We start from the raw sequence: 62,506 nt of genomic DNA, 5'->3' as shown, positions 1-62,506 counted from the left end.
GGCACCCCAGGTGCTGGGGGGTGGCCCGGGAACCCCGCTGGTGCTGGGGGGAGAATTGGTGGGGCTGTTAGCTCCCTACCTGGCTCCACATGTCCCTGCAGCTCCTGGGTGGGGGATGGCTAGGGGAGTCCCGCCAATAGGAGCTGCAGGGGCGGCGCCTGTGGGCGGGGGCAGCGTGCAGAGCCCCATGGCCCCTCTGCTTAGGAGCTGCAGAAACATGCCAGCTGCTTCCAGGGAGCCTCCCTCCCCTCACCCCCCAGGGTAAGCATCACCCCGCATCCCAACACCCTGCCCCAGACCTGAGCCCCCTCCCCCACCCAAACTGCCCCAGCAGCAGCCAGTGTGGCTGGCCCAGGGGCTGCCTGATCTGCTCACAAAGGTCACGGAAAGTCACGGAATCCGTGACTTCTACGACCTCCATGACACTCAGCCTTAATTATTATTCATTGTACAAGGTACAAGCTTAAAGAAGGAAAACTCTTGTCTGAATGTCTTTTCCCCCACAAGTTATTTCTATCAAAGACAGGATTCCCAGTTCTAGTGCCAGTCGTGAGCACTTTTCTTCTAGCTTCTGAATTCCCATACTGGCCTCACATGTTCAGGTGCATATTGTGAAGTCCCGATGCGCTGCCTTTGGCACGGTTCATATAATCTTGGTAGTTGGTAACGACAGAGTCCTGTTGGTTTGTCTCCTTTTCTTCTGCAATTGTTGCCATTCTGTCGCTTCTGCCTGCTTGATGAAGTGCCTATATTAGGCCATTCCTTCGCTTCCTTCATTGGTCTCTCTGATGAGTCTTTGGGAGGAATGTGTCCCAGGGAGAGGCTCATTGGAAGTCTCTGGATATTACAGGTGCTGCCAGTCCCCAGGATCTTTCCACATCCTAAGAAGATGATGGTTACTTCACAGCCTCTCATTATTTAATGCTGCCACTTGCAGCTGTTCATTTATTATTATTTGTATTGCTGGAGGGAGGCTCGTAGACATTGATCGATGGACGCTCGTTCACCCCTGTTGACTGCATGGTAGCAATGCAGACACTCATACATGTGGTGGAGAAGTGTACGACTGAAGGTGTGAGGCAAACCTGCACCCCCCTCCATCAGAGCCTGCAGTGACTCATCCCTCAGACATGTGGCAGCAGCCTATCCCTGGGCAGGGCCTGGGTCAGATGACCCCCCACCCTGGCACAGGTATTTCATTCTCACCACCAGCGGAGTGTGTTAGTCTGTGCAATAGCACCACTCAGCTAGGAACCCTCCTACTGCCTTGTGGTGTTACAAACTTCCTAGGTTTACAGCCTTCCCTCACTCCTGTCCCTGATCCTACCTCAGTCTTGTTCCAGCCTTATCCAGGACCTATTCCAGCTCGCTCCAGCCCTGCTCCTGAACCCCCCCAGCCCAGCACCCAGCTCTCGACCCTGAGGCCCTTGGACTGACTCCAACCTGGTTTAGACCTTTGGCCTGCATCTGGACTCCGAACTATGATCCCGATTTGACTTGTCTATGGAGGGTGACCCAGGTTCTGACCCACAGCCTGTCCCCTGGCCTCAGTTTCAGCACTGCCCTTGGCCCGGTCCTGACACTATATCCAGCTTCAACCCTTGGTACCTATTCTGAACACTCAGAACCTGACAGACGAGTGGACTGCACTCTTGTGCCACTCTCGATGTTCAGCCATCTGACTGCTGGATCAGTCTAGATAGCGACTTGTGACACATACAAAAGAAGAGGATTTGTATTATGGTAGCACCTAGGACCCTCAGTCATGGACCAAGGAGCCATTGTGCTAGGTGCTGTATAAACACAACAAAATGATGGCTCCTATCCCCAAAGAGCTTACAGTCTAAGTAGAAGGCAAGAGACAGCAGGTACATATAGACAGGAGAGCACAAGGAAATAGACAATACTGGTCAGGAGAAAGGCAGTGGTCTCTGCACACCAGCCATCTAACCGTTGCCAAGTTTTTGTAGTCATCCCTGCACAGGAGAGCTTTTAGGAGGGGTTTTAAGGAGCTCAAGGAGGTGGCTTTGCACATGTTCATAGGGAGACGTGACGGGCAGCATGCGAGAAAGCATGAAAGCGCTGGTTTAAAAATGTTTTAAGGGGCAATGAAGGCTTGCAGCATTGGCAGAACGGGTGGGAGTTGACATCTAAAATTGCTACTCAGATTCACTGCTACTGGGCTCCTAGACTCCATTCAGCAAACCACTTATACGTGTGCTTTTCATTGGCGTTTATAGGATGTAAACGTATCTGAAGTGCTTTGCAGAATTGGGAGGAATAAATGTGGGCCAAAGGCACGTACGGTATGTATAGTTCTGGGACAGTGACTGAAGAATGCTCTCAATAGAGCATCAATCTCTCTTTGCACCCCAGAGCTCCGCAGGGACTGAACAATCCCAAAGCTGATAAACCGGTTACCTGAGTACCTGGCTCTCTGGCTTCCTGAGACAGTTCTGTGCTTTGGTTTCTATTACACTGGAATTTACCATTGGTTCTCAGTTTACTCCTTGTCTTCATAATCTCTCTGGATTTCCAGAGAAGAGATAAAGTGGCACAGTCATTTTCTTTCTCTCTCTGAACTACCTCCTTAAAGCCAGTTTGTGGGTTGATTTAAGGGCTTTGTGATGTAGTCAATACCCTAGTACTGACAACCAACTAGACAGCTGTACTGGTCAAACTCAGATAGGAACAGAGATTTGATATTAGTTTAGAATTTAATATCAATGCACCTTCAAGACTTGTTAGTGAAAGCATATGCTCTGGCTGCATTTCACCTGCAGTACTTGCAATTTAAAATTATAGCAGTTTATATATATATATATATATATTTTTTTTTTTCTGATATAGCACCTTTCAGTCTAAAGATCACGAAGTGCTTTACACACAATATAGATAGGGACCATTCACTCACCACTGAAATTCACAATCCTCTGGAGTGAAATATAGCAAGAATTCACCACACCGTTGTTGCTACAAGGGGAAATGGAAAATAATCTCCTTGATAGTTTCAATCAGGGAGAAAGCAGGTCAGCAGAATGCAATTACCTGATTGGAATTTAGCCTTGCTCACATCTCTCATTTAAAAGTGCCTCAGTCTTGCATCTCATATGAAAGACAGACAAAGAGGTCGATTTTCAGTGGGGGCCTTACTTGTACTCCACATCACTGCCCAATTTTTGTATACAGACATACTTGTTGCTAAACATCTACAGCCCAACAGCTGCAAACACAGAAATATTAGCACTTGCATCTGCAAAGCCATCCCCTTCAATTCTAAGATTAGACTACGGTGCACAAACAGACGTTAATACACAGAAGCATATGTTATAGACCTGCAAAGTACTGGTGGAAATGTGAGTGTCCACCAAAGGGAAACTGGAATCCTTTTGTTTCCTAGGTTTCAAAGGAAGAGGAGGGAGTCTCTGTGACATACAAACTGAAGAGACTCCAGAGCTGTCAATGGGTTAATAAAATTTTTTCTGATACTTCCTTGCTGAATTGCATCAGGAAATGGTGTATAGCCACGTCTTAAAACTAATGACTCAGGGAACTAATTAAACATTGGGGAAAACAACTGGGGAATGACTGAGAAGAAAAGTGAACTATCCAGATGCCTTTCTGAAAGAGCTTATTGGAATCCACACCTGCACTCCCAGTGGTGAATAGACCAATTCATGGCAAAGCCCTGCTCATCTGCTAGATTGACTAGGCCTAGGGTTGCAATAGGAAAGCATCCATGGTCATGTGGTTTACAAGACAAAAGGCTGGTGTGTTCTTAGTCTACACTTAAAAAGCTACAGCCGCACAGCTATACCTGTATCATTGTAGAGCTTCAGTGAAGACTCACTACAGCAGTGGGAAGGGTTCTCCCATTGCTGTAGTTAATCCACCTTCCTGAGAGGTGGTAACCAGGTTGACAGAAGAATTATTCCATTGACTTACTGCTGTCTACCCTGGGGATTATGTCGGCATAGCGTCTCTCAGGGGTGTGGATTTTTCAAGATGGATTTACGAGCTCAATATGAAGAAGTCACCCCATTGGAAAAACCTTTTGGGGATGATATCCCCAATTGTTCAGAAACTCTCATGTTCATGGTGGCCGATTCCTGCCACTCTGCATGAGGTGTTCAGCCAGCACAGCTGGAAAATCCAATGCTCCCACCTCCTCCTGTGGTGCTTTCCCAACAGTTCGGAGCCAGTGGATTACGCCACTTAGGTTTTGTGCGCCAAAAGGAGTAACCATGTACACTTCTAACTTAAGGCCAGCAATTAGTTGCTGCTTCTCTTGTATGCAAGATTTTCAAGTGTGCAGGTGGCAAATTAGTGGGATGCAAGACTCTGTGTGTGTGTGTGTGTGTGTGTGTGTGTTTTGGGTTTCCGGTAAGCTCATTCTTTTGAACAATCTTTCCCCTTCATGCTGTTCTTTCTGTAGGTTCTGAGTTTTCTCCCAGGCTGAAGGGTAAGATCATGGTACATTACACATTACATGCAACCAGCCCATCTAGCTAGATCTTCCCAGGAATAATCATTTATCATCAAATGTTCCGGGGAGTCGTAGTTTCATAGGGTTTGAGGCCCCGGAAGGGACAATTAGAGCACCTAATCTGACCTTCTGTAGAGCACAGACCATGTTGGGCCCAATTACTTCAGTTAAACCAAAGCTGTCTAGTCCTCAGGAGGAGAATAAAATGTTGTGTGCCACAGGCAGAGGTGCCATTAACACCTCGGTCCTGCAATGGCAGGGAGATGATTTGGTGAGACAAACGTTTGCACAAAAGCAAAATGTTTCTTGTCTTTACTTTGAATGGTTTGGTGAAAGTGGCAGGCAGTTTCCCCAAGAGGGAAATGGTCATTTTCACCATCCACGTATTCATCAAGTGAAAACAGGTTATTTTGCCAAGTGCTACCTTAACTGCCATCTACTTTTGGTTCCTCAGGTAGTCAACATTATCACCACACATCAGGCCCCGCCCATCCCATACCAATAAACTGTCCTGGAATTAGCCCCTCACAGTAGGTGGGAGCCGTGCTTCCTTAAAGACACCATAGCCATATTTAGGGCACTAATTAGTCACTAAAGATATTTCAGGCAATGATTTTGTTTGTATTGAAGCCAATGCCAGCAGTGGGTGCTTAGCACCTCTGAAAATCAGGCTGTAGGTGCCTCAAGTTAGCCACCCAAAAATGGAGGTACCAAAATCAGTGGCCACTTATGAAAATGGGAGCCTTACCTGCTGCATGACTCAGTTTTCCCCTCTGTAAAATGGGTGTAAAGCTTGCCTACATCACAGGGGAGCTCTGAAATGTATTTCATTAATTGCCTCAAGTTAATGAGTGCTTGTACTGGGAGTATTAAGCCTGCAAGCCTCTGATGCAAGGTGCTGTAGAAGGGCAAAATATTGTTAACATTTTATTATAATATTATTCACTATGTTAAAAATGTACCTGAAGTTCTTTCTCATTCTGCTTTAACAGGCATTGTCTAAATTAGGGGAAATCAGGGCACCGGTACAAACCAAGCCACCCTCTTTCTCATGGATAATTCACTTGCATCTACGGTCTGTCTAACCTTTCTGTCTAGAGTATTAAGGTACCTATCACCTTGATATCTCGGCACCATCCAAGAGATCAGAAATACAGAGGAAAGAGCGGAATGTTTCAAGTAACTGTTGCTAAAAAAACCTGGCAGTTTGGGTTCCTCATGGTTGCTTGGCGTTATCTCTTTCCCAGACAGGCAGTCACACCGCAGGGCCCTGGGGAAGCTTGTGAAAGAGAGAAGGTGAGCAGCCAATGCAGGGGAAAGACTTTGAAATGTAAAAGAACAGAGGAGAGAGAGGGAGAGAAAACAACAAATTTATTCTAAAAGTATTGGAATAAAGGTTAGCATCTGAACCCACTGCTTTAATTACCTCCACTGTAATGGCAATTATAAACAACAGCTAGTTAGCTGCTAGGATTTAGGATGCATTAACAGCCCAAACACCATGCACTCGAGTCATTAAGCAAATGTTTCCACTCGATAGCTGAACATGCTGTGAAGCAAATTTCCCGACACACACTCATGTATAATGCCACTTTGCATGGATGTCTGTAATGTGAGCATCCCTCCATGCTTTGCAAATATGCTAGGGAGCCAGTAGGTCTAGTGGAGAGAAGCTCTGGGATGGGAATGTCTGGATTCTGTTCTTGGCCCTGCCAGAGACTCTCTGTGTGATCCTGGATCCGTTTCCCCATCTGTAAAATGGGGATAATCGTACTGTGGTTCTACTCCGGAGGATTGTGAACATGAATGAGTGATTATCTGTAGGGTGCTGTGAGAAAGTGTAAAGTGCTCAATAGTGCTATGGCTTGGGTCCTTGGTGACCTGTGGCCCCTTTGTGAAGGCGATGTGAGCACAAAGGAGCCACAAAGCAGTTGTGAGGCTGCCCCTCCACCCTCTTGTCACGTTGTCTGGAGTGGTTCAGGAGCATGAGTGCCAACCTCAGGGCAGATTGTCCAGGAACAGGGCACAAACCCAAACTGGGTTTATGTTCTATAATTAGATTTCACCAACCAAGCATCAAGTGTGAACTCCTAAAGCACGCTAATGGCCTTAACATGGAGTCACAGACACTGTTCTTGGGCACTCCGGTCTATCTTGCCATCCTGGCAAGCTTGTCTCTGTGATAGATGGTCCCTTACACCAAAAAGCACAACAATATTCAGGTTACTCCTAGTCCTAAGGGACCAATAACTTACCCCAGGTCAGTTGTCTTTGGTTTGAAATCCGAGTACAACACTGGTAGCCAATCCTGTAACAAACGAACTAAAGACGTATTAACTAGGTAAAAGAAATAAGTGGGTTATTTACAAGATTAAATCAGGTAAACATACACACTCAAATGAGATATAGGTACCAAAAGATGATAGTAGCTGCTATAATATGCATGCTTTATATGTCCTAGAGGGCTAACCCAAGCTTAATAGCTGGAGATCCCTTGCTTACGCTTAGAAATCTTCCCCCCTGAGAGTTCAAGCAGCATAAGAATAACAATTTCTCCTTAACAGGTATGTTTATTCTCTTCCCCTAGTGTTCAGGCTGTGAGGGGATGAGGGTTTGTGCACATGCCCTCTTCAGGTGTGTGGGGGAAGCAATCAACAAAGTCTTAGGCCCACAATGGCTTGTTGGATGTCTGTAGACCTTCTCTTGTTGGGGAGGAGATGACACCTCTTGTGTTAAACTAGTATTTCACTCTTGGAAATGCTTCTCCCCTGACTGTGAGGGATTTACAGTCTTAGCAAACATTTTTAAACTTACAGAGCAAACATTTAAATATTACCTTATTGCATGGGATACCGATATTATACGTAGGATTAACACATGCAGCAACCTACAGGCATTTCATAAAGTCTGAACACATTCTTATAAAACTAATATCTATTGTAACTATACTAACCCACAGGTGAGCCAGACTGGTTCCAGCTATGCATTTGTCACTGTTCAGTGAGGCCTGGGGACTTGGCATGAGCTGGCATCACATCTCTGTCCCAGGATATATGTCTGTGCAGGGACTGGCTTGGGGATGAAGGGGAGTTGGGGGCCGACCAGGGGCAGGAGGAGGCCTGGGCAGGATATTCCTACACCCCACCAATTCCCCAGCTTCTCCAAGGCCCACAGAGGCTGTGACATCCAGGACACAATTTAGGACAGTCTTCAATTTAGGACAACCTGCCCTAGTGCCATAGCATCCCCAGCAGCTGCAAGACAGGGGTGTGATCGGGTGCAAGATGGACACCCTTGAGCCTTACCCTGGCCTTTTACAGATGGGGAAACTGAGGCACGGAACGAGTAAGGTGTCCAAATCAGTGGAAAAGCTGGAAGTTTAACCCAGGAACCCTGATTCCCAGTCCCTGCTCTGATCACTGAATAGTGGTGCCTAGATTCTACCAGCAAGTGGGAGGGGCAGCAGAGAAGCTCCCTGCCCAGTCTCACATTGGTTCCTAGCAATCGACCCTCAGCCAGTGGCATGCGACTCAGTGATGCACGTCCAGGTCATGCCAGCGTCTCAAGGTGTTCCACCTAGTCCAGTTAGACACAGCCCCAACCCTGCTAGGCAGACATTGAGCATATACACCAGGGGCCACCGAACAGACAGATTCAAGGGCAGCCTAGGAAGCTGTGGGTGAAATCGCAGGGAAAGGCGGGGTGAGTGAGTGCAGTGCTGTGAGCCCAGGGGACCGACATGGTTCTCTCTGCAAACAGAGATGGAGCTGAGCTGCAGTAGGAAGAGCTAATCGAATTCGTTCCCTCGTTCTGAGCATTTGGACCTGAGGGTTTGGCTTTGGCCCAGTGGCAAATCTGCACTGTTAATAATCAAGAGGATATCACCATTACTCTTACTAGGCATCTCCAAATCAGTGATGAATCTAGTCCATGCAGTGCCGCACTCGCCACTATATCAACTCCTCTTGGGGAGATGGTTTTTACACCAATCTGCTGAACAACCCCATGGCTGTGAATTGTTTGCTAACCCTCCAAGCAACAATGACATCAACATGAAGATGGCGGGAAGATTTATGCGTGAGGACAGGCGAGCAATGCTTAGCTCTGCCCCCCTGGGCCCAGCAGGGGCCGATCAGCTAACAGCCGGGGAGGAATCCAGAGTAGCTGGAACCTCAGATTCATGTTCTATTTCTGGAGTGTCCGACGCGGATACCAGCCAGTCGAGACAGAGTAACCGTGCAGTGTGACTTTAAGGACACAGGCTTAGCTTGTGCAGGGAGGGAGGTGCACATGCAGCTTTCAGACAGCCTTGGGGGTGCGGGGCGGGGGGGAGGTCTGGTGGGAGGATGGATGTTCTAATTAAGATTGAGAGGAGAGGAAATCATTCACACTGCATGAAACTATCGTTTCTCTCTCCTCCTCAGGAGCATTTGCCCTGAAGTAACAGAGCAACCAGCCACCCCTCATTCATCCACACCATGTGAGAAGGGTTGGGGGAGGGCTCAGTAACATGAGTTGGGTTGCAGGATCACAGGTTGGTGAATGGAGCCGCTCCCACTCCCCATGACCAAGGCAGGGCATGGGGGTGGCAGGGGAGCAGGGACGGGGCTTGCTACTAAAGCAGTGAAAAATTGCTGTACAACTGCTAATAATTAAAAAATAAAACTTGTGACTTTCATGCTGGAAAACAGTGCTGGGTTCTAGCCCTGGAAGCGGAGGGCTGCAGGGCAAGCTCACCCATGCTGCTTCGTGCCACTGGGCCGCCTCGGAGAGCAAGGAGTTCAGCAAGCGAGAGCTGGGGAAAAACAGATTAGCCCTGAAGCTCAACAGCCGCCTCAGGCTCAGACCAGGTGGGGTGAATGTCAGAGCTGCTGTCCTTTGAGAATGCCCTGCCCTGAGCAGCCAGCCTAGGGAATGCAACAGCTGACCTCAGCTGTCATGACAGTGCATACAGAGGTCAGCTGGTCTTTCTTGTGACCAATCCACCGAGGGGCTTACATAGCAGTATCAGCTCCTCGCCCTCACCCCAGTCACTTACTCCCTGCACTAAGCACAGGAACAGAGCTGGGGCAGACAGTACAGCTGCAGCCTAAGTGCCATGGGAAACAATGAATATTTATTATTTATCTTATTAAACCTGCCCCCTCCCTCCCTGACATGCCCCTTACACCACCGGCTAGGGCTGGGCTGATGTAGGGCTACTCTGGCAGCTTGGTGCCAGGAGAGAGGTCCCTTATGCAGAGGGCATTTTCCCAAGGAACGGGCCTGCCACCAGAGTGGCAAAAAAACAGGCATTAGTGCAGGGAAAAATCATCCCCCTTGGCTTCCCTGCTGCAGTGAATTGCAGGCCGGTTCTCTGGAGAACAGGATAATAGCGTGCAGACGGCTATTGAAGAGCCTGGCCCGGCTCCCAGTGAAGCCAATGGAAATATTCCCATTGACTTCTATGGGAACTGGCTCAGGCCCTAACTGAACAGTCACGTGCTGCAGTAGGTGCTGTCCTCAAATGGTCATCAAGGGTAGCCACCGGCAGAGCCCATTGTGCCCATCACAGGGAGGTTATGTTGCTTTGGGTGCCAACAGCCCATCTCCAAGGTGACTGAGCACAGAGGAACGTCTGCCTTGCCTTGCCTCCCCAAAGCCCCTCCCGGCCGCTCTAGAAATCAGCCTCTTAAATTGTCAGGATAAAAAATCCAGACAAGGCATCCTCTCCCCACACCCGTGAGTCAGAGATTAAACCAGGAATTTGCCATGCTCAGTTCTTGTTGCACAGTAAAGCTGGGTAACATCAAAGCCTCAGCAGACACAGGAGCCTTTTCTGTCTTGTAGTGATTTCATTGAAACTTTGGGTAGGAAATTCTCAACACATGTGTAATATAATATAGTATAATATTCTAGATGATAACGATGAAATGAAACATTTCGATAAGGTTGAACCAAAACAGTTCAGAATATTTTGTTTAGCAAAAAATTTCCAGATTTTGAAACTGGTCCCAGTTTGGGATGAAACCAAATTTTAAACTCTTAGAATTTCCCACAGGACACAAATTCCATTTTTTGACACACTCTAGTACTTCACTTATTCACCAATAGACTAACAGCCGTTAGTCGTTTACCGCTGGCAGATTAATGTGGCAGATTAATGTTCTGATTGGACAAGTAGGTCACATGACCTGTCTCTGCTCCCTGACTGGATGAATGTAATTCGTAGAATCAGGTTTCCAGCTGGAACACTTGCAAGTAGGAATTTGTATTCTATGAATGTTCTGTGGTATTCACATAAAAGTTGCTGTTTCCATGCATATGCCTGTCAACAATCTCAATCTCAACAGAACACGCAGGAAAGAAAGAAAGCTCAAAAAGGGTATTGACATACTCCAGGTGAAACACTTTGTTCAGTACTTACCCAGCCCTGGTAGCAACAAAACTCAAACAGATGCTGCTTATAGAGATGTACATGTCAGGTGCATAACCTGCTTAGGTTGCTTTTGAAAAGCTCACTCTCCACCTATCTGCCTCTTTGGGTGCCTAAATCCCTTTAAAAATCTGGTGCTAAGTGCCTGAGCATGCCCTTTAAACATTGGACTTTGGCTTCTAAGTCACTTAGATCCTTCTGATTTTTTTGCCCAAGGTGCCAGGCTGTGGAGAATCAGTCCCCTAGTCTGTAATGCTCATGGTGCACACACAGATTCAAGCACAAACACCGCTGCCCCCCAACAGTAACATGAGTCCAAAGAAGTCCTAGGGGCAGGTGAACAGTGGGCCACTGTACCACTCAGAAACTTCCAGGGGGAGAGGCAATGTACCGCCCAATCTTTTTTTTTTTTTGAGGGGGAGGGGAGCTTTTGAGGGCAGGGGTGCCAGAAACATTTTCTGCCCTAGCCAGCAAAACAGCAAGGGCAGCTTCTTGCAGACAAACACCTCCGTTTACAAGGGGCCAAATTCTGCTCTTCACTAAACTGTGCTGATTCATTGAAGTCACTGGGGTAATAGGTAATAATAAAAATAATAATTGGAGATATACCAATCTCCTAGAACTGGAAGGGACCTTGAAAGGTCATTTAGTCCAGCCCCCTGCCTTCACTAGCAGGACCAATTTTTTCCCCAGATCCCTAAGTGGCCTCCTCAAGGATTGAACTCACAACCCTGGGTTTAGCAGGCCAATGCTCAAACCACTGAGCTATCCCTCCCACCTGTTTTGTTTTGTCTGAGTGGGGCAGGATTGGGCCCATCTATCATATTCTCTGTATGTACTAGCTGAGCCACTGTACTGATTTTCTTTCAGCTAAAAATCAGAGTTTTAAGGCTGCACGGCACAGAGGAGCTATCCCGATGCCCTGCCTTTCCAGTGAGGATGTTCCCAAGAGACTCTGGAACGCCTTCTGGCTTGCATAGTCAAGGTGACGTTGAGACGTGGATACCGAAGGGCTCTGCAGCTGTAAAGTGACCCTTGGCCAGTTCCACCCAAAATGCTGCAGTTAAAGAAGTTGCCAGTTGCAAGGCCTGTAGGCATGGAAATAGGCTGGATTGTGCCAGCCACACAGCTCAGTGCAGCAGAGCTATGCAGACTGGGCACAAGTGATGCGCCACTGTTTAAAAAGCTTAATATACTTACTAACGATATAGACTGTGGAGAGAGGGAGAGATTTGCCATCTTGCTTTTTCAGGCCTGATCTATGCTATAGAATTAGGTCAACATAAGGTAGCTTGCATCAACCTAACTCTGTGTCACCCTAAAATGTTGCTCCCACCGATGTAACTCGCCCAGGACACTGACTTACTAACTCCGCCTCAGTGAGAGGCGTAGCACTTAGGTCGATGTAGCTAGGTTGACGCAGTGCCAGTGTAGACACTGTGCTGCTTACATCAATTGTTGCTGCCTTTCCGAGGCCATCCCACAATGCGCCGCGCTGACAGTTAAATCCGTGCAAGCGCTCCTGGTGCGGCAGTGCACCGCTGACACAAGGAGTGCAGTGTGGACATGCAAAAGCGATGTAATTACTGCAGTGGCTGGACGTCGATGTAACTTAAGTCAACTTAATTTTGTAGTGTAGACTTGCCCTGAATCTTCAGTCACAGCAGCAACCTAGGGATCAGCCAGCACATGGAAGCCAGGGCTCCTTCCACACACTGAGTAGTTCAGGAAATGGCTGTTCAGTGTGCCCCGTGGAACCTCAGCTCTTGGATCTCTGCAAACAAACTGACCTGAGTGGCGTTCAGTCCCAGGCGTGCAGTCCTTCCTCTTGAGCTTAAGCCCTGGAGCTGTTCACCCACATGGACAAGTTATTCCATAAACGTCCATGTCTGGGCTCCTTGTATCTTCCTCTGAAGCATCTGGCATTGACCCCGTCAGAGAGCAGTTACTGACTAGATGGCCTATTGGGCCTAGTGTCTTTTTGTTTCTATGGAATGTTTATAATAAAACTATGTGAACCCCACCTGAATTCCTGCTCTGTTATAAACTTTAATACAGACCAGGCAGGGTTTGTCAAAAGATTGGCCTTTGGGGCTGATTGCTAGTTTCACATCCCCACCAAACCAGGTGAAATTCTCCATCCTACCCGTTTCTGGCTGCTACATGACTCCTGGGGAACCTTGGCAGTTTTGATTGTGTTTTTTGGGTCTGTGGCACAGTGTAAAACTTCAGTGGACATGAGCTAGGGATGGGTGATGAGACTGTAGGGGAAGGAAAAGAGAATTCCACTGCAAACCCAGGTGGAACAAACTCACAGCGAATAATTTGCACAAACCCCTGTAAGGGAAACTGAAGCATTTCACCCAGCTCTGCTAGGCACCAGGGAACCACTTGTTCAGAGATAGGGAGTCAGCACACAGCTCAGCTCACTGTGTCCAGAGAAATATCATGCCACAGGATGTGGACAGGCCAGGGGGATGGAGGGATGGAATGAAAACAAGGCAGGAGATGGAGCGTGTTTTTGTTTCTTTGTCTTTGAATGTTCCCAGAGACAGACTTTTGTGCAGGGAGGTGATTGCTGGCCCAGGGCAGGCTGGCAAGGGCGTAGGGGAAGTGCATGTTGCGCTTGGTTTGTAAAGGAGCAGGATGTCTCCCTTGCTAATGTACTGCCAGCTGCAACATGAGCATTGGCCAGCCAAGGGCCTGGCCATGCCATCTAGCCAACAGGCCGCGCCTTCCCTCACAAGGCCATGGTGCTTCAGGGGGCCAGAGAGCCAGCTTCCCTTCCTAGCACTTTCTTGCGGATGAGGTATGACACCTGCCCTGCCGTTTCACTAGGGTGGAGAGGAAAAAGGGAAGAAGGCTCTCACCTCTCCCACCTGCCCAGCACAGAGCAGGATTCAGCCCTGAGATTCCATCATGGTCCTCGTTCCATTTGGCAACTCAGTGCATGTTTAGCTAAGGTTTTTTTTCCTCCTGGATTTAACTTATAAACAGAATAAGCTATTTCTGGCCCCATTTAATGACTTTATAAGGAGCCCCTGGAGACCTTCAGAGCGGACAGCCCTGGTGTCAGGCATATGCCCAGAGATCCCCAGCAGGAGCAACTAGTTGGAACAACAGAACTCCCGCTGCTGTGTGAGGGAGGAGGGAGCAGGAGAAGCCACAGGAGCCAACTGGAGCATGCATCAAATTCCTGCAAATGCAACGGGGTGGGAGGGGTGAGGATTGCAGCCGCAAGGAGAAGAGAGAAATAGCAAACGTTGCTTTCACACCCCCTGCTACAGACTACGGTTGGGAACAGATGACCCCATGGATGCTACAACACAATAATCAGCCACCAAGGGAGGCTTGACATCAACTTACCTTGGAGGTGCCAACCCTCCAGGCTGCCAGCAGGCGAGCAGGCGATCTGCGGGGGAACAAGTGTGCCTGCAGCAAGATCAGAGCAAGCCAGTGTGCAGTGGTACTGGTCAGACCTGCGAGAATCAGGCAGGCAGCTGGAGAGGCAGATGGGATGGCCCCCCAGAGCCAGACATGCACATCTGGGTACAGCTTATTCCCCCGTTAGCTTTCCCTGGCAGAGAAATGCAGCACTAGGCAGTTTACTGAGTGCTGGGTTTGTAAGCTCTGGAGCAGGGACTGTCTCGTACCATGTGTATGTACAGTGCATAGCACAGAGGGGGCCTCCATCTCAGCTGGGACCTTTCAATGCCACCGTAACTCAAAGAATAACAGTAAATATGAAATGGATGAATGGCTTTGCTCTTTCAGCCATATCCTCCCGGGGCCATGTGGTGGGGAGGAGGGAAGTGCTCCTTGTGGTGATACCTGCCGCTTTGCTATGGCTGGTGAAAGAGCTCACCCCCTTCAATTTGACCGCCCCGCCCCCATCTGAGCTCTGCACTACAAACAGCAGCCATGGGCGACGTGCGAATATGTGCACTCCAGCATGAGCAAAACCCCTCACAGGTGCCCAGGGCTGACAAATTAATTCCTTTGACCGACTAAGGACTAGCTGCAGCCTAGAACTTATGAGGCATTCGGAAGGGGCTTGGCACTGAGAGCAGCTGTCTGAGTTTGATCTATTTCTGTGTCTGAGAAGCGTAGCAAATCCCTGCCACTGCCTGTCTGAGATAAACGCTTTTTATTTTAAATAACGGCTGGTATCCGTGGGCGAGTGTTTGCGTTGCTGCGTGTCCCACATCCTTGCATCCACACTGAACCCTGAGCTTGTTCTAGGCCTAGAATCCTAACCCTTTCCCCCTCCCCCTCTATGCCCAGTGGTGATACTGTTCCCCAAAGGTGTTCCCAAGAGCCTGACTGCACCTCAGCTAAAGTCAGGGGCGGCTCCAGGCCCCAGCACGCCAAGCGTGTGCTTGGGGCGGCATGTCGCAGGGGGCTCTCTCCCAGTCGCCGCGCGGGCGGCAGGCGGCTCCGGTGGACCTACTGCAGGCGTGTCTGCGAAGGGTCTGCTGGTCCCGCGGCTTCGGTGGAGCATCCACAGGCATGCCTGAGGGAGGTCCACCGGAGCCGCCTGCCGCCCTCTTGGCGACCGGCAGAGCGCCCCCCCGCGACATGCCGCCTTGCTTGGGACGGCGAAATGTCTAGAGCCGCTCCTGGCTAAAGTTCCTTGACTTCAGTCAATCAGGTTTTCAGGCCTGGGTGATCTGAGGCATCACTGCCTGCTTTGGTTGCTGATCTCTTGCTAATGAGGGATGGAGACAGCCCACCTCGATCCTTTTAGATCTGACAGCAGCTTTGGATGCCATTGATCATGAGGATTTTAAGGGTGTCTGGAGTCCCTAGCAGAGGTGGATGGAGATACCCTTATCTTATTTCTTGGGAACAGCTTCTGCCTCATGTCTGCAAAGACAGACAGATGGACAGACATCTCCTTCTGAACTGATTCTTTTTTCCAGAGACAAGGTGGGTGAGGTTATATCTTTTATGGGACCAACTTTTCCAGACACTGACAGCCTCCTACATAGTCTAAAAACTCAGGCTCTGACACGGCTATTTATTCAGACTGCTGGCTATTCATGCACAACCCTAACCTTTCCCTCACCATTTGAAAATCATGTTTGTTGTAAAGCAACTGGGAACTGTTGCTGGGTAGAAGCAGGGCTAATCACAAGCGTACAATAGAAAGCAAGGGCATAAGCGTTTATTCCACTACAAAATGGAACATAAAATTTTCTTTAAAAGTATTGCTCTGAGATGCTTGGAGAACCTATTACTCTGCCTAAAGTGCTTCACTGCTAATGACAACATCCCTTCCCTTTCAGAGAAATAACGAGAAGTGGTGAAGAGTTTGTCCTTTCCCCTGTCTCTATAGCAACAGCACAGTTGGTGCACAAATAGTGGAGTGGATATTAAAAGAAATCGTGTACTTAGAAAAACAGCTATAAGAGGGAAGCCTCATTAACGTGGTATGCTGGCTGGCCAAAGGCACCATGGAGCTGCTACTTTGACATGGAGTTTCCATCCAGAGGGTCAATAAAAATACCTGTGAACATGCCGCTGGTGTAAGACAGTGCAGGGCATCCTACAGGTGCTTTTTATCCTTGCCTGTATATCAGACAGCGTTGATGAGAGATGCTCGTATCCATAACAACCCCTCACACTATTCAGCCCTCTAAAGTCGAATGCAGACCAGTGGAGATCTTCTCTCCCTGGCCCCTACCAGTGTCAGCTTTGATTAGTCCATATCTGCGCACTGGGGGATTCTCACACCTTCCTCTGAAACAGGTGGTATTGGCCACTGTCGCAGGCAGGACACGGGGCGGGATGGACCTTGGATCTGATCCAGTATGACAGTTCCTGTGTTCCTAACTACCCAGCTCAGCCCCACTGAGACTCAAAGGACTTGATTCTGCCACCGTAATTTACAGCGAGTAGTATGTACCTGATTGCGGAGGTCACCCTACGGATTCCATAAGAGCCTGGGTTATAAATGAATGGCACTACTCCCAAGGTAAGGTGCTACTCCACATACAAGAGGGAGAACTGGGCCCAAAGGCAGCAAGGAAAGGGAGTCAATGGCCCAAGGGATAGAAAGAAAAGAGCAGAGGGGCGAGATTGCCATGAGGTGGGGGTTCAGTTCTTTAAAGCATCACCTCATGCTTCCATTTCCCAACTAGCTAACACAAGGAACAGGGCACCACGTGTGCGCACGACTCAGGGAAATGTTGGTGAACGTGAGCCGAGCCCTGGCTGATGTCTAGGGCTAGAGATAAGTGCTTCCTCCCTCTGGAAAGGAGGTGGGAAGAGACATTCAGATATTGTGATGGTGGGAGCAATACAAGCGCCTTGGACTCCGCTTCTCTAGCTGCGTTTAAGCTGTCAGGGAAACAACCCTGTCCAGGAAACAAACTGCACAACAATGATACAGTTTTAAAGTCAGGAGCCAAGCCGTACGCTGGAGGCAGTCAGAAATTCAGCTGCTCTGCTGCAATGCATGGTATACAGGCTGCATCAGGCCAGTCCATACATGGCTGCTCCAAAGCCCTTTAAAGCTAATGGAAAGGCACACACACTGACATCAGCGGGCTCCAGCTCAGGCCCATAGAAACGAGATTTCCACGGGAGTATTGCCAGAGCAAACAGTGGCTACTAAATACTCACTCCTGCCATCTCAGTGACACAGCAAAGGTGTGGACAGGTAACCTCAAGGTGGCATAATGCCTACGTGTGCGGGGGGAATGTGCTTCCTACTCTGATGGGGGTACACCATGCACACCCCCCCTGGGGTGGGGGCTCAAGACCCAGGGCAGCCACTTGCTTGTGCAGTCAGACAGCAACGTAGCTGCAAGGGAGGCTGACACTGGGACATCCTCCCGCCGCAGCTCTCCTAGGAAGGTGATTCTCCAACTGTGGTTCTGTGTAGCCAGCCATTGCTCAGCCAGATCAGCCAGCCTGAACGTTACCAGTGTGCCAGAGTAAAAAGAGCCTCTTGAGCTCAGTGTCGGGGAGTGTTGCTCATGCAGCTGGAGTGCTCAGAAAAACTATTCAGCTCCTTTATTAAATTACTCTGTATTAGAAGGGCTCCTATATATACACATGGTTTGACGCATGACATATTTAAATATACTTGTGAAATTGAATGCCTTGATTAAAAAATGTGCTGAAGAGCTACCGCTGAGCACTCAAAATCAGAGGACAAGGGTGCCAAGGTGTATATGCTGATTGAAACCTCCCCAGGAGTCCTTTCAAAATAGGGATTGCAAATTAAACAAATAATGTTTGATTGATTACATTACTATGGCTGGGACCATCTCCTCTCACCAAGTTTACACCTCCCAAGCTTAATGGCTGCTCCTTAAACTGCAGCGATTTCATTTGCTCCCAGATTGTGTCTCTAAACTAATTAGCTCAGAGAAGCAATCTGGGACCAGATCATTTCAAATGAGCCATATTTTACTTTATTATTGAACTGGAGGTTCATCCACTCTTCCCCCACTACAAAGTTCAGTGGCTGTCCAGTTATTCAGATCTCCAGCGCAGCCTTATGGACCCTGAGCATTATAATTGAACTGTATTGTTACTTATTTTTAATAATGTGTTCCCTCCTCTTTATGAGGGTGTTTGTTCCTGATTTGTGGCTATGTCTCTGTTAATGGTGCCTATTTTAATGGGATTGCAAATGGAGCAAAGAGAGCTATTAAATTTGCAGTCTGCGTCCCACAAAGAGGATCTCAGCAATATTTGCCTCTTGGCTATCTGCCTGCAGATCCTGGATGGCAGGGGCTTGGAGTCTCTATTGAGGTTATGGGCACCAGAGGCCAAATTCAGCCTAGCTAGGGTGACCAGACAGAAAATGTGAAAAATCGGGACGGGGGTGGGGGGGATAATAGGAGCCTATATAAGAAAAAGACCCAAAAATCGGATGATTTGGGATATGAAACAAGGGCAAGTAATCACATTGAGAAGGGTTAGTAGGATCGAGCTCTAAGATAAATGTATTACCTTTGTAGAGCGAAACAGTTAACAGAGAATGAAGGCAGAGCTCTATGGGGAGAGCAAACAATGGTGAGGGAATGTCCACAAGAGTGAAGGAGTGTGCCCAACCCATTTCCAAGAAGTACTGTGAACATAGAATAGCGGAGGGGACCAAGGAAGTTAATTCAGTAGTTAAAATGCATCATGATTACTGGCTTCATTTCTTAGGCAGATTGATCTTGGGATCTTTACCTGCAGGAAGGAAGGTTAAAACCATACCAGCTTTGAACCCTGACTTGATTCTGTTATCGATTCCTCTCCAAGTTACTAACTGCCCAAGCCTGGCAAGCTTGCCGTAAGCGACCAGCTCCAATAAGTGGGGCAAGGTCCAGGGGGATGAGCTTCTTGTGGGAGGAAAGGTTTGCCAGGATGAGCCCTGAACACCCAAAGCAGATGCCTCGACCATAAAGTTAAACAAGAGCTGTGAAGGTTTGCTCCTATTACAGGGAGAATGATTAGTACCAAGAGTTCTTCCTCCCTCCAATTTAAAGGGAAACTGCCAAAATTTTAAGCATAGTTTTATGAATTTATTTTAGCTTCCATGTTTTCTGATAACTACCTCCACCCCGCCCAATGCTTTAATATAACACGCCCTCTACTGGCTCAGTTGCACCTACTTGACAAACACTGATCCATCCTTGCCGTCTCCGTTTCTCACCTCAATTGCATCTTCACCAGTATTTTTCTGACAGCTGCTTATTTAACGTTTGCTCTCTTGGCTGGCTGGCTGTTCTGTAGCTAGAGAGCAATAATATTGCTGGCTCATGCACTAACTGAGCCAAGTCCTGGACATCTTTATACTAGATATTTAAAACAAGGAGGACATTCTCCTTGCCTGCCAGCCTGGAACACAGGGAGGTAATTACCTTGATGGCACCAGGGTCCAGTAGCTATGTTCAGAAGGAATTGGTGCACATCAGAACTACTCTGGGGCCATACACTCCAGTCTTCACACAGACCTTACACAGGCAGAACGCCTACTGACTCAATGGGAATTTTACTTGAGCAAACATAGGACTTGGATGCCTCCATACCATTGTGGATCCAGGCCTTAGATCAGCAACGGGGAGTGTGTAGGGCAGTGGAGACTATCTGACACATGCATGGGTAGGTGCTGCAAAATGGATGTCAAACCGTCTCTGGTCCACTTTACAGCAGAGGTTAGAGACTGCACAGTTTGATGAGAGGCTGTAACTATTTCAAAGCAGGGTTCAGAAAGACCTAACAAACCTTAAATGAGGAGGCTGCCTGGATGGAGAGAAATTCAGGCAACTCCTCGGATGAGTTAGGACGTCTCTTGAGGCAAATGTCAAGTTTTGTCCTAAGACAATTCAAATTTCCCCTGTAAAATCTACAAGCCCAGTCATACAGCAGGTAAAGCGAGAGACAGTGTTGCCTAGTAGATAGAGCACTGGCCTGGGATGCAGGAGTACCACATTCTATTCTTGACCCTGCCACTGGCCTGCTGGGTGGCCTTGGCTAAGTCACTTGACCTCTATGTGCCTCAGTTTCCCTATCTGTAAAATCGGGATAATGATGCTTGCTTTCCTTTGCAAAGCACTTTGAGATCTACTGATGAGAACTTGATAGTATTATTTGAGATAGTTGTGGTGCTCACTGCTGGGCTTACCTCTTGTCATGTAAATCTGAGAGCCTGTCCTGGTAAATGAGGAGATTGCTAGTACCTGTACACACACACACAAGCAGATCCTTTTGAAAGGAAAGTGTAAGAGTAAGGAGAAAAGAGGATCCACTGATGAGAACCACTGCAGGGATGAGCAATATGAAAGGTGAAGCCTGCTGCTGAAAGACTGGAATCCCCAAGCATTGGTTCCACATCCAGATGATAGCCAAATTGAGTTGAAGAGTATTTCACATGGCATCTTTGGGCATGATCCTGCCATTTGCACAGCTCCTAGCTACTCTCGGGCCCTAGGATGTAACTGAATAAGTAACTGTCTGCCCTGTTTCTTTTCTTCTTATCCCCTTCTCAACCACATGTATAGATTTCTATTGCATATTCCTCCCCTGATCTGCCTTCAGAGTTTCCTTTAATGCCTGAATGAGAATAGAATATGTCCCAATCCACTGCGCGCCCCACAGCTCCATAGTGCAGAGTAGTGAGCTTCACTCCGGGGTACAAAAGCCCCATTTTGGAAAGCTCCCTAGATTGGAATGAATGAACCCTCTGCAGGAACTGGCAGGGGTGGGGTTAAAACCCTTCTCCCAACAAGTGCCTTGAAAAAGCCACCAGAATTGCAGGAGAATGAAGCCACCTGGCTGCCTGCAGTCTACTGCTAATCAGTGTTAATGGCTCAGCTGCAGGATGGCCAGACAGGAATGTGAATTAGCCCCACCTTCTCCAAGGGGAAATATAAACCAGAGCTGGGGACTGTAGAAGATACTGTAGTTAGGTAGGGGGTGGAGGATGGATGCAGATGGTCAGCATTGTTGTAGGGACAATGAGATTGGAGAGGCTGAGCTTTTTCACACACCCCTTTTCTCCCCCTCCCCCCCATTAAACTACTTTTTTGAGGTTTGTAAAAGCAGTTCTACAGATAAACCTTTCCCCTGTCACTTAAGCCTATGAATTTAAAGAAGGAAAACACCAGAGTCCATGTTTTCCTGTCATTATAGGGAAACTTGTATTGAGTAGTGGGGGAGGGAGTTCCCTGAAAGGTAGCTGGCATCAGGGATGCCCTTTATCTGGGGTATTGACACTAGAATATTTTGCTCCCTTAGTATTTTGCTCTTGATCAATTTTGCATCTTGTTTATTTCCCTCTGTCTGTTACTTTCCTCTTGGTCATGTGACTCAACTAACATTTGAGCTGAACTTCCCAAGGCTGGTGGATGGAATGTGGCTGGAACTAGGAAGACAGAATTTGCTCCTCTCTTATTTGTTTGGGTGCTGGCTGCAGAGAGCCTTTTCCCTCCACGGTCTGCGTTGAGTTCTCAAACATTGCTAAGCCACCACCCAACCTGAGTCTGTGGGCGTGTTTGCAGCCAGGACCCAAAAGCTGCTGCTGCTGCAGCAAGAAAACTACTGTAAGGACTACCCCAGGGCACAATAATACTTTAGAGGCTAATGGTTGTCCAGGAAACACCTTTCTCCCAAACAGCCACAATAGGGAGGGGGGATGCATGTTTATGTAAAAGCGAGTGCCACATTCTGGGTACAAAACACTAGCAGTCTGTGGCTGAAGCATCCCTGGTTTAGCAAGACAGGTTGCTTTCCTGCTCTCTGCAATGTAATTTCATACTGAGGTTTTTGCTCTGGCCTGCTTGTGCATATTGGTACATGCCTTTTGGTATTAGTCTCCTAGACATTCTGCCTTCTCCTAAGTGCAACTTCTAAAAGGCCTATTCTCATCTTTGTTTAGAGTAAGATATGGTATCTTTCTAAAAGTCATGTTGTGGCTCAGACAGAACTTATGGGTTTGATACAGAATGGACTGGGTGAGGTTCAGTGGTTGTGTTATGCACAAGGTCAGACTAGGTGATTGTCATGACCCTTTCTGGCCTTAAATCTGTGCACCTCCCCATCTCCTGCAACCTCTGCCTTTTGGATGCTTTTCTATTTGTTTTGCGAACAGGGATCAGAGGGTGCAAATATCTGTTTCTCCCATTAAAAAGAAATAAAGAACCCCTAGGATTATTTTATTCATTTTTAGAGCATCATAAGTAAGCTGTGCTCTGTACAGATAAAGAGAAAACAGACTCACTGCACCACAGAACATCAATCTGAGCTCAGTGCTGATAGAATACAGAAATACTTAGGGCCGGTGCCCAGTAGAGCAGCTGTTTTAAAAAGAAGGGGTGTTAAGGTAATTCAGTTTGTCTACTTCTATGGCTCCTATCTCCACAATACCCATGCCTGAGTTGCGACTAAATGCTGCATGAGACTGGTTGGGGTTAAACCAACTGGGTAGCACAGAGGGGTTACGGGTGTAATGAGAGGGAGGGGTGGGGTTAAGAGGTCAAAGAGAATGATATATAAGATGTATTGGAGGAGCTGATGTCAGATCTCTACCCTTATAAAGGAAATCAAGAGGGATGTCAAGCTCACCGCTAATTGATAGGGGGCAGACTCTGTAGGAAGACTTCTCCTGATGCTATGTTCCAGGTGTGTCAGCGAAGAGAACCTTAGCACAGTCAGACGGTGGCGAATGTAACTAGCAAACAGAAAGGAAGAGCATTTCAAATGCATTTCAGCTCTTTCTTGTCATTTCCCCTTGCTGTGACTGGCAGAATGAGGCAGTTGCTGCCCCAGACTGATAGAAACCTCCTTTTTAACATGTGCTTTAATGCCTAGCACACTGGCTTTAATAAAAGCTCAATAGCAATGGAGTAACTCTATGGAGCTCAGGAACGTGGCTGGGAATTTCAGTCTTGCGCAGTTATCCCAGCTAATTGCCTCTTATGAAGCCACCAGATGACACTGTGCCTTGCACCTACATGGGTATAATCTGATCGCTGGGAGCAATGGCCTTTCAAAAGAGTGATAATTATAAGTGTATGTGCTGCTGTACCATAGCACATAACTGCTAGTGGGCCCCTGTCCCACAGGGTTTACAGCCTAAGGGCAGGAGCCAATGCAATGCAATCCAAGAGAAGACAGGACGTACGCGCAGGTGGGCTGTGGGTTTTAGAATTTCCGCGCACGTAGCCATGCGGGATTTGTGTTTTCAACAACAGCCACCAGGCCCTCTTTTGTGTTTCTCGGGAGTAGCTCTTGCTTAAATTCTGGGGGAGGCTAATGAGAGTAACTAGGGGAGAAAGGGAAAGGACCAATGAAGAAAGAGAGAACAGAGCAGAAAGTATGGTTACAGGTACTCTAAATTCCTACAGTAGATTATGTGCTGGTAGCAAGACAAGGGAGAGCAACCATCTTTACCAAGCCAGGGCCTTTACAGAGAGGGGGTTCCCTTTGCTATGTTTCATGGCTCATTATCAGTATTCCTACAAAATTTCCTTTTGCACATTTATTTGATACTTTCTTGTATCGAAAAGAACAAACCCCTAAAAACAAAGAAAGGAGATACTAGATTGACAGTTTGGGCCAGCTGAGAGTGGTATTCAATTTAGATAGCAACAGAATCCACTCAGAATCCTCCCACTGACTCATGCAATGTCAATTCAGAGCTGAATTTTTTTTAGATTTTCATTGATAGTTGAATTGATTGTGATTATGTTAAATTGGCAACCAGTGTGACAGGTCTCCGGCCCTGTCTGCCTAGTATAAAATTACATCCATTTACTCTGTCTGGAGATGCTTGTGATACTCCATTTGCCAGTGAAATCTTTGAGAGTCGCCATCAATAGCCTCCTGCATCTCAATTATTTTAATTCCATCCTGCTAATAATTTATTTTTTGACCAGACAGGTGCTCTTCACCAACATCCTCTTTTGTGAGCTGAAGGTCATCAACTTCCTTTCCCAAACAAATTAAAACTGCCTAAATGCCACCATGAAATCAGAGTTAATGTCCTGTAAGCTTTGCCTTGAGAGAAAATAACCCACGGCAGCTGGTGGAACTGTATTTTGCATCTCGTAGTGCAGGAATGTGCCATATCCAAACTTGGACCGACTAGCTTTCTGCTGTTGGTGAATCATAGGAGTAAATGATGAATACCTCTCTTTTCCCATGTAGTTCATCCCACCACCCAATGCAGAATTATTCCAGTGAGTTATGTTCTCCAGAGTTTTGCCCAGCCGAGGTTTAAATGTGATGTAACAGATCCTGCACTGGACTCTGATATTTCAGATCTGTCTTGCAAAACACAATGTCTCATTTAAGGAGGACACCTCAACTATAGACCATCTAATCTTCTGACTAGTTTACCAGCATCCCTGTGGATGTCTCTTGCTGCTGAAACAATTTATTTGCCAGTTGCACCTTAAAATAATGAACTGTCCATTCTTTCTCAACAGAACATAAGAACGGCCATGCTGGGCCAGACCAATGGTCCAACTAGATCAGTATCCTGTCCTCTGACAGTGGGCAGTGCCTGATGCTTCAGAGGCAATGAACAGAACAGGGCAATTATCGAGTGATCCATCCCCTGTTGTCTAGTTCCAGCTTCTGGTAATCAGAGGTTTAGGAACTCCTAAAGCCTGCCAGCCAGTCCTTACTTTGCCTTGCAGGTTAACAATAGGTGCACCCCTGTCCCTGAGTCCCTTTGAAGCATTCCCATGTAGCATCCCATGCCCTTATCCACTGAACACTCACAAAAATCCTAGGTCTGCTGTCCCCAAAGGAGCAGTGTACACACCAAGTTGTATGATTCAGCACAGGATCAGCACTTTGCTTAATATCACAGCACTTAGATATAGTTACAGTGAAAACCAATAAGAAGTTTATTATCAAAGATTCAATTGATAATGAGTAAGAATATTGGAAACAAATGGTTATGTATGCAACAAAATCATAAAACACTTTCTAGAGACAAAAACTTAACAGGTTAACCTCCTGTCTGAAGAAGTTTTTTCTCACAGGCGCCTATCTTTCTTCTAGTATCAGAGGAGTAGCCATGTTAGTCTGGATCTGTAAAAAGCAACAAAGAATCCTGTGGCACCTTATAGACTAACAGATGTATTGGACTGGAGCATAAGCTTTCGTGGGTGAATACCCACTTCGTCAGATGTGTATCTTTCTTCTGCAGCTTTTCAGTCCAGGTTGGCTGAGATCCTGTTTTCATGACTGGTAAATACACTGCCTGTTTACTTCCTAGGTGCAGGATGATGGGGTGTTTTCTTTGCCTCATAGATATATCCCCAAACCTTATTATTTGTGCACACAGCCAGGATAGCCACCTGTGGTTTGTTTTTCCTGGGTGCTCCTTCACTGTTGACTTCACATCTCTTTGCTAACTTCTGACTTTGTATGTAAACTGACATTCATTGTGTTCGCTTACCATGCTTAATTTATATTCTGACAGAGAGAGATAGGCTTCTTACCTCCTGTTTGGAGGACAACCTGGTTTTCACCCCGGCCTTGATATAGACTTTAAAACCATATTGCCAGAGGTAAAGATAATTCCTTACATAATATCAGTACATACATTTCACAGTGATATGAGTGACCAGAGTGATCCCAGCTTTCATTTAAGACTTCACATAACATTCTTTGGTGAACCAGAATGTACATCCCAGAATCAAGATAGTCCTGTAACCCCCTTGCCAGTTGGCAGTAAGAGGTTCTTGGGTCACAGCAGTTACTATGTGTTCATTTTACCGTAATGGAGAAATTGCCGAACTGGATCAGACCCCTGGTTCATCTAGTTCAGTAGCTTCTCTCCAACAGTGGGTGGTACCCTTAGGGCTTGGCTACACTTGAGAGTTGCAGCGCTGGTGGAGGCTTTCCAGCGCTGCAATTAGTAACTGTCCACACCTGCAGGGCACATCCAGCGCTGCAATTCCCTGGCTGCAGCGCTGGCCGTACACCTGGGTCTGCTTGGGGAATAAGCATTGCAGCGCTGGCTCTGCAGCGCTGGTCGTAAAGTGTGGCCACACACCAGCGCTGTTATTGGCCTCCAGGGTATTAGGAGATATCCCAGAATGCTTTTAACTAAATTATTCCCTGTGTTTTGTTATGCAGCCTCTCTTTGTTTTGTTGTGAACGCGGCTCCGGGCTCCGGGAGCTGCTTATCTAAAAAAACAAACACAGCTCCTGTTTGCTGTGATCAATCTGTGAACAATCAAATGAGATATCCCCCTCCCTGCGTGATTCACAGGGGTTGAGTGCTTTTTGCTTGACCAGCAGCGAGAAAGGGAGTCGGCAGCTGCTTATCTGGTCTGCAGGCTTTTGCAGTTAAAGAGTAAGGGGTCGGAAAAAGTTTCTCATTTTGCAAGTCAGGGAGCCAATACACAGTGTTGGCTCCAAAAATCCACTCTCTCTCTCTCTCTCTCCCCCGCTCCCTGTCACACTACACTCCACCCCACCCCCCTCTTTTGAAAAGCACGTTGCTACCACTTGAACACTGGGATAGCTGCCCATAATGCATCACTCCCAACAGCGCTGCAAATGCTGCAAATGTGGCCACACTGCAGCGCTGGTAGCTGTGAGTGTGGCCACACACCAGCGCTGTCCCTGCACAGCTGGATGACCAGCGCTGTAACTCCCAGCGCTGCAACTCTCAAGTGTAGCCATACCCTGGGTTCTTCCTCCCTGCATCCTCAACTGCCTGTCCCTCCCTAATCACATCGGTTTGTTAGCAAATTTATGCTCTGGGAGCTTGTTTTTGTTTGTTTGTTCCACAAAATGCTGAGCACACTCCTGGATTCTGTCAAAAATAACAAATGAAGGAATGATGGACCCACTTCTTTCCTTGCTTGCCACCCTTGCTCTAGGGGGAAAAGTAATTTACTGTAGCCTTCAAAAGGGTACAACTTCCTCTCCCCTCTTGTGACAGCGCAGCTCTGCTGGCCATATCATGGGTGGGTAATGGAGCCACTCCCCACTCCTCTCTGGGTGAGTGGGCTTGTATTATATAATGTGCCTCGACTCCCAGTTCAGGGAGCGCTAGACGTCCCTTTTTCCCATGTGGTGCTGAGCGAGAAGAGTTGTTGCAAGCAGGGCCTGAGTGGTTACCAGAATCACTTACAGATGTCAACTCTTCACTACAAATACTCGATATCCACTGTCATGGTGAGTGATTGGTCTCCCTCGTCACATGGTATTGATCCTGCGTTCTGTCTGGATGACTGAAATTCATAAGCAGCAGAATGACGAGCAATGAAATTTCAAAAAGAATTCTCAGGGGAATCATTTGTGGAGCGTTTGGAATTCACACACACGTTCACGTGTACCCGGCAGTCACCTGAAAATTCACAAAGAAGAAACAATGTGACCCTGTGAGCCAGGGTGCACCAAACTCTGCTTTTATTCACGAAATAATCACAAATCTGGTGTTTTGATCAACTTGCATTTCAAGTATCTCTATTGAAAGCCTCTCAACAAGAGTCCTTTTTTGCCCCAAAAGTTTCTGTATTATACATTATTTGTGCCACCCAAACAGGGGATTTCATGTTTACCTTTTTCCACTCTTGCATCCGACGAAGTGGGCATTCACCCACGAAAGCTCATGCTGCAAAACGTCTGTTAGTCTATAAGGTGCCACAGGATTCTTTGCATGTTTACCTTGTAAACCAATCAAATAACAAATGAACAATGAAATTGCTGGAGGGCAGAACTTTCCAAACCAAGAGCTGCCTGACTTGTGTCTAGAGATTAAAGGGCCTTTGGGGTTTTAATGACTTTCTGCTCACTTTAAACATTACAAATGCAAATATAGCCGCTCTGCCAGTCGCTGGTGATAGAGCTTCCAGGCTCTGCTATGAATACCAGGTATGTTGAGACATCGTATTTCACTGGCATGTTTAAAAATAAGCAGCACAGCAGGAAATTGCAGTAGTGATACTGAGGACACAGGAAATGGGAGTTCAAAACTCAGCTTGTTTAAGAATCAGTTAAGATTCCATTTATGAACATGTTAACAATCTGTAGCTGATTGCTACATGCAATTGTGTTATTTAATGGTTTATTGAAAACATCTTGTAAAACACGTTAGCAATAAATGTATATGGGGATGAAACCAGTGTATAACACTGTTGGCTGTTAGAAGGCTTATTCAGTTATGAAAATGGAAAAACAGGGCCAGCTGAAAAGGCACCAAAATTATTCTAAGGAGCAAGAAACTGTAAGTGCAGAGGGAAGGAAGCTGGAGGCAGCGTAGAGGGGACTGACAGCAGGAGCTGTGTGGACCCTTGCTTCAGGAACGCATTCCACCAGGAATCTTAAGGAAGAGATGCAGCCGCCACATCTGGCAAGACATTAGTCATCAGAAAAGTGACTGTGAACAGCGAGAGGAGATCTGGTTGGTTACAGCTCTTTGCTAATTGTGATTATTTGGGGTCAGGGTAAGTGCAGAGGGTCAGGTTCATCCTGCAATGTCTCCTATGCCTGCGTAAAGACAGGACGCTGCTGTAATAAATACAGAGGGGTTACATTAGTACGAAATATGAAGGGGTTATTCACCGAGGCTGCTGGACTCAGACTGTGTGCTGCCTGCCACACCAGGTTTCCCTTTGTGCTGTCTTGGAGCAGTTATGAAAGGAACTATGGACCTCACTACTCCTTCCTGTAGCAATTCCTCCAGCCTCATTAGGTTTATGCCATGGATGAATGTGGCCAGAATTCAAGGTGTGGCAGGGACATCTCAGAACAGGCAGAGTCACCACCAAAAATAAGGGACCAGTTGTGTGAGGTCGGGAAGAACCGAGCCTGACTGGGCTGTAGCTTGACCGGGTGACCAATGAGAGAGCTTGAACAGGTGGCACCCATCTACGAGGGATGTCTGAGCTGTGGCAATCTACCTCAGCCTGGGAATTGAGCTACAGAAAACAGGAAGTTGAATAATTTTGTCTAGTAAAAGCTGGATCCCTGACTCACTGAAACACCTAAAGGGATAGATAAGTCCCACTGTGCCCCTAGAAGCTCTCCTTCATTCAGAGAAGAAACAGTGGTATTCTAATAAATTTTGGGAGAAGCTCTGTTCTCCATTCTTCATACACCTGTACAGGATACACTATGCTACTTCCAATATACTCTCCCGGTACTTTGAAGCAATGCACTCAGTATAATCAGATTGAGTAGACATTTGTAAAAGGTCCTAAGAGAACTGGCTAAGTCAGTAACACACCAGATGCAATCCGTGCTTCCCAATCAACAATTTCCCTCTAAACTATTCAGAATAAGGAATTGTTTAAAATAAAATAAACCCAGCAGTAATTGAAAGAAATGAGATTGACGGGAAACAGACGCAGGATATTGATTGTGGCTAGCAATGTTTGTAAAGAATTTGTGTGAGCCACACAGTTTCGGTTCAAGATAGGCTTAGGCGATCTAAATGCCTAAGCATAGGGTATTATAATTAGAGAGGGTTCAAGGAAGGAGCACTGGCTATTCTAAAATGAGTGGCCCAGGGGCAAAATTCTTTGTATAGAGTTCTAATACCTCAGTCCTGTCCTGGGAATTATGATTCCTATGTAACACCTGCTCTGATTAAGATGGTGTGTACTAGATCTTCATCACTATTTTCTGCTAATTACTGAGGTAAATGATTCAATGTAAGGCCAGATCTTTAGCAGGTGTAACTCAGCGTAGCTCTGTCAGTCGCATGTGGAGTTATGCTGATTGATACAAGCTGGCAGACCAAGTCTCATTTCCCAGGGATTCTAGTATCCGATGAGCATTCTGGTGATAGTCAAAAGAAAGTGGTAAATAAATAAAACCAGAAACAAAATTGTTACATTCACAGAGACTTGTTAGAAGTTACCATTATTTATTCATACAGAACTGGAAGGCTCAGAGTCCGAGCTCAAAAGGAAACTAATGTGTTTCTAAAGGCTGGCTGTATATCTGAATTTTCAGGCTCACTTCTTGGTGTGTATCAGCCATTTCAGTCTACGTCGAGTTTAACTTACAGCCGATGCCCACTACTCACCTGTTGGGTTCAAGCACTTTTTTGAGCTCTTGAGAGGAGGCAGAGGGAGTTACTGGTAATTCTGCTTTATTATTGAAATTGGCAGAGCTGATCCAGTTTGGGGTATAAACCTGTTTAAAGTCACTACCTTAATACCCTAAGCATTGCCCCTGTGATACCGTAGGGGCTTGTTAACAAGGGTCACTTTGATCTAGATTTCACTCAGCATGTCCACCAATGTCAGGTAAAATGCCTAACCACAGCCAGTCAACAATCCTAAACGTATTCTGATAATGTGTGTAGTGCTTCTTGTGCATCGAACTCCATCCACCGCCTCACTGGCACCGAGCAATTTGTTACGAGGGTATTTCTGGGGGCATTATAGCCCATGCCAGGGGGGGGAACAATATCACAACCCAGTGGATGAATGGCCCACTAGTGACTAGATGCTGATGGTTTTAAGGGCAGTGGGGTTCATGCTCTTTCTACAGCCAGTTCTTCCTAAACATAGATGCACTTGCTATCATTTTGCTGTTGAACATGTCCATTGGAACCTATTGGCTCGTTAGGACTGGAGGCCTATTAATATTTGGGTTCATTGCTCTCACAAATTAAAACTACTGTATATACCTACCTCCTACCCTGCTAAACTGGAATTGTTCTCTATGTCCATTCTGCCAGGCACAGCAGACCAGGATCATTCTAGTTTGTGGATCAGCCACAAATGGGAGAATAAGACCTGAGGTTACACAGAATTGCAAAACTCAGTAGCAGACGTTGAATCACGTGAGGGGTGGAGCTGCTGTCTTGGTTTGGCTTGTTATGGATACAGGGACCAGCCATAAAATTAGGGTGCAGATTAGTGCTAAGATTTTGATAGTGTTTGGATTCAGGGGTTTGGTCTGAACTCATCTCTAGATTAGATCTGCTTTTTATCGATTAACCAAGAGGTGGCTAGGGTAGGGGAAAGGCTGAAAAGTCCCATCCAGGTCAATAGTGCTCTTTTGCTGTATAGAAATACAGGATCTGACATCGCAAACATTCCAAACAAATTTACAACCAAACCCCAGCTCAGCCAGTGAAGGCTTGTACTGGTCTTTCCTATGCCCAGTTCTTCAGTGTATTTATTAATATCTAAGGCATCAATTCTCTGAGTACCTGGGGACCCCCTCTCTATCACCCCTTTTGCACACTTCAGTATACTCGACATTACATAGTTAGGTGCAGTAAGCTCTTTGGGACAGCGACTGTCTATTCATTACATGTATGTACAGCTTTGAATGTAGAGAGGCCTGATCTGTATCAAGGGCCTCTAGATCTGGGGTTCTCAAACTGGGGGTTGGGACCCCTCAGGGGGTTGCGAGTTTATTACGAGCTGTCAGCCTCCACTCCAAACCCCGCTTTGCCTCCAGCATTTATAATGGTGTTAAATATATAAAAACGTGTTTTTAATTTATAAAGGGGGTTGCACTCAGAGGCTTGTGATGTGAAAGAGGTCAACAGCACAAAAGGTTGAGAACTACTGCTTTAGATGCTACTGTAATGCAAATAAATAGCTATAATCACAATACTTCCCTATTCACCACGATCATACATACAGATGAAACTTGTTTACCTGCAGAGTTGTATGACAGATTGTCTCATTATAGAAGAGGAAAACAGCTGGAATTGTTGTCATGAATTTCTGGACTGGCACTTGGGCTACTTTTAATGTGAGGTCGTTAATCATGGCACAGTTTCTATTATACCTTGCATGTGCCTACCACAGTTTTTGAGATCTTTACACCTGATGATTTTGTGTGGTGGCAGCTGTTCTGCTCTGAGCTGCATGTTAATCTTATTATTAACCTCTACTTAGTGCCACAAAATATTAAGATTAGAGAAAAATTGTCTCCTGTAAGATGTGTCTTTTACTTGCTCCTTTGGTACAATTTTCACATGCTGTAGCCATGGTAATTCTATCCAGTTCTCTTTGTAGAATCCAATTGACGCTGTGATTTAAAATCAGTGAGCAGAACTCCCAGTGATAATAACAATAATGAGAAAGATGGTTCCTAAGGACCCACATACGTTAATGACAGGCCAGCTGTTAGCACATGAAGTACATTTGTCCATAAATTCCCAAACAAACATTCCTATAGTATGCATCTGAAACAACAATTTGCATTTTTTAAACATTTTCTTTGACTTATAATTATTTTGGAATAGTTAAATAAAAGACAGTATAATACGCAGCCACATATCAGACCAAAAACAAATATATGCTGTATAGTCCTCAGATAGGTCAGAATGAAGTGCAGGTTCAGTTCTCAGAACAGTTCTCTTCTGTACGTGTACAGCTGGATAGCTGCACCTTTGTGCTCTAGATGTACCGTACAGTCCCTTTCTAATTTGAGGATATGGAGCTTTAAGATGCCACACAGTGACGAAACAATTTCCAATGTATTGTGAGAGTCTGACAAAGTCTCTATCACTCACCAGGATTACCAATGGCTGCCATTTATTTTATGGAGCAAAATCTTCCCTAAGAATTCCCAGGATTCAGAATGTTCCTTTTAATCATTTGCAATCATCTGTGCTTTTTGATCTAGTCCAGGGGTCGGCAACCGGTGGCTCGCGGCTCACCAGGGTAAGCACCCTGGCGGGCCGGCCCGGTTTGTTTATCTGCCGCGTCGGCAAGTTCGGCCGATCGCAGGAAGCCGCGGCCAGAACATCCCTCGGCTCGCGCCGCTTCCTGCCTCCCGCATTGGCCTGGGACCGCGAACCACGGCCAGTGGGAGCCGCGATCGGCCGAACTTGCCGACGCGGCAGATAAACAAACCGGGCCGGCCCGCCAGGGTGCTTACCCTGGCGAGCCGCGAGCCACCGGTTGCCGACCCCTGATCTAGTCCAAATAATATCTTGCAAGTATGGGACATGCTCCACTGGATGGTTTCATTGAACTGTACAATTCTGAATATCCATTTATCTTCTTAGAGTGTAACAACAATTCAAAACAATAATATTATACATTTACATAGTACCACTCATCACGAAGGGTCCATGCCTCTTTACAAACATTTACAAATTATTTATGGTATCTAACACAATCATTTTGCTTGCCACTGAAATGCAGCTGTTCAATAGTAAACAGCAACACCACACTATAGGTTACAGCAGAACAGAAAAGAAAGAGTACTGTATGCAATTGTAGATACTGGAGAGACTTTAAGTAGGAAGAAGACAATTTTCCAAATTGGAATTTGGCCAGAACAATGGAGCTGACACCTCTCCTATTATTGAAAACCCTATGAGATCTTCATTTGATGACTTCAAGTGGCCTGGGTCTCGGTTCTATGTCCCACCAGAAAGATGACACTTCAGCAACACAGTGCTCCTTACTACTGCTTGGGAGGCATTGGTTCAACCCCCTGCAGCACCTGGATTTTCTTAGGTTTCCTATGCAAGCCCTGACTAGGCCCAACAAATGAAAATATTTGTGCATAACAGGAAATGTAATTGCACCACCACATTAACTACAGACCATGCAAAATGCTGGCAAAATTCTAACACACGATACTGATTGTGAATAAATTAGCATTCAGGAAAAACAAATTAATTTGCTCTCTACGAATCTATTTTGTTAAATGCCCTAGAGAGCTCTTAAATTAATCTTGGTGTGTGCTCTCTGCATATGGCAGAAACAATTTTCAAGAGGACATTCCAGACAGTGTAAAATACAACCACGTACTTCCCAAAGTCTGTGTTGTTTCATGGTAACCACGTTTATCTGTAAAGTTTACTTTTCTTCACTGTTGCGGAGAAACCATTTAGATCTTCTTGTTCTGTGACGTCATGATCGGACTCCTCATGGGAATAGTCCTTCATGACACTATAGTACACTGGAACATTGTATTGGGTGGGGTTCTCAGTCCTTTTCTGCTCACATTTGCATAACTTTTTGAAGGCTGCTCTAAATTTCTGAGACATCAGGTTGTAAATGATTGGGTTGATGGCACTATTCAGGTAAATGCACATCCTACAGAAGAGGAGGAACCAGATGTTGAGGTAAGGAGGGTCCAGGAAGGAGTTCACCACCACCAATGTGCGATATGGCATCCACAGCAGGGCAAAGAGGATCACCACCACAGCCAACATCTTGGTCACCTGTTGAGTTGGGAGGGACAAAAAATAAATAGCTGATGTTACACCTCTTCCACTTTTGAAACTGCAGAGGGCCAGCTCAGGGTCTGTGCATCACTTAAGTCGCATTTAAGACTCCAAAATAAGGCTAAATGGGGCATAGATCTTGGCAACCCCTCTGGAGGGGGCCAATTTCACTCCTGTGAGCATATTTTATATAAATAACACACTTACATAACAGGTCTCCTATCATCATTCAAGACACTTCAAACCCCATTGGGAACAATCATTCATTGGCTGGGAGATGAGCTGGATAGAAAGGACTGAAGAGGTCAGAATTTCTGACTGGATGCAATTTTTGAAAATTGCTTGTGACAACAAAAAAAACCAAGGGGAAAACTATCCTGTATGTTAGGGCAGAATCCCAAGCAGCATTTGGTGCAGGAAGCATTACAATTACTTCTCAGATATTTAAATGATTCTTTTGGACTCTGTTGACTTTCCGCTCAATTTAAACATTTCAGAAGCAAGTGATTCTGCGAGTAACTGGTATTAGAGCACCGAGACTCCAGCATGAATTCCAGATCTGTTCCAAGAGCAATTTTTTTGCACAGAGTAACTAGTGAATATCTTTAAAATCTGAAGCATCTGCAAGGTTCTGTATTGGCACATTAGGAAAAAGGACGTGATGAGACTTCAGAAATGAGCTGCGGTTCCTCTCTGCTGAACTCCAGAATTTTTTTAAAATGCATTTCTCTTATATTGATTTTCTACAATAATCCGAAACAGGCAGTTGCAAACAGCCATTTCTATGAGGGATTATATTCCTTTCAGCACATATTTATTGAATACACATGCTCTTCAGAATGCCTTATATATGCTAGTGGGAGTATGACATGCATATTAAGGATGTAGGCACCCCTAAATGCCCAAAACGGGGTAGTTCAGTAATTATGCTTTTCTGCGGGAAGATAGATATTTTTGTCAAGGTCTGACCGCCGGTTCTCTTGAAGAATAGTTTTCAGTTGGTTACAGGGTACCATACCCTCTAGAACGCTCTCTGTGGGAGCTGAGAATAGTGACATGTCACATTGTAAAGCCTGGAACAAGAAAGGGATTACTACCAAGCCTGGAAGCCAGAGTACAGTACAGTGGTGACACAGGGACACGTCCCAGCATGAGATAGTGTGATCATGCTATGAGTTACTGTATCACAGCTAAGAACCCAATGGACCAGTTATTGTGTCTTACTCCTTCTGGGAAATACACATGAAGGATTGCAGTGTGTGTGAAGTGACCCATATCTGACACAGTTCTACCATGCAAATCCTTACTTACAAGGAACAGGATGGCTCAGGGGATAATAGAGTCAGACAGATTTCTGGTTCCAATCTATCCCATCTAGCACCAAATGCCATGCAAATGGGTAATTTTTAGAAATATGCAGAAATAGGTTGGTAGTGACCAGCAGTCATTATAGTCTGATGGCTGGCTTGGTGCCCCACAGGAAATCTATTGGGGTCCATCCAGTTCCAGTTATAACCAACTGTCATAACTGGTACCACTGTCTCAGCTAAAAGGATTAGGAATGACTGGACCATGGAGATTGAACCATCTTCTGCTCAATAAAGGGTGTGTATTCATGTCAGTGCTGAGGCACATTTAGGGGGCAGTATGATGGAGTCCCACACATTGCTGCAATCTGTGCTATCAGTGATCTAGGTTGGGAGAATTTTAGACCCCAGAGCTATCAAACCAGTGCAGTAAAAGATAGATTTCCTTACCAACCCCCGACATGTGGTACTTACAATGCACTGCATCAGTGTGACTATATACAGATGTTATATGTTAGTAATATAACATTCAACAATTCTGTTAAGGTCACTATAATTGAAAGACAGTTTTCTAAAATATTTTCTATTTACCACAGCTGGAGATGGAAGATGTATGAAGTCTTGAAGATGAGGATGGGTTTTACACTATTCCAAAGGATGAAGATGGTAACCTTGATGGTTAAGTTTTGCAGGTACCAACTGGGACGTTGCTACTGATAATGGCAATGAAGGCGATGAACCTGATGCTAAAGATTTGTAATGGATACAAAAAAAATTATATATGAACATAAGAAATATTGTTATAGCAATTAACTGAGAGAAACTGCTCAACAGGATGGAGGCCAACACACCGCCTGGAAAAGCAGAGGTCAGCACAGATAATCAGCCAGTTTTGTGCACAGAACAGTCAGTAGGGAAACACAGACTAGAGGGAGAGCTCACAAGAAGACACTTGTATCCTTTTAGGAAGAGAGAGGGACAGATACTCAGCTGGTGTGAAGTGATGTTGCTCCAAGTAAATGGAGCTATGCCAAGGATCTGACCCAGAATGTCTAGCAATCGTGTCTCCGTACATCCGTAAGGTCTGAACACTTCCCCCTGAGTCACTGCACATTTACCTGCTTGTCAAGTTTGCAAAGAGCATTGCTTTTTGCTGGGTATTGGTACTGCTGAGATTTGATTCTGTATGAGAACTTGAACGTGTTCACCTTGGACAAAGCTGTAACAATCAACTGAAACCTACAGCAAGAGGCAACCAAGTGCCTGTCTTCAGTGACCCTGAGTACAAATTCATTCAACCTTTAGTTCACCTCTACTAAACTATTTATTTAGCTTGGTCTCCTGGGTGGTTAAAGCAGACTTGGATGTATATTCATTTGGTCTAAGCAGGCTGCAAGCATCCTTGTCCTGGGTGAACGGGAACTCCATTAAGGAACTGGCTGTCCTCTGGGATAAGCAGAAAATTCAGTATTAGAGATTTGGGGCTTAGTCCAAAAACTGCTGAAATTAATGGGACACTTTTCATTGGCTTAGTGGGCTTTGGATTGAGCCTATGCAAGATAGCTGCCTGAGAGTGTGACCCAGAAACCTTCGCTAGCCAGCCTAGGCAGACTCGGCATTGAGCACAGACATTCCTTCCTAAGGTGATGAGTTATCAGATTCTGAATGGCATACAATAATCCCTTTCATTTACATACTCCGAATATAAACTCTGGCATGTTTAGCTGAACTCTCTGGTGGACTTCACTTCCCGCTAGGGGACCGGAGCTTCATTAAAAACCTCTAAGATGACTTTTTTTCTTTGATTATTTGTAATTCTCTTCTTCTTTGGTTTGAAGCACCATCATGTTTGTGAAGGGTGACCTGTTCATTCATGAGTAACCGTACCAGTCACTAAGAGGTAATGTTCCCAATATGATAGAAATTAACATCTGGTTACCGATGGTTTCTCAAGCAGTAGGAAATTAGGATGGAAATAACCACTGGTCCAGTTGCCTTTTTACCAAAACAACCCCGCCACTCCTTTTTCAGTAGGTGCTTATACAAATGCTAGGAGCCCCCACTACTCATTCACTCTAGTTTTACCTGACTTAACATTCACAGCTTCTACTCATTCCCACAGTACCTGATTCCACGTCACAACAACTCTGTGATCAAAAAACCTCTTCCTGATCTCCAACCTGAATCTACCCTTCCTCAATTTTTGGCCAAGTCCAGTAATTGAACTGCTGACTCAGCCCCTGCCCAAAGGCCTGAGTCTCTGCCTGTTTGCTCGCTGCCTTTGCTCATATGGCTGCATTCCATCCCTCTGATCATCTTTGTCAATCGCCTCTGGATCCTTTCCAATTTTTCTATATCTTTTCTATATATGGTGACCAAAATTGGGCACAGTACTCCAGCTGAGTAGAGTGGTACTATCACCTCCCGTGACTTGCATGCTATGCCTCTGTTAATGCAACCTACAATTGCATTTGCTTTTTTTGCAACAGCATCACATTGCTGACTCACGTTGCGGTTGTGATCCACCACAACTCCCAGATCCTTCTCAGCAGTGCTGCTGCCAAACCAGTTGTCCACCAGTCTGTATTTGTGCATTTGGTTTTTCTCCCCTAAGTGTAGCACCTTACATTTGTATTGTTGAATCTCATTTTGTTGTCCATTGCCCGGTTCTCCAGTTTATCAAGATCCCTCTGAATTTTAGCTCTATGCTCCAAAGTGTTGGCAATCCCCCCCAGCTTTATTTTATCTGCAAATCTGATCAGTATGACCTCTATTCCAACATCTAGGTCATTAATAAAGATGTTAAACAATGCCAGACCCAGAGTGCCTGGGGAACCCCACTTGAGACCTCCCTCCAATCTGACATCATTCCATGAACAGTTACTCTTTGTTTGCAGTTGTTTAACCAATTATGTATCCATTTAATTGTAGCTCTGCCAAGCCCCCCACATTTCTCTAGCTTACTTAACAGAATGCCATGTGAGGCTGTGTCAAAAGCCTTGCTGAAGTTCAGGTATATTATGTCCACCACATTCCCCGCTATCCACCAAACCCGTTACCCTATCAAAGAAGGAAATCTAGTTGGTTGGCGTGATTTGTTCTTAGCAAATTCATGCTGGCTGCTAATGATTACGCCAGGGCGTGGGACTGCCTGTGTGTGGGAAGCAGCTTTCTTCTCAAAAGTTTCGCTCAATAAATGCCTTCTGCATCTCTGTCTTCATCCCCGTTCCCCTAACAAGGTTTTTCTCAGTGTGACGCGCTAGTTTCATTACAGGCAGCTCCACACAGAAAAGTCACAAATGGAACCAACCCACAAGTCTCTCAATAAAGCACACACTCAGCAAAGGAAAGTCTTTCAAAGCAGTTAAACAAACACACAGGCCATAACAGCTAACTCTAACTTCGTGGAGCAATGAGAGCTGTTTGCTATACTGAGCACAACCACCTCCACAAGCATCCCTTTCAAGACCGTGCCGTGGGAAGGGGGATGGAATGAGCTACACTGGAAATCTCTGGGACTGAAGTCGGTTTTAATCCACAGAACAACTTCTCTCTAAGACAAGGCCCTCATGATGACAGTGGCACCTCGTGTTGCAATACATTGGGGGGGGGGCTTTCATCCTCCATCATTGTGAAGGCATTTCCATTGGGTCTGAGTTCACCGCTCCCCCCATACAGAGCTTACTGGAGTTACAGTCCTCCCAGCTGATTTTAGTCATTTAGGAGATGGCTGCTGTTTTGCAATCCCACTCAGTATCCCCATCCCTGCTTCTTACATCTGGCCTCAGTGACTTCCTTAGGCTGTATGCTTTCTATCACCCCTTCCATCTGCTACAATCTCACTTTAGGCAGCTGCTTCTGAGCCCCTGCTGCTGTTCTCCAGTTTCCACACCCTCTCACTTCCCCTTGGACACCATCTCCCCTGCCTTATTTTTGTCCTACCATTCCAACACACCTTCAGCCCCGCTTCACGTGGTCGTTCCTCTAGCCTCTTAGTCCTGGCCACAGTGGTTTAAAGAACATCTCTGCTGCCCACTGGTGGTAATTTATTATCAGATAAAATCATGTTATATTTTAATGTATCAGGCATTTATCCCTAAGCACATTGTTTCCAACATAAACCTTGCAAAATAGCCTCCCTTATGAAAGTCACACTAAACCCTGCTCTGTGTCTGTGGATTCCACACAGATCATCTTAGGCAAATGAGCTTGTTCACACATTACATTTGAAAAACTAACCAATTGTACCACTTGAACCACTCAAACATGTGCAGCCTAAACTGGCCGTAACACATATCCTCCCTTGCCCCTCCCTTCCAGGGTTTCATAGATTTTAAAGCCAGAAGGGACCATTATGATCATTTTATCTGACCTCCTGTTTAAAGGTGGCCAGGGGATCTCACCCCATAATTTCTGCATCAAGCCCAAAATTTCTGTATGAGCTACAACATCTCTTTCAGAAAGATATCCAGACTTGATTTAAAGATTTCAAGTTTCCCTAAGTATGCTCCAAATGGTTTTTTAACCCCACTATTCATAATTCATAGATTCGTAGTGTTAAAAGGCAGACAAGACCATTAGCTCACCTAGTATGACTGTCTGTACATCACAGGCCATTAAATTTCACCCCATAACTGCTGTATGGAGCCCAATAACTTGTTTGACTAATGCGTTACTTGTGTTTTGCTGGAGCATATCTCCCAGAAAAGCATCCAGCCCTGACTTGAAGACATCAAGAGATGGAGAATTCACCATTTCTTTTGGTAGTTTGTTCCAATGGTTAATCACTATCACTGTTAAAAACTTATGCCCAATTTCTAATTTGATTTTTGTCTGGATTTATCTTTAGGACCTGGTATTTTCTCCCTATGAAGATACTTATAGACTGTAATCAAGTCACTGCTCAATCTTCTTTTTGAAAGGGTAAACAAATTGAGCTCTATAAGTCTCTCACCATCAGACATTTTCTCCAGCCCTCAAATCATTTTTGTGACTCTTTTCTGCACCCTCCCCACTTTTTCAACATCCTTTTTAAAATATGGACACCAGAACTGGATGCAGTATTCCAGGATCAGTCTCACCAGAGCCATACACAGAGGTAAAATCATCTCCCTGCTTCTGTTCACTACCCTGCTGTTTGTGAATCCAAGGATCGCATGAGCACTCTTGGCCACAGCATCACACTGGAAGCTCATGCTACGTTGCTTATGCACTATCACCCCTAAGCCCTTCTCAGAGTCACTACTTTCTAGCATACAGTCCCCATTCTGTAGGTATGGCCTGCATTCCTTTGTCCTACACATATAACTTCATTGGGCTGTATTAAAACACATTTTGTTTGAATGGGCCCAGGTTAACATGTGATCCAGATTGCTCTGTGTGACTGCCTTGTCCTCATCCTTTACTAGTATGCATATCTTTGTGTCTGCTGAAAATTTTAGAGCAGTGATTTTTTATTTACTGCCAGATCTCTGATGAAAAGGTGCACCTTATTCTGGTCTGAATCTGTCTAGCTTCAGTTCCCATCCACTGGACTGCTGCAAGATCAAATAGTTGGGGCATGTTGTATCTGCTCCTGTCTGTCATGGTAGTCACATAGGCCCTAATCCTGCCACATGAGTAGGCCCATAAATAGATACATTCATGGAGGATAGGGCCATCAATGGATATTGGCCAAGACGGGCAGGGATGGTGTTCCTAGCCTCTGTTTGCCAGAGGCTGGGAGTGGGCAGCAGGGGATGGATCACTTGGTGATTGCCTGTTATGTTCATTCCCTCTGGGGCACCTGGCATTGGCTGCTGTCAGAAGACAGGATACTGGGCTAGATGGACCTTTCGTATGACCCAGTACGGCCATTCTTATGTTCTTTAATTCAAACATCCATGAGTGTTTGCAGAATCCAGGTCTTAGAAAGTAAACTCCTCAGAGCAGGGATCTGCCTTCTATTTGTTTCCTGTGAGATGCCCAGATGTTACCTGTGAACAGTAGGAGATAACAAATATCATAATATTTATTGCTGTGTTAGCACCACCTGCAGAAGCACATTTGTATTTGAAAATCTGCTGATTTCTAGTTGCCTCCCTTGTGTTTGTACCTACTTGGCAACTGTGCTTTTAAACAAGCTCCTGTACTGAAGCAGAGAAATCTCATCATTAGCATGTCTACTGTTTTTTTTAATCCTAGTATTTATCATTTTAGATAAGACGCCTCTCCCATGTCTTTTATTATAATAGCAGCTTCTGGTGCTATTCAAAGTTTTTGACACAAATGACAAGGTAGCTTTCTGAAGGCCACCAGGAATATTTTCTGTGACATTTTCAAAAAGCTGTCAGGGCTTCTGAATGGCAGAAGGCAAATAATCCACACCAGCAACAAATGATTCATAAGCAAATGAGCCTTTCACAGGTTTTTAACCTGTATCACTTGTGAAGCAGCATTCTATGGTGCTATTCAAGAGACACAAGTTCTTAAAGCCATCTGGGTTGTCTTGTGGTTGGAAAGAGATGGAATGTCACCTGACATATCTCAGTGCTAGTGATTCAACCTATTCCATAGAAAAGGGGCCCGGAGACTGGGTTCTTGAGGCTAAGCCAAGGCTAGATGCCATGTCATGCTAGTGCAGTCACTACTTGATGGCAGCACAATTATTAGGGATGGAACAGACCTGTTAGGTGGAGTCCATCTCCTTGCCATCGGCAAGATCAGCCTTTACTGCACTACCATATGGGGCAAATCCAGCCTCAGTTTGAAGAACTCCAGTAGTGCGAGCTTCCGTAATGTTCCTTGGGAGAGTTTCCCACAGACCAATGCAAGTACATGTTCCTGCAGTCTAGCTTGCATTTTCTTTTATACCATTTCATGCCCCCATTTCTTGTTATTTCCTTGTTCCCCACCTCTCCCTCCCCTCAGCAGTTCCTTCCCCCCTTTAAGAACAATTATCGTCAGACTCAGTCTAACCTGAACTCCTTCGTTAGCAGCCTGTTATGAGTTAAGCATGAGGGAGGCCGCACCTGTAAGGCCAGGAGAAGGCACATAATTTCTTTTAAGGAAGTGCACAATTACAGGTCAGATTTGGAGGCTGGAGAGAAATTAAGAGAAACCCCCACAATAATATAAGGTCCTCGTAGCATATCGGAATAGGCTAGTATCCCTTTAAGTGGTTTGAAGGCCTTCTTGTGGCCCTCACCAATGTCTGCTTTGAGAAGCCACCAGAACAGCACGGTGTTGAGACTTGCATGTTGTAACCATGGTTATTTCTACCTATCTGAGACACCTATCTAGCCCCCACTACTGTAATATCTGAGCACCTCACAATCTAATGTATTTTACCCTCACAACACCCCTTCGATGCAGCGCAGTGCTGTTATCCCCATTGTACAGATGGGAAAATGAGGCACAGAGAAGCTAAGTGACTTGCCCCAGCTCACACAGAAAGTCTGTGGCAGAGCAGGAACTTGATCCTCTGTCTCCTAAGTCGTAGTCTAGGGCCCTAACCACTGGATCATCCTTCTCTCCATGTAGTTCCTTCATATTATGTTTTTTGTGTAACGAGCAAGAGACACGAAAATATCCCTATTGCCTCAGCCAACTTTTCACCAAGCTCTGCATCTTCACCTCACTTTTCCTCGTAGGAGGTTCTTCCCTTCAGTTCCTTCATTATCTTTGTTGCCCTTCTCTGGACCTTGTCCAGTTGGTGTCTTTTCCACAGTCAGATGCCCCAAACTGTCCAAGTGATTCCAAGGGCTTGATCCTGATCACTGAAATCAGTGGGAATTTTGTCTCTGATTTCAATTAGAAGCAAGACTGAACTGCAAACGCAGCCCCACCAGCCCTGCTCAAAGAGGGACCGTTACAGTATTGCCAATGCCAATCGTTCAAAAATCACATCAGGCCCCGAAATAGCATCAAGGTTAGTTTCAAAGTCATGAAATTTTAAAAAGTAATATATTTGGGGGGGAAGGGAGGTTATTTCCTTTCGGGTGCCTGAGCCTTTAGGATGCAGTTGTTTCACATTGTCAGACTTTTCTCCACAACCATGAGGGCTAGAAACTTACTTTTTTAGAAGTGTAAACTAAGATTCTCACATAATCACCTGATTGTAAGAGTGGAGGCCTTATGAAAAACATCAAATATCACAAGACTTGCAATAAAATTGCAAGCATTGGCAGCACTGCTGTTACCCCTCTGTCGCATAGTTTGATGCCTCTGCTTAGACAACTCTACATGCACTGGCTTAGCAACCAGATCCCCTTGTAGGGAACCAGCTATCACCCAGTGCTACACCTGGCTCTTCTTTAAGCTCCTCTCTTCCATCCACTACCTCTGTATTAGGGTTCTCCTGGTTAATATTTTGCATTTTTCCAAATGGAAGCCTAGTTATTAATTATCTATCCATTTCCCCAATTTGAGCTCTGCCTGTGTCTTCTCTCTGCTGTATCTCAGGGTTTTATACTGCTGTCCTTCACCATACTACCTGAGCTCTGCTAGGTGTTTGCAGCATCTTCTTGCTCAATATCACCTGCAAATGTAATTCAGGTGCTCCTTACTCCTCCAGATCACTTAGCAAGGTGTAAATAAAGCTGGCCCCAACAATGAACTAGATACCTTCATCTCCTCACAAGTAGATGGAGCATCATGAATCACCACAGTTTATGAATGATGTATTAGCTGTTCTTCAATCCAGTTCACAGAATTTGCATCTAGATCAAATTTATTCCGTTAGTTTTCAGACGGCATTGTTAGATGCACTACTAAAGCCCAGATTTATGATACTCAGAGCACTCTTTCTGTTTATTCCTTCCGCAGCTGCATCAAAATAGTTGTGATTTATCTGGCATGATTTTGGTGCGTAGATAATTTACTGCTAAGGATAACAGCACACAGTTAAACAGCTTCACAATGACTCTAGTGCAGGGGTTGGCAACCTTTCAGAAGTGGTGTGCCGAGTCTCCATTCATTCACTCTAATTTAAGGTTTCGCGTGCCAGTAATGCATTTTAATGTTTTTAGAAGGTCTCTTTCTCTAAGTCTATAATATATAACTTAACTATATTGTATGTAAAGTAAATAAGGTTTTCAAAATGTTTAAGAAGCTTCATTTAAAATTAAATTAAAATGCAGAGCCCCCTAGACCAGTGGCCAGGACCCAGGCAGTGTGAGTGCCACTGAAAATCAGCTTGCGTGCCACCTTTGGCATCCATGCCATAGGTTGCCTACCCCTGCTCTAGTGGGTAAAGGACAGGGAGTTGAACTCCTGGGTTCTATTCCTGGCTCTTTCTTTCACTCGGTATGCGAAACTGGGCAGGCCATTTAAGCTTCTCTGTGATTCAAATTAGCCATATATAAAATGGGTGTGATGATCCTTTCATACATCACGTGGGTTTGTGACACTTATTTCAAGTAGGTGTAGAGCACTTTGAGATCTTTGGATGAGGAGTATAAAAATAGGTAGGAAAAAAGCAGTGGAATGTTGATCTCTTTATTGTTATAGAAGAAAAACCGGTACTTGAAAACATATGCTGCGATTCAAGGAAAAGCTGACTGCCCATTTAATTTCACCTCATATCACCTGTCTCAATACCAGTAAGTACAATGTGAAACACACACTAAGCAGCACTAACATTCAAATTACATAGCAGCCTGTTCCCTGGTACCTGCCAAAGATTATTGCCTTCCAGACAGGACACTGATTACTTTGTTTCTGCTATAGGGACCTGATCCTCTTCCCATTGAAGCTAATGATGAAACTCCCATTCATTTCAGAGATGCAGGTTCAGGACCTAAGTGAATTAGGGATATAAACACACATGCTTCAGGGCATAAGCAAAACGAACTAGCAGAGGTTAAGAAGAAATTTCCCCTGGGAGGAAGTTATTCCATGACTGTCTACGGTATGGCTTCTTGCACTTTCTTCTTAAGCTTGGGTGCCAACAACTGTTGAAGTCATAGTACTGGACTAGGCGGACCACTGTCTGATCCAGTAGGGCCTTTCCTATGTATATTCCTATGAAGTGGGAAGTTGCGTATCAATTAAGCCCAGAGGCATAATTTCTTATCCTACTGACTGAACTCGAAATGGTGATGAGTATCTACACTAGAGACTCATTTTCTGGACCTCAAAAGTTGTTGAGTTCAGGTTTGGTGCAGATAAGTCTCCAGAAATGCGTGCACTTCTCAGTACTCTCTGTACCATGTGGTTCTGCAGACCTGGGTTGGCAATCTTGGGTGAACAAGATTTTGCATGAGATTTGAGGGCACTTCTGTCCACACATGAAACTACTGTGAGAATAGCCTTGCCTTTGATAATTCTGACCCTATCTGGGAAGCAGAAAAAACAAAAGTATCACCTCAAAACCTTAATGATTCCATTTGAGTTTAGTCCTAAAAATCAGTGAAGGTTTTTTCAGAGAAATTGGGCTCACTTACCCTACTATTGAAGTGCAGGCCATCTTTGGGGTGGAACACAGCAACTGTTAAACAGTGCACAACAATACAAATGTTTGGATCTGGAAGTGAAGAAGAATTCTGGATCCAGCTGAAATTGCCTGGGCAATGCAGAGAGTGGAAACTCAGCCATGACAGTCAGATTAGCACCCTTATTCTGATGAAAGGGGATCTTTAAGGACCATAAGCTTTGGCTTTATGTCTCACCTTTAAGACTGTGGTTACTAATACATTTCTGAAGCCAGCATTAATGAGTCTGTAGTGCCTAACTAGAAGTCTTGTCAGTCAGTTGTTTGATAACTGAGCTAATAGTGTAGCTAGCCTGCTTCCTCTCCATCAGTGTCTCTTCAAACAGACCCCTTTCAAACGCTGCTTGTCTGGACTCAGCAGGACGCATCTAACAAAGTGCATCAGGAATCCACGTGAAATACAATGTTCTGCAAGCCATAGCGTAAGAAAATGTTTCCAGACACAGAGCCTCCTGCATATATCTGTCCTCTCTCTGTTTCCATGATAAACAGAACCATCTGTGAGAAAATGGCACAGAAAACATTCTGAGGTTGATTGTATCCTTTACACAAACGAGCATCTGGAAATAAATTATCAGAAAACCTGCATCCTTTCTCACTCCTGAGATGTGCCCTTATGCAATGCAGGACAGAGAGAGATTAGCAGAACAATCAGAGCTAGCTGTGTTATATATTCTTGTCTGTACCAAACTTTCAGATACAGAAGAGGCATTTCCACTGCCTCCTCATGAATGTTTTTCACACTTACAGGGCTTCTCAGTAGTCTCTTCGATAAGGAAGGCTTTGCCACTGGAGCACCTGTAGATCATTACCTTTACTGTTTACTTACAAACCTCACTTCTTCAAGGGACTGGAGTCAGCCATGGAAATCTCTAATCCTTGTACTAACTCTACTTAATTATAAGATCACAACCTAGGCTGGTGTGATGGCAGGAACTCCTAGTCAATGTGATATAGAGCACGTAAGTATTTGGGGTTCAGGTATATTGAACACAGTTCACATACAGAAGCTTGAAATGGGGGTTTCTGGCATGTCTTCCCAGTCAGTATTTTTCCTCTAAGGTATTTTAGGTGTTATTTATAGCATCACAGAAATATAGGGCTGGAAGGGACTTTAAGAGTTCAGCCCACTGTACTCAGGCAGGACCAAGGAAACTTAGACCATCCCTGGCAGGTGTTTGTCCAACCTGTTCTTAAAAGCTTCCAATGACGGAGATTCCACAACCTAGATAGGAAGTTTTTCCTAATATTTAACCTAAATCTCCCTTGCTGCAGATTAAGCCCATTACTTCTGTCCTACCTTCAGTGGACATGGAGAAGAATTGATCACAGTCCTCTTTATAACAGCCATTAACAAATTTGAAGACTCTTATGATGTCCCCACTCGGTCTTCTTTTCTCAAGACTAAACATGCCCAGCTTTTTTAACGTTTCCTCAGAGATCAGGTTTTCTAAACCTTTTATCATTTTTGTTGCTCTCCTTTGAACTATATCCAGTATGCCCCATCTTTCCTAAAGTGTGGCACCCAGAATTGGACACCGTACTTGAGCAGAGCCCTCACCAGTATTGAGCAGAGCAGAACATTATCTCCTGTGTCTTATATACGACATTCCTGTTAGTACACCCCAGAATTACATTCGCCTTTTTTGCACTGCATCACACTGTGGACTCATATTCAATTTGTGAACCACTATAACTCACATATCCTTTTCAGCAGTACTACCAGCTAGCCAATTGTTCCCCATTTTATAGCTGAGATTCGATTTTATTTCCTTCCTAAGTGTCGTACTTTGCATTTGTCTTTTTTGAATTTCATCTTGTTGATTTCAGACAATTCTCTAATTTGTCAAGGTTGTTTTGAACGCTAATCCTGTCTTCCAAAATGCTTGCAACTCCTCCCAGCTTGGTCTCATCACAAATTTTAAAAGCATACTCTCCACTCCATTATCCAAGTCATTAATAAAAATATTGAATAGTATCGCATCTAGGACAGACCCTTGTGTGACCCCACTTGATATGTCCTCCCAGTTGGACTGCAAACCATTAATAACTTCTCTTTGAGAATAGTCTTTCAGCCAGTTGTACACCTGCCTTATCGGAATATAACCCTGTCGGGGTTCCCTCCCCACGCTGAACTCCTAGAGTACAGACGTGGGGACCTGCATGAAAGACCCCCTAAGCTTATTTCTACCAGCTTAGGTTAAAAACTCCCCAAGGCACAAATCCTTCCTTGTACCTTGGATTAGGTAACGCTGCCACCACCAAGTGATTTAAACAGACATTTAGGGAGGGCCACTTGGAGCCCTACCTTCCCCAAATATCCCCTCAAGCCTCTCCACTCCTTTTCCTGGGCAGGCTTGAGAATAATCCCCCAACTGGTACAGGTGAACACAGACCCAAACCCTTGGATCTTAAAACAATGAAAAAATCAAACAGGTTCTTAAAAGAAGAGTTTTAATTAAAGAAAAAAGGTGAACGGAGTACCTCTGTAAGATTAGAATGGAAGATAATCTCACAGGCAATCGGATTCAAAATACAGAGTGTTTCCCTCCAGGCAAAACTTTAAAGTTACAAAAGGAAAATCAGGAATACCCTCCCTCTCAGCACGGAGAAAATTCACAAGCCAAAACAAAAGTAAATCTAATGCATTTCCTTGCTAAATACTTACTAACTCTATAGGAGTTGCATTGCTGGCTTCTTTGATCTTGCTCCGGCCAAAGCCCCATGGAACAGACAGAACAAAAGCCTTCTCCCTCTTCCCCCACCCCCGATTTGAAAGTATCTTGTCCCCTTATTGGTCCTTTGGGTCAGGTGCCAGCCAGGTACTTGAGCTTCTTAACCTTTTACAGGTAAGAGGATTTGGTGCCCCTGGCCAGGAGAGATTTTATAGTACTGTATACAGGAAGGTTGTTACCTTTCCCTTTATATTTATGACAAACCTACACCACATTTCTCTAGTTTGCTTCTGAGAATGTCCTGTGGGACTGCATCAAAAGCCTTACTAAAAACAAGGCATATCATGTCTACACCTTCTCCCCATCCACTTGTCAGTAACCTTTACAATAGATGGTAAGATCTTTAGGGGAAGGGTTGTCATTTATGATGCTTGTACATCACCTAGCGCAGTAGGGTTCTGATATGATTAGGGCCTCTAGATGCTACTGCAATATAAATGTTAATAATAATAATATGCATGTTAGCTCATTGTCTGAAATCCTCCAAAGCCCATTGTAATGGTTCCAAATATTATGCTGGATGCAATCAAACATGCTAATAATCCTGTCGTCCTCACTGAGAGAGGCTCCCAATAGTATGTGTGCATTACATAGATTTACTCTCTGCCAGGTAAATGATTCACACCCACTGGAGACTCTCACATGCATCCAAAAAGAAAAGGCAAAGAAAAGCTGGAGGATAATACCACAAAACAATATTTAGCTCACTGACTCTGGCCTGATAAACTCATCTGTCTCTGTCTCCTCTCCGCCACTCTCTGTGAACTGTAATAAATGTATTAAGCTCTAAGCAATTTGCTGTTAAAAACTGCATGGCTCTCAGCTAAATATTAATGGGAAGGTTTTCTACTGCAGAGACTCATTGGATAATGGAAGAATCTAATGAGGGGAAAGTAGTGGGAGCAAGAAGCATGACTACATTTAAGACAAAGTTTGGCATTGGCATAAATGACTTGGATATTCCATTTGAGAACTTCTCATTCTGCTTGACTTCTGTGGAGCTGCTCCCAATTTACAGCATAAGAAGTGGGAGGAAAAGCGAGACCCTTCAGTTCTCTCCAGCCTTGATTTTAACATATGACAATGGCCCCTGTCAAATTTAACAAGACAATGACAGAAAAGTTAGAAGAAAAAAAGTAGGTTTTCAAATTCTTTCACAGCTGTAATTTTCTGAAAATGGAACTAGAGTCAGCAAAGGAAGAGAGACATGTTCAGCTGCAGCAGCTAATGAACTGCAGAGAGATGCACACACTTGAGCAGTGTGTGCCTGAGAGGGACACACACCATATCTTACTATCTCCTTCCCACATCTTACCATCTTCTTGCTGATGTGCCCCTAATATGGCTGCAGATCTCATGTATTCTCCCGCTTGGTCCTTCCCAACTGCATTTTGTTGGGTTTCCCCTATAGCTGCAGTTATCCTATTGCCTCCAATGCTTACCCCGGCTCCGCTGACAGTGGTTTCTTCTAGGGAGGCAAAGAATGAGGAAAGACTTTTAAAGTGATCTTTGGACCATGCAGTAACCTGAACACAACGTTCTGGCTGTCAGTCACAGGGCAGTGAAGCCCGAGCTGCATTTGGAAGGTACCTTCCTGCTCACTCTCTCCCAGGAGCCCATCTCTCTCTGGAGACAGAGAGACCAATATTTCCAAAATTTATTTCCCACCATAATCTTTCTGGGGTCCCACCAAGTTGGCTCACTTGATAGTTCATGCAGCTTCGTAATTTAGATGTGGAGGCAGTGCAATCCAGTCAGGGCTAGGAACCAGGAGATGCATGTTCTTTTCCTGCTTCTGCCACTGACTTGCCATGTGACCTTGGGCCCTACTCTTCATCCCTCTGTGCCTCTGTTTCCTCATTTGTGTCAGGGGGATAATGATACTGATCCACCTTTTTAAAATGCTTTAAGAGCTACTGGTGGAAATTTATTATTAATAATTAATATTACTTGTTAATAATAATGGGGGGAGGGATAGCTCAGTGGTTTGAGCATTAGCCTGCTAAACCCAGGGTTGTGAGTTCAATCTTTGAGGGGTCCATTTACGGATCTGGGGCGAAAAAAATAGTTGGGGATTGGTCCTGCTTTGAGCAGGGGGTTGGACTAGGTGACCTCCCGAGGTCCCTTCCAACCCTGATAGTCTATGATTAAATTATTGTTCATATCTCAGCCTCATCTAAGGACCCTCAGGCAGCAGCAGATCAGAAAGGCCATAAGAAACCTGAGGCAAACCAGAGAGCCCTTGCATGTTGAGGAGTCCCAGAATGTTATGGGTTGTGCCTCTTTACAAACAATACATTCTGGTGTGACCAAAAGGAGAGTTTGATCCTATGATAAGTATCCTGCGTCTGCTCATCTGCAGGAGCGGAATCAACAGGTCTCCACCGGGCCTACAGAGTCAACAATTGTTGCTGAAGAGAGTTGAAAAGTGTTATATGGTGCTGTGCAAAGCTCCACAAAAGACAAGGCAATTATGCTGAAGAGCAGCCTACTTCAGTCAATGATGGATATCAGGCAGGGGAGGCACCCCATAAAGGGGCAACTTGTGTAGCAATTGTTCTTTGAAGAACATTTTCTGGACTCTCCAACCACCAGAATACAGTTCCGATGTGGCTGGATGCCTTACAAACCAAGAGCCATATCCAAAACTATCAAAGGCAGCGTAGTCTAGAGGAAAAAGCATGGGGCTGGGAGCCAGGAACTCCTGTGTTACAATCCTACATCTACCACTGACTGGCTTTAGGTAAGTCACTTAGCCTGGGATTTTCAAAATGAGGTGTGTGTATTTGTGGATGTACCCTAAGTGTGTGATTATGGTAAGTGTGTGCGGATGATGGTTAGATGTCTAAGTGCCCATTAGAACAGGCTATGAGTGAGGGGGGGAGTTTCTGTGATTTTAATCAGGAAAGTAGGGGTGAAATCTTGGCTCCAGTGAAGTCAAAAAGGGTTTTAGCCTGGGTGTGTAAAATCACATGCACAGTTCTAAAAACCCTTAAATACTTAGCTGGCATGAAATGTTGATCATATTCCTCTTACTGACAAGGGTGCTGGGAGGACTAGTTAATGTCAGCGCAGGGCTTTGAAGATACAATTGGCTGTCTGCAGCATGCCAAGTCATATACCTTCCCTCGCCACACACACAGCACTAAAACTGGTTGAAAAAGAAAGGGGACACCATGGAAAAAAGGGGACCCCAAAAGAGAATCCCATTTCCCAATCAGCCTTTACACAGCATTTATTAGTATCAGTGCATCCATGCCTCAAGAGTATATGATCCTTACCATTTGTAGACTCTAAGGGCCAAAGTCAGCCCTGGTTTAAGCCCTTAAAGTCAAGGGAGTTGCACCCACTTACACCAGGCTAGAACTGGCCTTGCAAACTGCAGTCTCCAAATCCACATCTGAATCCTCTGCCTGTCCATTTCTGTTGTAAATTATCAAGCATAATCCCAAAGAGCCTCATTTGCCTATTATTTACACATCTAAACCAATCCAATTCCTTTATTTCAACTGCTAACACTGGGGTAGGCAACCTATGGCACACGTGCCAAAGATGGCACACAAGCTGATTTTCAGTGGCACTCACACTGCCAAGGTCCTGGCCATCAGTCCAGGGGGCTCTGCATTTTAATTTAATTTTGAATGAAGCTTCTTAAACATTTTTAAAACCTTACTTTCTTTACATACAGCAATAGTTTAGTTATATATTATAGACTTATAGAAAAAGACCTTCTAAAAACGTTAAAATGTATTACCAGCATGCGAAATCTTAAATTAGAGTGAATAAATGAAGACTCGGCACACCACTGCTGAAAGGTTGCCGACCTCTGTCTAACATTTCACCCAGTTAATTTACAAGGATTCAGAACGTGATCTAAACCTTTCCATGGGAAGAGAAGAGAAGAGATCAAAAGTTAAAGGAAAGAGACTAGAAACAAACACACACACACACACACACACACACACACACGTACAGCTTAAGAAATCCAGGTACAGAGCTCTATTCTATTGCACCTGGTATTTCAAAATTGTCTCCTCACTGAGATGTGGTGACTCACTCCCTGGTTGGATTTGCTTAGCAGCTCTAGAAATGGCACCTGTTCCAATCCAGTCCTGCCTCCCTGCACCATGGAAAAGTTGACTAATACACAATAAAGTAAAAGTGCAAATGTAAAAGGAGAGGTCCCACACCCGGACACTGTGACTGTCCGCTAAGGGAAGAAGGATAATAAGGTTTCAGATAGTTATTGTCCAGCTAAAGTGTGGGTTAGGCAGAGAATGAAAGCACATCCAGACAGAATGGTGAATGCTAACAGGAACGAGCCAGCCAAACAGGGACTAACGGGCAAAGAAAAGAGAAACGTCTCCCCCTGCTGGAGGACAGCTCCTCTTTTTACCCAAGGAGAGTTTGCTCCCCAGAATTAATTCATATGCTGCTATTGGCTCAGAAAGGAGTTCAGAGGGAAGGGATGGGAGTTTGGGTAATGGCGCTCCTGTCTGAGGTGTGTCCCATCAGATCGCCTCTTCCTTGGCGATTTTAAACTGGAAGGGTTAATTAATCATGATTCCAGTTTGGGAGCGAAGCTCAGGTTGCATTACAGCAATCGAACACCTTTCTAATCATGGAGTGAATTAGTAGCTAGTCTGCAACAATAACCGCCTCTAACCAGGACTGCTCCATTCCTGCGGAATGCTTCCCTTTCTTATGGTGCTTGTAGCATCAGGCAATTGCTTCTCCGCTGAGACAGGGACTGTGGGAAACCAATGCTCCTGTGTAGTCAGGGGCCTTTTAAAAGAACTCAGCCTTTTATCAGCTTTCATGCCTTTTCTCCTCTTACCCCTGATGATTTCATTACACAGAGAAGGGAAAGAAAACCCGGAAATAGCAATAAAGGCAATAGCACTATTCCTCTGCTCAGCCCCATTCCCCCCTACAACCTCACTGTCTGCTGTGAGGGGGTTGATCACTCCTTTAAATCCAAGAAGCTTTAGGCTCTGTTGGGAAGCCTGCCAACTTTGGGGGTGTTCCAGGAGAAAAGGATCCCTAAGAACCCATCAGGTGTAATTGAATAGATTGCATTCCAGGGCCCCTGTCAAGTCAGGGATCAGAGTCGCACTTCTAAGAGAGCAACAAAGAGTCCTGTGGCACCTTAAAGACTAACAGATGTATTGGAGCATAAGTTTTCGTGGGTGAATACCCACTTCGTCAGACACAAGTGGGTATTCACCCACAAAAGCTTATGCTCTGATACATCTGTTAGTCTTTAAGGTGCCACAGGACTCTTAGTCTGGATCTGTAAAAAGCAACAAACATGCTACCCCTCTGATACTTCTAAGAGATTTTGCCACACAGAGAAGGCCTTTGCTGCCAACCCCCAGAGTAAGGCAACTCCACAGGCTTGTCTCTTTAGAGAGATGATGACTTTCTAAGCAGCCATCAGATGGGTTCCTTTAATGCATCCTGACCATAACAGGGGACAGGGGGTTATGCACTAACTCACCTATATCCATTCCAGGATGTCACCATGCCAACCATCTATAAACACCAAGAAAAAAATGCCACTCAGACCAATTCCCAGAGTCTTTCTTTATAACGCGTGAGAGCCAGAGAGTGAACATTTCTTTAGAAACACAGGAACACTGCTTTTCTCATACCTCCAGTCCCTGCCCCACCCCACCTGTCTCATGCCCCCCACCCTCCCAATGCCACCCCCTCTCAGATGCAGCAGGAGGGGGACAGCAGACTGGCTTTCAGGCTGTACCTGTTTCCTGGAGCTCAGAGCCCCCTTGTTGCCCTGGCAGGAGAACTTCATGGAGCTGGAGTTGGGCGGCTTGCCCTGGTGCATGGAGCTGAGCCTGCTGGGGTCCTGGGGGGTGGCAGGCAGAGGGCTCATGAAGAGGATGCGGGCAATGAGGCCGTACAGGACAGTGGCCAGCCCAAGCGGGATGACGTAGAAGATGGTGAAGTCCAGGAAGTAGATGGGCAGGTATAGGTTCCTAGAGACCCTGTAGCCACAGCTGACCTGTGCCCCGTCTGAGAAGGTAGCCTGGGCAGTATCCACCAGGAAGAACCACATCATGCAGTAGAGGGAGGTGAAGAGCCAGACGCAAGCGATGATGCGCTTGGCTCGGGCCACGGTGCAGAGCAGCTGCGCTTTGATGGAGTGGCAGATGGCGATGTAGCGCTCCACCGTGAAGGCGGTGATGGAACACGCTGAGATGTTGATGCCCAGGTACTGCAGGTAGGTGATGCACAGGCAGCCGGCATAGCCGTACACCCACGAGGCCACCACCTCCGATATGTTGGGCAGCCCCGCCGCCAGCAGCACAATCAGGTCCGCCACAGCCAGGCTCACCAGGTAGCAGTTGGTGGGGGTGACCATGTGCTTGGTGCGCAGCACCACCAGTACCACCATGATGTTCCCTGCGATGCCCACCCCGCAGATCAGCAGCACCAGCAGGATGGTCACCACCTGCAGCTCCATGGGGTGCTGGGGCATCTTCCCTAGCGTCTGGTTGACGCTGCTGTTGCCCAGAGGGGGTCCAAAGGCCAAGGTCTCATTCTCCATGAGGCCTTGCTTGGAAGATCTCCTGCTGGTCCCACAGGCTCCCCAGATGCTCTCACCAGCTCCCCGGCTGCGTTTCAGGGGTCCTGAGCAAGGAAAGGCAGGGAAAGTCAGTTGGTTCAAAGAAACTGCCCTGGTCTCTCCCTTGCACTCCCCATCAGGAGATCACCCTCCCCACAGTTACCTCCAGTGTCTTCCCCCAAAACACCAGGGGACCTTTGATTGCGCTACTCAAGAGTTTGGCAGGGTTTTGTTTTACATCTAAAGGTTGGTCCTCTCTGCCCCAGCACACACACATGCACCCCCCCAACACCACCTCACATACACACCCCAGCAACCCCTCACAGAGCCCAACACACACACAGCACCCCCTTAACACACAGCCATACCCCAGCACGCACACGCACCCCCCCAACACCACCTCACACACACACACCCCAGCAATCCTTCACAGAGCCCAACACACACAGCACCCCCTTAACACACACCCATACCCCAGCACACACACGCACCCCCCCAACACCACCTCTCTCTCTCTCACACACACACACACACACACACACCAGCAACCCTTCACAGAGCCCAACACACACAGCACCCCCTTAACACACACCCATACCCCAGCATACACATGCACCCCCCCAACACCACCTCACACACACACACACACCCCAGCAACCCTTCACAGAGCCCAACACACACACAGCACCCCCTTAACACACACCCCCATACCTCAGCACACACACACCCCAGCAACCCTTCACAGAGCCCAACACACACACAGCACCCCCTTAACACACCCCCATAGCCCAGCACACCCCTCCAGCAGCGATTCTGGGCTAGGAGGCTGCAAACCTGGGGCACAAACAGGTGTCCCGCTGGCCCAAACTTTCCGCGCCTGCCCAGCGCTTCGCACCGCCCGGCCGCGCCTTTGCCCGAGCTCCTCCTGTTCTAAGCCGGAGAGAGCCCGAGCGGGGCCCGGCGAACTTTACCAGCTCGGAGCGCCCTGGCCGGGCGGGGTGGCCAGCGCCGTCCCGGGGCCGAGGCGCTGCTGCTGGGGCCGGGCTGCAGCTCCCCTCCCGCTGCGGTGCCCGCCGGCTCTGCCGCGCGGCTGGAGCTGCCGCTCTGTGCTGAGCCGCTTGCAGCCGGAGCCTCTACCTACCTACCCCCCGGGGGTGGGGGATTCCCAGCTGCCCTCTCCGGCAGGGCCCTAGCGCCCCCTTCTCCTCCCCGCGGAGCCGGAGGGGAAAGCCCCGAGCCCAGGGAAACGGGGCGCTAGTGACTAGGGTGACCAGGCAGCAAATGTGAACATTCGGGATAATAGGAGCCTAGGTAAGAAAAAGACCCAAAAATCAGGACTGTCCCTATAAAATCGGGACATCTGGTCACCCCACTAGTGACTAGTCCTCCCCCACCTCCCCCCAGCACGGGGCCTGTCGCCCTCTGCCTCCTCTACATGTTCAACTCTCCGCCCCTCTTCTGCAGCCCACCGCATCCCCCCTTCCGCCTTTGGAACCACTTGCGTGAGTGCTTATCCCCCCGGGACCCAGTCCTGACTCCTGGGGGTCTGTGCAACCCGAGCCTAGCTTCAGCCTGGGGATGAGCCCACCTCTGCGGTTCACTCACGCTCCTGGGGACTTTTCCTCCCCCTTGGGGATCCGGGTTGCACCCTGTGCGTCGCTCAATGCCAATTCAATTTGCACAGTCCACGTTTTCAAACGCCTCTGCCCTACATTTCAGTCCCCATCAGGTTTTGACTGAGACCCACAGATACAGGGACTGAAACCTCCCCTTGAAGCTTCAGCTTCTGACCCTCATGATAATTCTTCTGAGCTTTTCCTGGGAGTCGCATCAGTTATCAGCTCTTCTCTGTATGAAGAAGAAGGAGACACACAAACCCTGAGCATGTACAGTCAGGGCTGCATAAAGTGGTGTAACGCTTTCCATAATAAAGGATATACATGCAAGTCCATAAAAGATTGTTATAAGGAGGAGGGAGAAACATTGTTCTCCTTAAGCTCAGAGGATAGGACAGGAAGCAATGGGCTTAAATTGCAGCAAGGGAGGTTTAGTTTGGACATTAGGAAAAGCTTCCTAACTGTCAGGGTGGTTAAGCACTGGAATAAATAGCCTAGGGAGACTGTGGAATCTCTGTCATTGTGGATTTTTAAGAGCAGGTTAGACAAACACCTGTCAGGGATGGTCTAGATAATACTTGGTCCTGCCTTGGGTGCAGGGGACTGGACTAGATGATCTCTAGAGGTCCCTCCAGTCCTACGATTCTTGCTACTTTTTTTTTTCCAGAACTCTCATGTCACCATCATTTGCAGGCCTTTGATATGCAGCAAGGGGAATCCTTTCAGGCTACAGATTTTTATTTTTATTTTTTTTGTCTCATGTAATTCCATTCAGTTTGACTCTAACGTTGAGATACTGAAAAATCACCATTTCTCTTCTCCCACTTGCTTTTCTGATGGAAATGTTGGGAGCCTGCCTGCCCAAATCACTGACCGTTCCAAGACTGGGCTCACACCATTGCCAAAGCAGCAGCAACAGTAGGCACTGCACTGGGAGCAGCCAGCACAGCTGTAAAGGGAGTGAAAAAGGCAGGCTCACCTTCTCCTGTAAACCTGCACATAACAGAATTTGATTTTCCCCTTTAAAAAAAACCTAAGAAATTATACACAAAAAGTACATCGAAATAATGTTGTTTAATTGCAAAGCCAAGTATTTGAAAGTTAGGGAATGCCAGATTTATGGTTGCCCCTGCAAACTTAATCCTGCCTCTTTGTGTGTATGCATTATAACTATTTAAGCACATAATAAAATACTATTTTTCCACAAGACATCCCCCCACCCCGCCTCAGTCAGTGCACAGAACAGACATACAAGGCTGGGGAGGTGCAGACAACCACACCTCTGTACTTCCTAACTTTTGAGTTCTTGACTTTACAACCTAAACAACATTCTCTTAACACATTTTGTTATGTTTTATATGTAGATAATAAACACACACACATATATGTATATAAATACATATTAGACTATATATATATTATAAATTGCTTTGCAACGTTTGTAAAATACTTTTCAAGTTATTGAAATGTTAGTCATAATAATTATCATCATCATTATTGCTGCCCTCTGGTATATGAGCAAGAACATAGCATTATATTCATTACAGATTTATAGCCTTCCTGGTTACTTGGTGCTTGGCACTATTAGCAGGGCTGCAGTGCATTGTTCCTCCCTGAATGCAGCACTGTTGCTCCACTTTCTTCTCTCTTGGCCCTGCTCCAGCCATAATAAACATTCTCTTCCTATTACTTCTCATTGTGTCCATCACCCACCATTATTTTCTACAGAAATAATAGCTGACATCATCATCAGCTCCCACAGCCGGATACTATTTAACTGTCCAGATCTGGGATTTATGATGTCAGGAACCCATGTCTTCACCACTGAACCAGCACTTAGAGTTTATTGCTTAATAGCACATGTCATTACTTCATTATTTTCTAATTGTTGGATGATTTAATTATACCTCTTACCATTCAGCATTTTCTCAGTGGCATTTTTCATCCAATGCTGCCAGACTCAGCAAACTCCTCATTCACTTTGTGTCAACATAATAACTTTCAGCTTCCCACCCGAAGAACTTCTTAATATAAGAGACACAGATTTGCAGGCACTGAATGTGGCCACGCACTTCTTGCTTTTCTCCATCATGACCTCCACCCTATCCCTTACCTTAGGGATCGGTCTTGTGGCCAATCTTATTAAACATTTTTATTAATGACCTTGGCATAAAAAGTCGGAGTGTGCTAATAAAATTTGCGGATGACACAAAGTTGGGAGGTATTGCCAATATGGAGGAGGACCAGAATATCATACAAGATGATCTGGACAACCTTGAAAACTGGAGTAATAGAAATGGGATGAAATGTATAGTGCAAAGTGCAAGGTCATGCACTTAGGGACTAACAAGAAGAATTTTTGCTATAAGCTAGGGACTTATCAGTTGGAAGCAACAGAGAAGGAGGAAGACCTGGTTGTATTTGTTGATCACAGGATAACTATGAACTGCAAATATGATGCAGCCATGCAAAAAGGCTAATGCAGTCCTAGGATGCATCAGGTGAGGTATTTCCAGTAGAGACACGGGAGCGTTAATAGTATCATTATACAAGACACTGGTGAGACCTCATCTGGAATACAGTGTCCAATTCTGGTCTCCCATGTTTAAGAAGGATGAATTCAAACTGCAACAAATATGGAAAAGGGCTACTAGAATGATCAGAGGAATGGAAAACCTACCTTGTGAGATGAGACTCAAAGAGCTTGGCTTGTTTAGCCTAGCCAAATGAAGGCTGAGGGGAGATATGATTTCTCTCTATAAATACATCTCTACCCCGATATAACGCGGAGACAAAAAATCTCACCGCGTTATAGGTGAGACCGCATTATATCAAACTTGCTTTGGCCCCTCCTGTTCCTTGTTCCCTGACTGCCCCCTCCAGAGACCCCCATCCCTAAACACTCCCCCAGACCCCACTCCCTACCCAACCCAACCCCCTTGTCTCCTGACTTCTCCGACCCTCATCTCCACCCCACCCCCCACCCCCTGACAGGCACTTACCGCCACAGGTGAGTGCGGAGAGGTTGGGGAAAGGATGCACACCCCCTCACACACCCCCGTACTCACCTGTGGCAGGAAACAGAGTGCCGCGGCTGGGAACTGGTGGAGTGGAGAGGGCTGGGGCCGGGCTGCTCTGCTTCCACTGCTGCTGGTGAGTGCAGGGGGGATCCCTTCCCCCAAGCCCCCTCCCCCGAACAACATGGCTGGGGCCGGGGCGAGGGAAGCAGAGCAGGCTGCTCTCGGCCCCCTGCTAATCCCCCCGGGCCACTCTGGGACTGCAGGGCCCCCAAAAGTGCCCTCCCACAGCTCCTGACCCCCGGACTCTGGTTGGGGGAGCCCCTGACTGCCCCCGAAACCCTCTGCCCCTTATCGAACCCCTCGGCCCCAGCCTGGCCCGGCACCTTTAACACACTGCTTTGAGCAGCGTGTCAGAGCTTTACCGCCTTGTATGCGAACTCGCGTTATATCGGGTCGCATTATATCAGGGTAGAGGTGTATATCAGAGGGATACATACCAGGGAGGGAGAGGAGTTATTTAAATTAAGTCCCAATGTGGACACAAGAACAAATGGATCATCAACAAGTTTAGGCTTGGAATTAGATGAAGGTTTCTAACCATCAGAGGAGTGAAGTTCTGGAACAGACATTCCAGTGGGGGCAAAAAACCTAACTGGCTTCAAGACTGAGCTTGATAAGTTTATGGAGGGCATGATATAAGAAGACTGCCTACAACAGGTAGCCGATTTGCAACTGCTAGCAGCAAATATCTCCAAAGGCCAGTGACGGGACAATAAACGAGAAGGGCTCTCAGTTACTACAGAGAATTCTTTCCCAGGTGTCTGGCTGGTGGGTCTTACTGAAATGTTCAGGGTCTCACTGATCACCATATTTGGAGTCAGGAAAGAATTTTCCCCCAGGTCAGATTGGCAGAGACCCTGGGTTATTTTTGCCTTCCTCTGCAGCATGGGGCACAGGTCATTTGCAGGTTTAAACTAGTATAAATGGCAGATTCTCTGTAACTTGAAGTCTTTCAATCATGATTTGAGGGCTCCAGTAACACAGCCAGAGGTTCTGGGTGTATTACAGGAGAGGGTGGGTGAGGTTCTGTGGCCTGCAATGTGCAGGAGCTCAGACTAGATGATCATGGTGGTCCCTTCTGACTGTAAAGCTTATAAGTCTATGAGTAGAAGAATGCCACATGAACATCAAAAACACAACAGAACATCCCATGTTCCCAACTGGACTAAGGAGCCATTGGAGCATGCTATGACTTGGTGGTTGCCACTGTAGTACAGAAGGAGGCACCAATGTCACCAGGGCATTCTTGGAACAGTCACTTGCATCTTTTTGTATCTTCTGTTGTCCTGCAATAACAGATGAGTTTATCTCTTGGTTGAAGAACTCAGGAAGGAAATAGTACTGGGTACTTATATAGCAATTTCCTTCCAAGAATCCCAAAGGGTTCATACAAACATTAATGAATTAACCTTCACAACACCACTGTCAGATAGGCAAGTATCATCCCCTACTGTAGTGAGTACTCCCATCCCTACTATATTCCCCAAATGGAGAAAACGATGCCCAAAGAGATACAGGGGAAGATTTTCAAAGGCACAAATAGGACTTAGATACTCAATTCCATTTCAATGAGAGTTGGATTCCTAACTGCCCTTTGTGCCTTAGGGTAAGATTTTCAAAGTGATATGCCTAAATTCACACAGCTAGTCAGTGGCTGGGTCAGAAATAGAACCTCTTGCATCTGTCCTGTCCTCTAACCACTGTACCAGACTTCCCTTTTCTTTTCCCATATGTTTCATGTGACAAGACTTGTGGTGTTCTGCTGTATCATATGGCAATGCAGCTCAGCAGATGTACCGAATCAAGAATCTGATGCAAAACAAAACCAGGGTGTTAAAAATGCAGCAAAAAATCTATGCTGAGCATTGTCATCAGCCAAACCAGCACTGCTTCCCGAAATAGCCTATGTGGGAGAAGTGGACACAAAGTTATTCACGTGTCCTCCTAATTTGGATGTCTCTGTAACTTATTCCTGACATGTCGCTTGCATTGCAAAATACAGAAAGAGAGAGAGAGAGAGCTGGAGGCTGGGTGGTAAAGTGTGTGAGAGTGGGCTGAGAGGAAGGCAGAGTATAACACGGACAGAAAGCACAGAGAGTGGTTCCAGATTTGACTGGTTTCTCAAACACATTCCAAGAGCCAGTGACTGTGACCAGGACAGAAAAATAAAGTAAC

The 62,506-nt window shown here is 45.9% G+C and overlaps 1 protein-coding gene across 1 annotated transcript; it reads right to left on the bottom strand.

The window, feature by feature from the left end:
* Positions 1 to 33,938: 33,938 nt before the first annotated feature.
* LOC123348679 (thyrotropin-releasing hormone receptor-like) lies at positions 33,939 to 56,615 on the bottom strand. The gene is made up of 3 exons (XM_044986279.1): positions 56,470 to 56,615; positions 54,811 to 55,700; positions 33,939 to 34,533 (listed from the first exon to the last, which is right to left on the bottom strand). Exons 2-3 carry the CDS (start codon positions 55,615 to 55,617, stop codon positions 34,153 to 34,155), a joined length of 1,188 nt encoding a protein of 395 aa, XP_044842214.1. The 5' UTR covers positions 55,618 to 55,700; positions 56,470 to 56,615; the 3' UTR covers positions 33,939 to 34,152.
* Between the last annotated feature and the right edge of the window lie 5,891 nt (positions 56,616 to 62,506).

Source organism: Mauremys mutica, chromosome 13, assembly GCF_020497125.1.
Source record: "Mauremys mutica isolate MM-2020 ecotype Southern chromosome 13, ASM2049712v1, whole genome shotgun sequence".
Lineage (NCBI taxonomy): Eukaryota > Metazoa > Chordata > Testudines > Geoemydidae > Mauremys > Mauremys mutica.
This window is presented reverse-complemented; position numbering and strand designations above follow the sequence as displayed.

Excerpts from the sequence above, each read along its gene's own strand:
- LOC123348679 (XM_044986279.1), bottom strand. The coding sequence starts at position 55,617 with ATGGAGAATGAGACCTTGGCCTTTGGACCCCCTCTGGGCAACAGCAGC. Across the intron at positions 34,534-54,810 it reads CTCTGAGCTCCAGGAAACAG|GTGACCAAGATGTTGGCTGT; the intron begins GTACAGCCTGAA and ends CCAACTCAACAG.